General features: G+C 41.8%; 3 protein-coding genes across 4 annotated transcripts in view; 2 read left to right on the forward strand and 1 right to left on the reverse strand.

Annotated features, from left to right (window-relative positions):
* Positions 1-33,624: 33,624 nt before the first annotated feature.
* On the reverse strand, positions 33,625-44,475 carry CHMP1B (charged multivesicular body protein 1B). The gene is made up of 8 exons (XM_087972103.1): positions 44,332-44,475; positions 40,319-40,416; positions 39,242-39,388; positions 37,340-37,408; positions 37,144-37,251; positions 35,630-35,673; positions 34,905-34,977; positions 33,625-34,260 (listed from the first exon to the last, which is right to left on the reverse strand). Exons 1-8 carry the CDS (start codon positions 44,345-44,347, stop codon positions 34,216-34,218), a joined length of 600 nt encoding a protein of 199 aa, XP_087828229.1. The 5' UTR covers positions 44,348-44,475; the 3' UTR covers positions 33,625-34,215.
* A 1,824-nt stretch (positions 44,476-46,299) lies between these two features.
* Positions 46,300-56,206, forward strand: LOC113416599 (uncharacterized). The gene is made up of 2 exons (XM_026674611.2): positions 46,300-46,466; positions 50,148-56,206. The coding sequence occupies exons 1-2, from the start codon at positions 46,417-46,419 to the stop codon at positions 54,961-54,963; spliced, it is 4,866 nt and encodes a 1,621-aa protein (XP_026530396.2). The 5' UTR covers positions 46,300-46,416; the 3' UTR covers positions 54,964-56,206.
* A 12,205-nt stretch (positions 56,207-68,411) lies between these two features.
* LOC113416586 (terminal nucleotidyltransferase 5C) overlaps positions 68,412-72,089 on the forward strand; it is a 24,123-nt gene continuing 20,445 nt past the window's right edge. The window contains exons 1-2 of one of the 2 annotated variants that reach the window (XM_087972062.1): positions 68,412-68,500; positions 68,901-68,946. The gene's annotated coding sequence lies outside the window, so the exon portion shown is untranslated. The remainder of the gene's footprint in view (positions 68,501-68,900; positions 68,947-72,089) is intronic. The other variant, XM_087972063.1, reaches the window with a different exon arrangement.

Genomic DNA, 72,089 nt, shown 5'->3' on the forward strand with positions numbered 1-72,089 from the left:
ATCTTACTGGTTTTGTCTGTAGTACCTCTTATGTAGGGCAGGACAGCTGTTCCATAGGTCTGTTCATCTTCTGGGTCTCCATTATGTCTCAGTGTGTTTTTGAGGATCAGGTCTGTGATTTTGCTTTTGTGGAAGCCATTGGCTGTCAGTACTTTAGTCAGGGTGCATAGTTCAGTCTTTATGTGTGTCTTGTCTGCCAGGTGTTTGGTTCTGACAGTTAGTGTTTTGGCCATGGAGTTTATCTGTCCTGGGTGGTGATGGGATTGGGCCTTGAGATAGCGGTTGGTGTGTGTTTTCTTCTGGTTTTATGGTGTGTCCTGGTATGCCATCTGTTTTTTTTGTAGATTAGTACATCTAGGAATGGTAGTTGTTTGTTTATTTCCATTTCCATGGTGAATTTGATTTTGGGGTGTGTGCTGTTTTGGTGTGTTAGGAAATTGTTTAGGTTTTCTTTTCCATGGGGCCAAATAACAAATGTGTCATCGATGTATCTTAACCATAGTTTGGGTTTGTGGGTGGCATTTGCCAGGGCTCTGGATTCGAATTCTTCCATGAACAGGTTTGCACAACTATAATGACGTGGGAAAATACCTGAACAAAGCTGAATACCATACATATAAATACCCGCGAAAACTTAAGAACATAGATAGATAGATAGATACTTCCGGTTTGTCGGCTTCGCGCGGCAGGGATTTGCGAAGCTGCGCGATCCCTGCCGCTAGCCGTTTTTGGGGCTCCGACCCAGCCGGGTGCGGAGCTAGGCTGCCCTGCAGGGGCAGCTGAAGGTAGGGGATCCGGAGAAGGGTTTGGGGGTGCTGCAGACCCCCTCCCTGGCGGCAGAACCCCCTTTTCCCAGGAGCGGTGCAGCGGCGGTCCGTAATGGCCGCCACAAAGAAGCTGGCAGCCGGGTAAGAATGCGCAGGAGGAAGTGGAGAAAGTGATTGAGAGGAGAAAGTTTTTCTTGGCTCCTAGGACTTTAAGACATATTTAATAAAATTCCTGAAAAGTATGACTTTCTGAATAATACCTGCCAGAAGAGAAAAAAAGCGGCTGCTTGAAGGTGCTGAAAGGATAGCTTTCCCTCTTTTCCTACGGAATAAATAACTGGATATTAAGAAACCTATTTTTTAGGTGGAAATTGGTTTTAAGCGATGAGTGGGAAGAGAGAGGATTAAAAGAAAATATTTGTATGCTAAGATTTGTTGGAGCAGATGCCTTAAGGATTTGAAGACTAGAATATACTGTAACAAGACTTTAAACAGATTTGGACTTTCTTTCTCTTTGATTGATATCACCCCAGAAGGAGAAAGTGAGAACTCTGCCTTGGTTTGGACTGATTGATAACTTTGGGACTGTTTTATCTTTTTATTTTCTTTTGAATATTCTGGTTGTTGTAAGAAGAAAGAAGGAGAAAAGAAAAGAAAAGATTTATAATGGCTCTTTCTGTTGAGGAACTAAGAAATGGTGTGGAAGAAGCTTTCCTTTTCTTAGAAATGGCGCTTACTAATTATCAACAAAAATTACAACAGATGAAGACAGCAGAGGAACAAGAAAGAAAGGAAGGAGCCATCTTTAATGAATTTCAGAATTTGATCCAGAAAAAAAAAGAAGAGAGAAAGAAAAGAAAAGAAGAGAAAAGAAGAAAACTAAAGGATTTAAGGACTTAAGATCTAAAAAAACATTTAAGAAAGGGAAAAATAAAGTGCAAAACCAATATGATGATTGTAAACAAAGGGGAAAAGAAATACGACAGAGAAGGGAAGCGGTAAGGCAGAGGCTAGAAGAAGGGGGTAGAAAGGTTTGTTGGGAAAAAGAAAGAAAGGGAAAAGGTGGAGAAAAGCTACAACGTTTTGAAATTAAATGGAAAAAGGAATTTTTATGGATAATGGATAAAGTAAAAGATTTTGCAAGGTACATAAGATGAGATGGTAGTATTGCAATGGTTTAAGAGTTGATAAGAGATTAAAATGTTAAAATGTTTAAAAATGATTGGTTTTAAAACTTAATAATAGGAGGGGTTTAGAATATTGTTTTAATTAAAGAGTTTAATAAAATTATGGCATTGATGTTATTATGAAATTTTTATTATAGTATTTCTTTTTAATATTTGGATTTATTCTCTAATTATGCACTTAATTGTGTTGGATGTATTAGTTAGAATGTACCAAGCAAAATCTGATTGGGTATTAGATATTATTTTAAAGATTAATTTGATTAACTTAGGGGGAGATAGAAAGGCATCATACTCTGATTAATGATTTCAGGAGAAACTGATTTTCTTTTTTTTTTTATAAGGGATGAGACAAAGGGATGATAAAAATGGACAAAAGATACAAATATAATGATTTAAACTAAGATGATTAATTAAGGTAGAATTAAGAAGTGTGAAATATGTGGAGAAGTTAATATAGAAGGCTTAGAATGGTAAATAAAATAAGTAATGATATGTAAGATGAGCATGAATATAATTGAAGTCCATGAAGAGAGAGACACCTGGGTCCAAGTTACTTTCCAAAAAGATATTTTTTTATGTTTTGTGTGTTGTGTGTATATGTCTTTTTGGGGGAGAATTGGTAAAAACTTGTAGAAATATAGAATGAGAATAATGGTAACTAAGTCAGAAAGAAACAGATGAAATAATAATAATGATATTGAATAAGAGTAAAGAGAAATTGAATAAGAGGTTTTGGTATATTATATGGAAATGGTTTAAAACAGAATCATAATTTATCTGACTTGTTAAATTTACAAGGGAAAAAGTTTAAACATGTAATGAATAATGATAATTTGTGTGTTTTAAAAATTAATAAAACTTGTTTAAAAAAAAAAAAAGATAGATAGATAGATAGATAGATAGATAGATAGATAGATAGATAGATAGATAGATAGATAGATAGATAGATAGATAGATAGATAGATAGATAGATAGACAGACAGACAGACAGACACACACACACACACACACACACATGGACACACATATACACACATAGAGAGAGAGCTTCATTTCTACGCCCCTGTTCTCAGAGCACAGGGTGAAACTAGCATGACTGAAGAATTCCCAGGTAAACTCAAATAAATTTGTTTCCTGAATCACTCCATTTTTTAAAAAAATACTTGAGGACTAGAAGCCTGCAAATCACTGTATCTGGCTCCCCCTCCTTTTTCTGTACCTGCATGAGTGTATCAAAATTAATATATAATAGCATTGTTGTACTAATGGAAGGATCATAAGACAGTGTGACTCTCCACTCCATTCTCCAGACCTACAACAGAATCACCTCCAATTTATCCGCAGAATTCTCTATTACAATTTCTTAGCAAGGTATAGCCCACGTAATAAATATTCTAACTTTTGCCCAGAATATGTCAATCTTAAGACGGATTTTTTTTTTCTTTCTTTCTTTCTTTCTTTCTTTCTTTCTTTCTTTCTTTCTTTCTTTCTTTCTTTCTTTCTTTCTTTCTTTCTTTCTTTCTTTCTTTCTTTCTTTCTTTTAAAAAAAACCTTCTCTCCCAATCCTGTCTGCCTTGGAATGTCTGCTTACATTTACAGAAGTGGGTGAATGGATTTGACAGTATTTAAAGTACTGTGATTTTACGACCTCTTTGAAATGCATTACGTTTTGATCCTCCACAAGTCCAAATTAAATCATGAGCTGGTATCCAAGCTCAGTTTTCCCAGCTGCCTGCCCCAAGAAATGCTGTCGTGTTTATGGTACAAATTTAAAAGAAACTGAATGCATGCTTGTAATTGTGGTGGTTTTACTTTGATATGTATTCCTCCGTAGATTCTCTTCCAGTTAGGCCTGCAATTAGATGATAATTTGCATTGGAATTATATAAACAGACCTGGATTGGATGGCAATATGAAACAGGCAAAAAGGTACGTGTGTTCCTTGAAACCTGTCCAATATGAAAGCTATTTACATGTGTGGTTCACATGCCACCATGCCATGCTGTTCCAATAAAAGGAGAAAGCCGGTGTTATTTTCTCCCTCGGTTTCAAATGTACATGTTTACAAATTTGTCCTGCACACTAATACGTAAACAGATATCATTGGAAACAGATGCCTACGCATACAATATCGATCTGTTCCTTTTGTTATCACAAAGGCACAAACTCTTACCGAAACACAATGTGGCATCTCTGGCTTGGATATTGCAATTGATGATGTCAATGGAGCATATTATGGGTTAATATTAAATAGCTTATTTTAAAAAAATAGATTTTTTTTTTATCCTGCCTTTATTATTTTTATAATCAATTCAAGGTGGTGAATATACCTAATATTCTTTCCTCCTTCTATTTTCCCCCAAACAACAACTCTTTTGGGTAGGTTGGGCTGAGAAAGAATGACTGGCCCAAAGTCACCCAACTGGCTTTCGTGTCTAAGGCAGGACTAGAAACTCTCAGTCTCTTGGTGATTGACTCAAAGTCACCCAAAGGCTGGCTTTCATGCCAGAGAGAGGTTTTGTGTGTGTGTGTGTTGTGTGTGTGTGTGTTGTTTCTTCACTGACTTCTAATGGTCAACTTCATTTCTGCAGCTCAAATCTGGTGGACATACTCATCCTGAAACCTTGGAAGGCTTCTGTCCATTAGAATGGACAATGCTACGTAAATAAATAGATGAAGTGATAAGCGGTGTTCCCAGGATTCCTCTGAAAGTACAGAAGCGACCCACAAAATTAAATGCCATCACTGAAAGAAGGAAGAGACATCCATCCTTTCTCTACGCTGATGAATTGGAATAACAAAAAAAAAGAAATCCATTTGAGTGTCTATGGAGATTCTCAGTCATGGTTTGCCCCAAAGGGACTTTCTTTGGTTTTTCTTTGAAGACGTTTCGCTTCTCATCCAAGAAGTTGAATGAAGTCTTCAGAGCTAAAGAAGCTTCTTGGATGAGAACCGCAATGCCTCCAAGAAAAACCAGAAAGTCCAGTTGCCGCTTGAAAAAAACAAACACCTTTGGGAAAATCCATTTGAAACTCTTGAAAGACCCGTATGCCACAAACAAGAGTTGAGCTGATTTTAGTTCAGATTTTTTAGCCCAATATGAAATTAATGCACACTTCTGTTGATGGTATAATAGAAGGTCCTAGGGAACATTTTTCAAAATTTACACTGTCAACTCCTTTTTACAGCCATCCTTTCTTCCCAGGATTCAGGAAGGCAAGATATCACTAAGCACACATGTACAGAAACACAAAAGGATGGTGAGTAGTCTTACAAGGATTTCAGGTTTTGCAGAAGTGCAAATGGATTTATGTCTCTCCTCTTTTCTTTTTACTAAAATATGAACACTAAGAAAACTTTTCTTTCAGTCCTTTGGAGATGGACTAAAAAAATAACCGTCGAGAAAACTGCCATAAATGTCCTCTGTTGTCCATTCGGTAAATCTTCCAAAGGATTGATTGAATGGTCTTTGGATTGAATGGTTTTACCAGTAAGTTTCTGTTGTTTCTCCCCGTGTTTTGATTCCAATCTCGTCTTTAAGTGAGCCATGATCTCCGCGACAATTTCCTCGTCTGTTGAACCCAACAGCTGTGAGCACTTAGCAACTAATCAGTTCAATTTGATTCACCTGTATGAGTGATCTTTGACAGATCCATCTGCTTTCAGTCAAGTTTGTGCATAAAACAGACCTAAGGTCCAAAATATTTCTTCATCTTCAATGCAAGGAATAAGCGAAGTTTCACTCCATTCCTCTGCACTCCTGCAGGATGTAGAACTTTTGAACGACTTCAGGCTAATTCCTGCCATTTTTACTGTAAACATAAAAATTATGAAGTCAAGAATTTTAATCCTTCTTTCCTTTCCCTTCCTTCTTTTCTTTCTTCCTTACCTCCCTTCTTCCTGCCCTCCCTCCTTTCTTTTCCTTCCTTCCCCCCTTTCTCTCCCCTTTCCCCTCCTTCCCTCTCTCCCTCCCTCCCTTCCCACCTCCTCCCTTTTCTCTCCTCTTTTCCCTCCTCCCTCCTTTCCTTTCTTCCTTCCTTCCCACCCCTTTTTCTCTCCCTTTCCTCCCTCCCTCCCTCCCTTCATTCCTCTGTTCCTTCCCACCCCTTCCCCTTTCTCTCCTTCCCCTCTCTCCCTCCTTTCCTTCCTTTCTTCCTTCTCACCCCTTTTTCTCCTCTTTTCCCTCCCTCCCTCCTTTCCTTTCTTCCTTCCTTCCCACCCCTTTTTCTCTCCCTTTTCCCTCCCCTCTCCCTCCCTCCCTCTGTTCCTTCCCACCGCTTCCCCTTTCTCTCCTTCCCTCTCTCCCTCCTTTCCTTCCTTTCTTCCTTCTCACCCCTTTTTCTCTCCTCTTTTCCCTCCCTCCCTCCTTTCCTTCCTCCCTCCCTCCTTCCTTCCTTCCCACCCCTTTTTCTCTCCCTTTTCCCTCCCTCTCTCCCTCCCTCCCTCTGTTCCTTCCCACCGCTTCCCCTTTCTCTCCTTTTTCCCCTCTCTCCCTCCTTTCCTTCCTTTCTTCCTTCTCACCCCTTTTTCTCTCCTCTTTTCCCTCCCTCCCTCCTTCCTTCCTTCCTTCCTTCCTTCCCACCCCTTTTTCCCTCCCTTTTCTCTCCCTCCCTCCCTCCCTCCCTTCTTTGGAAGCAGATTTGGGAAGTCTCTGATCTTTATTAGGATTCCAAGCAGGAAGACCTCTATAAACTTCCCCAAGGAAGGATGAGCTATCAGTCTGGAGACAACAGAGAAGAAACTCTGGGCTTGCACAGTTATGGGGATTCATCTCCCAAATTAAATTACTTGGAAATATTCCACCCACCTGCCCACCCTCCCAGACGCCATGAATGGAAAACTTTGAACCACCACCACCATTCATTCTCTAATCGCAGGAAACGCTTTGGGGGCACCTGCTACTTTTTAGGATGGAGTCGGAAAGTGCAGATGGGCTTGGCAGGTGAAGAGACAAAAAAATAATCATAATAATTTTGAGTAATAACTGCCTTAAACCCCGAAAGGACCCTCTTCCACATTATGAGAGCAAAGTTCTTTCTTCCAGCTTCACTTCCAGTAATTGTAGCTGGTCAAGCAGCCTTAATGGCTTCTAATTTGAAAGCCATATGCCAGCGATAGACACCTGTCCCCATGGCTGACGTAGCTGCATAGGCCTCAACAACACCCACCTGTATGTGTTTTTCTAAACCACTTTCCTAAGAGACAGAGTCGGTCTGGCCTTTATTAAGCTGCTTTGAATTCTCTTCAGTTTTCTTTCTTTCTTTAAACTGTTCACTGCAGCAATTACGCCAGGTTTTGTTTTATTGTACTCAATAGGCAAGGTCCATACATCCTTTTTTCATCCCTTTAGAAGTGAATCAAAAGACATCTTTAGGGCATCCCTGAAAAAAAAACTTCAAGGACTCAATGCTAGTGCACTATTTTATCCTTACACTGGGGTTTGTTTGTTTTTTGGAGGCTATTTAGTTTTTAAAATAACAGAATAAAATATTCCGCCTACCATCTGGTAAAGTTGGTGTGTGTGTGCGTGTGTGTGTGTGTGTGTGTGTGTGTGTGTATACACACACACATACATACACACACACACATAGAGTATTCAGCTTTGTTTGGATATTTTCCCACGTCATTATAGTTGTGCTTTTAAAGTAGTAGCAATGTTTCGGCAGAATCTCATCTGCCATCATCAGGTTTGTGTATTCGGTTCATCTGTGTGTCACAAGCCTGATGATGGCAGATGAGATTCTCCCGAAACGTCACTACAACTTTAAAAGCACAACTATAATGACGTGGGAAAATACCCAAACAAAGCTGAATACCATACATATAAATACCCGTGAAAACTTAAGAAAACATATACTATATATATATATGTTATATATATCCAACTATATATATAGTATATGTTTTTATTCATAAATATTTTGGATACAGTGTATTGTCAGGGTATGTCATTTACAAAAAATAAAAAAAAGAATACAGAGATATTGACATATATACTGATAACAATAAGAGTAGTGTAACTCAATCATTTAAACTAAGTTTCTCTTTACCTTATTTATTGCTCTATAAATTATAACTTGTTTGTAATTATAAACCCCTCTTATATATTTAATTCATACATGCCTATTTTCTACCTCTTATCTCTAACCACTTATAAAACCTATTCCATGTTAAGTAATATTCTGTGTCATCTTTGTCCTTTATTTTTAATGTCAATCTATCCATCTCTGCACAATCTAGTATCTACTGAATTATGTCCTCATCTGATGGGTGTTCGCATTTTCCCAATATTGTGCAAATACAATCCTTGCTGTTGTCTGTGATGAGCTGTTGTCTGTGATGACCCAAAGGGGCGTACCACAAAGGCAACACAGTCAGATAATCAATAAGAGTCCCTTTACTAGCTCCAACTTTGACCCCAATGTCCAAGTGCTGCTGCAGCTGCTCTTTCCTTTGAGCAGCCCTGCACGCACGCACACTGGGCACAGGCTCCTCGGCGACCTCTGCTGCCAGCCTCCATATGTTCCAAAGGCAGCAGTCCAGTCCCCGATGGCCTTGACCCCATCCCTGCCTCACACGCAGGCCCCTCATCTGAGTCCTCGCTCTCCGAGACCTCAGCCGTCCGCACCTGCTGCCGGTGAACCACAACAGAGATGGAGGCATCTTTCCATGAATCTGACATAGGGTTTCCCTGTAAAACAGAGTTCATGATTAAGTCCTTCATGGGAAGAGCTGAGAGACTAAAGCTTGGAGAATAAAGCATATGAAGAACAGTTGCAGGATTCGGGGTTGGCTGGTCTAGAGAAAAGAAGAAGGAGGGGGGACTTGATAGCAGGGTTCCAGTATTTGAGAGGCTGCCACAAAGAAGGGGGGGGTCAAATGATTCTCCAAAGCACCAGGAAAAGAAACAATGGATGGAAACTAACCAAGGAGAGAAGCAACCTAGAATTAAAGAGAAACTTCCTAACAGTGAGAACAATTAATCAGTGGAACAGAAGTTGCCTTCAGAGGTTGTGGGTGCTCCAACGCTGGAGGTTTTTAAGAAGAGACTGAATAGTCACTTGTCTGAAATGGTCTAGGTTCTCCTGCTTGAGCAAGGGGCTGGACTAGAAGACCTCCAAAGTTCCTTCCAGCTTCTATCCTATCCTATCCTATCCTATCCTATCCTATCCTATCCTATCCTATCCTATCCTATCCTATCCTATTCTACTCCATCCCATCCCATCCCATCCCATTCCATATTTTCTATTCTATTCTATTCTATTCTATTCTATTCTATTCTATTCTATTCTTCTATTCTATTCTATCCTATCCTATCCTATTCTATTCTATTCTATTCTATTCTATTCTATTCCATCCCATCCCATCCCATCCCATCCCATCCCTTATTCTATTCTATTCTATTCTATTCTATTCTATTCTATTCTATTCTATTCTATTCTATTCTATTCTATTCTATTCTATTCTAATTCTATTCTATTCTATAGAATAACAGAGTTCCAGGCATTGACCACTCTGTTGCTGATGTTGTATTTTCGGCAATTGAGTTTGGAGCGGTTTACTTTGAGTTTGTATCTATTGTTTGCCCGTGTGTTATTGTGGTTGAAGCTGAAGCAGTCATCGACAGGTAGAATTTCAAAGCCCTGTAATACATTTTTTGAAATTATTTATTTCAAAGCCCAGTAATAATGGCAACACTCAATGTCTCAGCTTTAAACTCGGTTTAACAAATAGCAAATGCTGTGTATTCACATAACATACTGTGTCCCTACTCCCAATCAGTCATTAACTGGTTTAGGGTGTGGGTCTGGTTTATGTAAAAATGATCTGGGCCCATGCTTGCCCAATATAGTTAATATTGTGACTGAATGCTCCAGATTTCACATAATATATTGAATCATAAGCTGGCCTTTGTTGGTTTAATACAAAATGACATACCTCAAAAGAAAAGAAAATTTTGAAATGCAGTGTAAGGTGTTGAAGTAGGAGCAGAGAGACCTATTTAATGATCTCCCATCTACATACATTACATTACATTACATTACATTACATTACATTACATTACATTACATTACATGCATGCATACATACATACATAAAAATGTAAGGTAAAGGTTCCCCTGGCACATACGCGCTAGTCTTTTCCAGCTCTAGGGGGCAGTGTGCTCATCTCCGTTACAAAGCCAAAGAAAGCCAGCGCTGTCCGAAGACGTCTCTGTGGTCCTGTGGCCTGCATGACTAAATGCCAAAGGCGCACGGAACGCTGTTACCTTCCCACCAAAGGTGGTCCCTATTTTTTCTACTTGCATTTTTTGCGTGCTTTCGAACTGCTAGGTTGGCACAAGCTGGAACAAGTAACGGGAGCTCACCCCATTATGCGGCACTAGGGATTCGAACCGCCAAACTGCCGACCTTTCTGATCGACAAGCTCAGCGTCTTAACCACTGAGCCACCGCATCCCACATAAACATGGAGATACACACATATCCAGTGGAATCTTGGTACTCAAGTCATCAAATTTGGTACTCCATGCATTCTGACGTAAAAATTTTGTCCTGGCATTCATTCTTTGTTTGGTATGCAGCCCACAAGGTAGAATTTATTGGTGTCAGCTGCCTTGTAACTCATTACATTATGGGAAAAATTTGGTTGGTACTCATAGTTTTTAGTACTCATCACACCTCCCGAAACCAATTAACAATGAGTACTGAAATACTACTGTATGTGTGTGTGTGTGTGTGTGTGTCTATTATCTGTCTGTCTGTCTGTCTGTCTGTCTGTCTCTGTCTGTCTGTCTATCTATCTATCTATCTATCTATCTATCTATCTATCTATCTATCTATCTATCTATCATCTTCACATGCATACACACACATACACAAACACACACATTTGGGAAGTTGGACAAAGTCAACTGCTAGAGTTTCATTGACCAAGTGAAACAAATGGTATGGTGGCAGCCAACCAGTATTGATCAAGTAAGACAGTCCTAGGCTTCTTTCCAGGTTTATCGGTTCCCAAATACATTGGCTCTGTGCCCCCAGAATTCCCAAATGCCACAGCTCAAAGTATTTGATCATTGATAACAGTCACCTTTTATGTCATGTAGATGTGTTTCTTTACACTGTAGGTAGAGCAGATTTAATTGCATCTGAATCGAACTTTATTTGCCACGTTTTGGCAAGGTTAGGATGGAAAACAATACCCCTTGACTCCAGATGCTTGACAGCCTAATTCTGTAGGTTACATTAAACGTACAGGCCACAGCTGTAGCCAATAAGGAGCCTGTCTTGCTGATTCTCCTGTGATACGGATTCAAAATGAACTGGAAACGTTGACGTCATAAAACACGTGCAGCATGTTAAAGAGATAACACAAGCTGTCTTCTCCAACCAATAGGACCTGCCGTAACCCAGTTCAAATTATTTCCAAGTTCCTGGAATTGTTGTTTATTGGTAAGAACAACTCAAGTGTGTTTGGGGTGGGTGGGTGGGTGGGGTATGCAGTGTAGTAAGATGGTGGATTGGTTCTGGTTAGGTATTTCAGGGTCTCCCTCGTTCCCTCCCTTTCTCTTTCCCTCCCTCCCTCTCTCTCTCCCTCCCTCCATCTCTCTTTTCCCCCTCTCTTTCTTTCTCTCTCTCTCTTTTCTCTCTCTCTTTCTTCTCTTCTCTCTTTCTCTCTCTTTCTTTCTCTTTCTCTCTCTCTCTCTCTCTCTCTCTCCCTTTCTCCCATCTCTCTCTCTCTCCTCACTCTCCCTCCATCTCTCTCTCTCTCTCTCTCCTCTCTCAATAGTACAGGTAGTTCTTGACTCAAAACAGTTAATTTAGTGACCTTGAAAATTGCAGAGGCACTGAAAAAAGTGACTTGTGGCCATTTGTCAGACTTATGACCATTGCAGCATCCCTGTGGTCACGTGATCAAAATTCAGATGCTTGACAACTGGTTCATATTTATGACAGTTGCATTGTCCTGGGGTCATGTCACCATCTTTTGCGACCTTCTGACAAGCCAAGTCAATGGGGAAGCCAGATTCACTTAGCAATCGGGTTACTAATTTAACAACTGCAGTGGTTCACTCAACAAATGGGACAAGAAAAGCTGTAGAATGGTGTTAGGAATATAAGTCACCTAGCAGGTATTTGGGTTAGAAATATATAAACCAGGATAGACATTTTAAAACTGTAACTTTAAGAAAATGCAAAACTGTAATTAGGTGTGGTTTCTCAAACGGCCATAAGATGGAGCCAGAAACCTGGTTTGTTTAGGCCTTAGTCTCAGAAGAGAGTGTGAGTGTATCTCTGTTTCCTTCTGTTGGAAAATATTGCCATTGCTCCATTTCTTCTAATTGACTGATATTACTGGATTTAATGTAAGTCTGATACTGAACTGTTTTTGACACTGGAATTTGATATTTGGATTATCCCTGGATGAAAACTGACTGATTTAACCTGTGAATGACTTTGGACTGCCTATTTTGGACTTTGCTTAACGTTTCTGGAAGTAAAAACCTACATTTACTGTACAGTGTATCTGTGTGCTCTGTGTGTATTATTCAAACACTACTCTCTATACGTCTCCCTGTATGTGCTCATTCTCCTAACGGGGAATTACCTCAACAAATGGGACAAAACTCACTTAACAAATTTCTCGCTTAGCAACATAGGTTCTGGACCTCAACTGTAGTTGTAAGTCAAGGACTATCTGTAATAATAACAGAAAACTGGATATTGGTTGTGTAGTACCTGGAGACAGCAGAATAGAAGAGAAGGAACTGGAGAAAAATCACAAAATACCAAGACTTGAAATAGAATTAGAAATATTGTGGCAAAAGAAAGCAAAGATAGTATGATAGTAAATAGATGCCTTGGGTGAAATCCCAAAACAATTTGAGCATCATTTAGACATCATGGGCATTGACAAAGCCACCATCAGTCAATTGCAAAAGGCAGCTTTGCTCAGAAAAGCTTACATCCTGTGATAATACCTCTAAAACCATCGAACATCCACACTGCTTATCCCAAGTCCTTGGGAAGGACTCGATAGATGGATAAAAATATCAAATCCATCTGCCAATTGTGTGACAACCAGTAAGAATAATATGCTGGAGCAGCAGTGGTAGCCCATGGTCTATAAATGTAAACAAAGAGGACTTCATTCTATAATTAATTAACTTGGACTGATAATATATGTACATGCAATTGTCGCTTTTCTTTGAAGAGGAAAGTGGGACCTCTTGGTTCCTCTGTTTCTGTAGTTCCTTCCCATGCTGGTTCTCCTTCCATCCTACCCCACCTCCTCCTATTTTACAAGGGAGGAAGTAAATCCCAAGGGTGTGTTTATAAGCAGCATATTAATTCATTGGTCATACCGTTGATTTTTTTTTACTGCATTGGGAGAAGGAAAAATCATCTCCACCTTAGTTAATAATCTCAACTCAACATTCCATTAGCTTGTTTGCACCAGTCAATCAATGGAGCTAAATCAAATTATTTAAGGTTGTTAATTCTTCCAGGGTTGGGGGGCCCCCTTCTTTTCCCTCAGCATGTGCACCTGACATGTATTTTCCTTGAAACAAGATACATCTTCCTCAACAGACAGATGCCAATCAACAGAGCCTGGTGAGGAAAAATCACAATAGCACGCAGACATGTGCTTGCAGATTGCTTTTCAAGATGTTTCAAAGCCTCCAGGGAGAATGGAGGTGGGGAGAGAAAGGAGAGATGGAGAGAGAAAGAGAAGGAACGAGGAAGAATGGCAGAAGCTCATGTTTGCTCAGTTGATTTGAAGCACTGCCTGGAGAAACGTAGGACGTTGGCGATGTGTTTGTTTTAGGTTCATCAGCAGTTTTCCTCCATAATCCAGAGCATTTCTGGTGAAGCTGGGTTGATATTTATTTATTTATTTATTTTTTATTTATTTATTTGATTTGCCAATTGTTTACAAGATAATAAGTATAAATGTATACATAGTTGTGAATACATGAAATGGGTACATATAAGCTGGAGGAGAAGGGAGGAGGGAATGCTCCATTCTCTAAAAAAATGATTTTTCCCTCCCATGCCTTTTTAGTCCTGTAGTAAAAGATTCAATTTGAAAGTAAGAGCTAAGCATTGACCATGTTTCATTTGTGGAAGCCAAGGTTTTCTCCATCTTGTCCTAAATGTGTTGCAGGATAGCAACTGGTCTTAGAGAGAGTAAAACAGGCAATAGACTGTACAATATCAAATCATATCAAAGTATATTAGAATGGCCCTGCAACTATTTGTGGTTGTTGCACCTTGTACTTTGGTGTGCTGATGTTCTCAAGAACATTCCATGAAGTGGGTTTCTCCATTTTTGTCCCTTCTTCATTAGTAGCAAATTCTCCTTTAAATCAAATCCAGTTGAGATGATATAGCTTAAGGAACATAGCCATGTAGTTTTTTTCAGTAACAATATGGACATCCCAAAGTCCTTTTTTGGGTGGGGAGGCAACAGGGCTTACTTGGTTTTTCTTTTGAAGATGTTTCGCTTCTCATCCAAGAAACATCTTCAAAAAAAGAAAAATAAGAAAGTCCAGTTGCCTCCTGGGAAAAAAAAAGGACCTTTGGGACATCCATGACCTGGATGACTAAGAATCTCTATAGACTTTTAACAATATGGACCTAAACTTTGGGTTGCTGAACCTAAGTAATTTTTTAAAATAAGTGCATGGAGGGCAGCAGCTATGTTATTTAAGAAGTTTGGTTGATAAAAATTAAATGAACATTTAAATATTAGGAACAGAGAAGGAAATTCACCTTAGGCAATGTCTATCTTGTCCCTTGGCCACGTTGGATTGCCATTCAATGTCTGTTTATACCTCCAGCAGAATAATAGAGTTGGAAGAGACCTTAGAGGTCTTCTAGTCGAATCTCCACTCAGGCAGAAATCCATGTACAATTTATGACAAATGGTTGTCTAATTTGTTCTTAAAAACCTCCAGTGTTGGAGCATCTACAACTTCTGGAGGCAAGTTGTTCCACTGGTTAATTGTTCTCACTGTCAGGAAATGTCTCCTTAGTTTTAGGTTGCTTCTCTCCTCGATTAGTTTCCATCCATGGCTTCTTGTTCTATCTTCAGGTGCTTTGGAGAATAGGTTGACTCCCTTTTCTTTGTGGCAGCCCCACAAATATTGGAAGACTGCTATCATATCACCACTAGTCCTTTTCTTTAAACTAGACATACTCACTTTCAGCAATCGTTCTTCCTACATTTTAGCCTCCAGTCCCTTAATCACCTTTGTTGCTCTTCGAGGCACTCATTCTAGAATCACAACATCTATTTTATATGGTGGCAATCAAAATTGGATGCAATAGTCCAAGTGGGATCTTACCAAGGCATTATACAATAGTATTAACACTTCGTATCATCTTGATTCAAAGAGACACCACCATCTAACGACTTCCTGGAAGTTTGAACTCTAAATGTCCTGCCATCTGCTTCTATTATTGTACCATCTGATGTTAAAATAAGAGCCATCTGCAGTAATGGGAATTCCACCTGGACCGTTAAAAGCCACATTTGAGGGCATAAACCAAAGAATTGCTTCAGGGCCCGGCACAAAGTGGAGAAAAAGTTGCAGAAAGAACTTTGAAAACAGCTGCATTAAAAGGATTTTTGAACATGTGGAAAGAAAAGCCAGGAGGAGAAAAAAAAACAAAACAGGCTGTTCTGTTTTTATAAAGTGTAATCCATGGTAAAATGCATTTCCTCTTTTTGTTCGAGGAGCTGTCTCTTTTGCAGGGAAACAGCACTATATGTTTTATGTTCCTTTTCTGGGGGGCAGGGGAAATTGGTCGTCATTATGGTTGATTAATGGATTATTTATAAAGAAATGCCCAGAAATCTTAGGATCAGATACAAGTGAAATAAATCCAAGGAAAAGAATTGGGGTTTGTTTTTTGTTTTTGTTTTTTGCAAGGGAAAAATAGAAGTGGTGAACAGCCTGCCTGGGATATGATTCAAAGTATTTACCAACACAGAAAATGTAGGAACTACAATAAATTAACAAGCTAAATAAATGGGTGGCTGCAACTGTAGTAACCTGCTGCTTGGAACCAGTTTAATGGTGTAGCTTTATCTGGTGCCCTAGTTCTGACCACAAATGATTCTGCTAGTGAAAACTGTTTGCACAGAGGAGACTGATACACTAGCATACAACAAAGAGATAGGGAGGGAGGGAAGGAGGGAAGGAGAGAGAGAGAAAGAGATATGATAGGGAGGGAGGGAGGGAGGGAGAGAGAGAGAGAGTAGGTAGGTAGATAGATAGAGATAGGTCGATAGATAGGTCGATAGATAGGTGATAGATAGATAGATAGATAGATAGATAGATAGATAGATAGATAGATAGATAGATAGATAGATAGATAGATAGGTAGGTAGGCAGGTAGGCAGGCAGGCAGGCAGGCAGGCAGGCAGGCAGATGGGGGGAGATTATAGACAGAAGGGAGAGTTAGAAAGAGATAGAGAAATTAGAAAGAGTGATTAGAGATGAAAGAAACATAGATTAGAGAGAGATTAGAGATTTGAGACAGATTAAAGATTAGAGAGAGAGAAAGAGGGAGATAGATTAGAGATGAGAGAGAGAGAGAGAGATGAGACTGAGAGACTGAGAAAGCTGTGTTCATACAAATGCCAGGTCATGTTGGTTTTATTGATGGTTCCAGATTTCAAGGCTTGTATACTACTCCTAAATGGTGTCAAATTACTGAACTAAAGGACAAGGGGCTAATCCAGGAGAAAACTCCAAGAGAAAACAAGTAAGCAAGCTAATATCCAGACCTGCATGCAACCCTGGATTTAAAGATTTTAAATTTAAATTTTATCCTATGGCTGAAATTTAGCAGCGCATCCCTGTCTTAAGGTAGAACAATTTCCTGCTGGTTTATGGCAGGAAAAGACAGGGAAAAGGGGGGTATTATGTCTCTGGCAAGCTTAACACACCAATTTGTATACACACAAAAAAAGAAATTTAAAATAAAAATAAAAATGTCAAGCCTTCTCTAAAGAATTTCACACTCTGGCTTTTTAAAGTGAATTCTACTATTGTGTCAGCCTTGTGCCTTCAGCTAAATCATCATCGTTGTCGTCATCACCATAATCAAATAACAGATAATCAGAGTTGGAAGGGACCTTGTAGGTCATCTAGTCCAACCCACTGCCCAAACAGGAGACCCTACACCATTTCTGACAGATGGCAGTCCAGTCTCTTCTTGAAAGCTTCCAACGATGAAACTCCCACAACTTCTGAAGGCAACTTCTGTTCAATGGGTTGATTGTTCTCGCTGTCAGAAAATTTCTCCTTATTTCCAGGTTAAATCTCTCCTAGTTCAATTTCCATCCATTATTCCTTGTCTGGCCATTCAACATGCCATTACCTTTTTTTTTTATCAAAGAAAAGGATTGATTCAAACATACAAAGCCAGCAGAAAAAAAAAACCCACCTTCCTGTGCACTGGTTGTCGAGATGCTCAACAAACCAATCGTGTGTGTTGTTCTTTAAACTGGTATTGACATTTAAAGCAAGGGCTTTGTTTTCATGCATTGCCCATGGGCTTCCCACCTGCCTGCCTCATATTTAACTAGGGAACGTGTGTGATTGTGTCTCTGCTTTTTCTACGGCTGCCCATTTGGGGGGGTCAGTGACCCGCAGGGGAAAAAAAACCACAGGATCCCAAGGGATGAAGCACCATTTGTTTGCCAGAAACTGACAAGATATGCATAATATTTTTTCCCCCCAAAAGGACATGCAAAGCAAGATGCCTGTTTTTCTAATTACGATAGCACCCGGAATCTTATTATGTTTATTTTTTGTTTTTTTGTTTTTTTTAAATGAAAATAAGAGGCTCTTTTACTCTGGTAGAAAGTAAAGTTCTGTGCTGACTTGTTATGACTTTACTGGTGTTATTTCAGAGGTGGTACTAAGCGGGTTCTGACCACTTCTGGAGAACCGGTAGCGGAAATTTTGAGTAGTTCAGAGAACCAGCCAATCCCACCTCTGACTGGCCCCGCCAACCCCTTCTGTTCTCCGCCTCCCATTGAGTCCCAGCTGATCGGCTGGGTCTTCTTTGGTTGCCCTGCACAGGAGAACAGAGCTGGAAAGCAGGTTAGTGGGGTGGGGAGGGAATGGGGATTTTGCAGTAACTTTCCCCTGCCACGCCCACCAAGCCGCGCCCACCAAGCCGCGCCCACTAAGCCATACCCACAGAACTGGTAGTAAAAAATTTGAATCCCACCACTGGTGCATTTATTTATTTAGCGCAGGGCTCTTCAAACTTGACAGCTTTAAGACTTGTGGACTTCAACTCCCAGAATTCATCCTCCAGTCATGTTAGCTCAGGAATTCTGGGAGTTGAAGTCCACAAGTCTTAAACTTGCCAAGTCTGAAAGATCCTTGATTAAGGATATAGCAAATACATGGACTTCTAGTAGTTCAAATGTTAATGCCCAGCCCGCTCAGCCATTCAAAGACAGGGTGGTTTGTGTTGAAAAAAAACCAGACATTGGGCCGATGTAAAGCTCTTGATGGCCATTCGGATACAGTGTGATGGATAGTTTGTCGAGGAGCCCCACAGTCATATTGAGGGATAGAGACAAGACCCCCCACTTAAACAAGGAGTCCTGGCAGGCATCATGTTGGGTACAGATCCTGTTCATAGTTGACCAGTGCTGGCTAGGAAGGTCAAAACCTGGCTCCTTTGGTGTAGGGTCATCTACATAACTGCCTGTAGCTGGGCGTTCAGCAGCCCATTTTGCTTTCCACTGTGTCTTTGTCTGTTGCCATCCGTGGTGGGATTCAATTTTTTTTTACTACTGGTTCTGTGGGCGTGACTTGGTGGGCATGGTGTGGCTTGGTGGGCGTGGGGAAAAGATACTGCAAAATCTCCATTCCCTCCCCAGCCCACTAACCTGCTTTCCAGCTCCGTTCTCCTGTGCAGGGCAACCAAAGGAGACCCAGCCGATCAGCTGGGACTCGGGAGGCAGAGAACAGATGGGGTTGGCGGGGCCAGTCAGAGGTGGTATTGGCCGGTTCTCCCAACTACTCAAAATTTCCGCTACTGGTTCTCCAGAACTGGTTGGCTGGGTCTTCTTTGATTGCCCTGCACAGGAGAACAGAGCTGGAAAGCAGGTTAGTGGGGTGGGGAGGGAATGGGGATTTTGCAGTATCCTTCTCCTGCCACGCCCATCAAGCCACGCCCACCAAGCCACGCCCACCAAGCTACACCCACAGAACCGGTAGTAAAAAAAAATGTGAATCCCACCACTGGTAAGCTTGCATATGTACAGGTGGTCCTCAGCTTACGAAAGTTCATTTAGTGACCATTTCAATTTACAAAGTTACTGAAAAAAGTGACGTATGACTTATCACCGTTGCAGCCTCCCCATCGTCACGTGATTTACATTCAGATGTCTGGCAATTGACTCCTATTTATGACGGTTGCAGTGTCCCGGAGGGGTGTGTGTGTCACACCATTCCCCCTTTGCAACCTTCTGACAAGCAAAGCCAATGGGGGGAAGCTGGATTCACTTAACGACCGTGTTGCTAATTTAGCAACCGCAGGGATTCACTTAACCGCCGTGGCAGGAAAGGTTGCAAAACGGGGACAAAACTCGCTTAACAAATTTCTCACTCAGCAATGTCCCTTCTGGGCTCAATTGTGGTGGAGGAAACGGTCTGCATTTGGGGAAAAGGAAAGCGAAACAAAACAGAGAGAAACCTGTTGTCTGATGCAAGGGTTTGTCTATCCTGATCCGCAATGTTGACTCTCTACCACGTGCTCCTTTGGAAAACTTCAAACTCCACTCTGAGCCTGCAATATGACTCTCTTTTTAACAGGCCCTCCCTCTCTCTGGCTGATCTCCTCTGCTCCCTAGATTAGATGTCAGGAAGGCAGCCTTCTGGTGTGCCCCATCCATTGCTTGCACATGTTGGTCAACCCCTTACTTAACCTTTGGGACCGCTAATTTGCTAGTCAATTGTCAACAGACCTTAACATGGACATCGTTTGCTGTGACAAGCCTCCACTTCAATGTGGATCCCATTTAAGACCCCACGCTTGCTCCCACGGACAGAAAGAGATGGACATTTTTTTCCAGCTGCAATTCTGTGCGATGTTGCCCTCTGAGCCAGACAAGGTTTCCATCCTTCCTAATGGCCTTAAGGAGCAAACCTACGGCAGCACACTGCTATTCCCACGATTATAACCCATCTTAAAGGAACTGGGGTGAAAAGAAACAAGGCTGTTACAGATCTCTCTAAGAATGGGGGAAGGGGACAACTGGCCACAGCCAACTCACTGTGGCCAACTCGCCACAACCAACTCACCACAGCCAACCCGCCATAGCCAACTCACCGCAGTCAGCTCGCCATGGCCAATTCACCACAGTCAGCTCACCATGGCCAATTCACCACAGTCAGGTTGCCAACTCATCACAATCAGCTTGCCATGGCCAACTCATTATGGCCAACTCACCATGGCCAACTCGCCACAGCCAACTCATTGTTACAATTCTTTAGATGTTGTGGGTAAAATATTTCCATGGTGTTTAGAGTTGCCAACAGGAAGGGAGGGGGAAGCAGTGGGCAGCTTGCATTCCATAAATGTTTTCAAAGATAGCAACTAGGTGACTGAAGTTTCTGCCATGCAAAATTCTAACTGGAGAGCATGATTGATGACTCTTGGCTATGGATGTGTCCCATTGGAGAATATGAACTGCGATACACCCAGGGGGTGGGGGGAAAACCAGGGTCAAGGGTGACAGTGAATGATGTGTTTCAGAGTCGGCTACACCCAGGCAGCGCCGGCATGTTAACTCCTAATAAATCTTCTTTAAGTTTCGGAAGTTTGGCTAGAGACTCACGATTTAAATGGGGGATAACTGTTGGAGCCCTGAGAGTGGGCTAATCTCAGCAGTTCATTGGCTACTATTTAGAGGATGTTTGTCATGCATTAGACTGTTTCTATACTTCCTTTTACCCACTCTCCTGAAGTACTATACTAGTTATGCCTTTGCATAGCACAACATACAATCTTTCCCTTCTACAGAGTTAAATATGAATGTTAATCATGTTGCCTTCTGTAGGTTTAACTGGGAGTTATTCAGCAAACATCAAGGACTAGGACTTTTTTATAGCATGTTTGAGATGTGTATTTGCTGCAAAAGTCACAAATGTGGAAACAGGTCATAAGTTGCTTTTTTCAGTCACGTTGTAATTTTAATTTCACGTTGCTAAAATAATGATTGCAAGGAGAGAGCTACCTGTATACCTAAAAGGACTTCCTTGGATAATTTTGAGACCGATTTTCTCCAGTGACGTGTCTTTCCTTGTCCTTCCTCTCTTCGCCATTGATTCAATCCTTACAGCCAATCCAAAAGTAAAATTAGGAGTATAAAGAAGCTAGAGTCCCACAAGAGCTTGTCCCGCTCCACCCCCCAAAAAAGGGAGCCGTGGTGGATTCCAGATGGACTGAAGAATTTGCCTCGCAATTTTGGATGAGTCATTTGCAAAGCCAAGTTTAATTAAACCTTCAAAAACAGCAGCATAAATCTCAACTGTGTGCAAAGGAAGTGAACTGTAGAACAAGCTGTCAGCAACTCCCTACGATTTGACAGCGTCCTATAAAAGCATTCCACATTCTGACCTCAGCCTGTCAATCACCTCTTCTGGAGCAGCTGTAGATCCCCATGCAGCAATCATCTGCTTTGCAGACCTCGGGGGTTGAAAATCCTATATATGTTCTCACACACATGCAGAACCGTCTATCCTTCTTCTGGAAATTGCTAGGACACTTGAGCTTCCTCCAGAGGTTCAGAATCCTTCAGAAGATTTAAATAGCCCTGCCATGTAGATTTTTGACTTGAAAGAGATTCGTGCTGAATAATTAGGACAATTGCTTTTTCAGAAAGAAAGAAAGAAAGAAAGAAAGAAAGAAAGAAAGAAAGAAAGAAAGAAAGAAAGAAAGAAAGAAAGAAAGAAAGAAAGAAAGAAAGAAAGAAGAGGGAGGGAGGGAGGGGAGGGAGGGAGGGAGGGAGGGAGGGAGGGAGGAAGGAAGGAAGGAAGGAAGGAAGGAAGGAAGGAAGGAAAGAAGGGAGGGAGGAGGGAGGGAGGGAGGGAGGGAGGAAGGAAGGAAGGAAGGAAGGAAGAAGGAAGGAAGGAAGGAAAAATAAGGAAGGAAAGAAAGGAAAGAAAGAAGAAGGAAGGAAAGGAAGGAAGGAAGGAAGGAAGGAAGAAGGAAGGAAGGAAGGAAAAGGAAAGAAGGGAGGGAGGGAGGGAGGGAGGGAGGGAGGGAGGGAGGGAGGAGGAAGGAAGGAAGGGAGGAAGGAAGGAAGGAAGGAAGGAAGGAAGGAAGGAAGGAAGGAAGGAAAAATAAGGAAGGAAAGAAAGGAAAGAAAGAAAGAAGGAAGGAAGGAAGGAAGGAAGGAAGGAAGGAAGGAAGGAAGGAAGGAAGGAAAGAAAGGAGGGAGGAAGGAAGGAAGGAAGGAAGGAAGGAAGGAAGGAAAAAAGGAAAGAAAGAAAGAAAGAAAGAAAGAAAGAAAGAAAGAAGGAAGGAAGAAAGAAAGAAAGAAAGAAAGAAAGAAAGAAAGAAAGAAAGAAAGAAAGAAAGAAAGAAAGAAAGAAAGAAAGAAAGAACGGAAGGAAAGAAGGAAAGAGGACCAGAAGAAGGATTCCAAAACTTAGACCTTTATGGGAACTTCTTCCTTGCTCCATCACTAGAGGACTTCAAAAAGAGATTGAACAATCATTTTAACAGATTAACAGAGTTGGAAGGGACCTTGTAGGTCATCTAGTCCATCCCCACCACCAAGCAGGAGAGCCCTACACCATTTCTGATCCATGGCAGTCCAGTCTTTTCTTGAAAGCCTCCAGTGATGAAGCTCCCACATCATTGGAATGTCCAGAATGGTATAAGACAGGGCTGAGTGATGACCATACAGGCTCATGAATTCTGGAAGGTGAAGTCCACAGATCATAAAGGGTCCCCATTTGTCCAACCCTGGTAGAAGGTCTCCTGCTCAAACAGGGAGTTGGACTAGATCACTAGAAGATCTGCAAGGTCTCTTCCAACCCTGATATTCTATGTTCTAAGAGCATGTTTAGCTTTCGCCTGGGAAGACTGATGCATTTATTCATGGAAGGGAACCAATCCATATATATATATAAGCACAACTATAATGACGTGTGCTTTTAAAGTTGTAGCAACTTTTCGGCAGAATCTCATCTGCCGTCATCAGGTTTCTGTATTGTGTTCATCTGTGAGTCACACTTTCACAGCCGTTTCAGTTTTAAATTTGGGGCTAGCCTATTGCTGTGCCAGAATGGTTTTTTCTTAATCCTGATTGGTTGGGAGTCTTGGTCTGTGTTTATTGGTCTTGGAGTTTGCTGTGTTCTGCTTGATTGGTTTTTCTAATATCTTCTGTCTGTTTTGTGGCTTTTTTTGTCTTGATTGGCTGGCAACATTGTGTTCCTGTATTGAGGCTTTTAGTGCAGCTTGGCTCCGAGTAAATGGATGGCTAAGCTGCACTAAAAGCCTCCAATACAGGAACACAATGTTCCCAGCCAATCAAGACAAAAAAAGCCACAAAACAGACAGAAGATATTAGAAAAATATCCTGGGTCCTTCGTTGTAATCTCCTGGGTCGTTTGTGTTTTGATCTCTTTTCCATTAGCCTCCTGTGTAGTAACGGCTTGGGTAATGGGTTGTGTGATGACCTTGTGAGATTTATTGCTGTAGTATCCTTGGTCTTGTGCTGTGATATCCTGGGTGATTTGCTGTGTTGCAACTTCTTGAGTTCTTGTGGTGTAGTTTCCTGGGTTTTCTGATGTGATATCCTGAGCGGGTGGCTGTGATGTAGCATTCTGGGTTTTAGTCTGGCTTCGAGTTTGGGGTTTGGGTCTGTATTCTTGGCGTGTGTCAGCTTGTTTGGTTTTGGGGGCAGTAGGGTGCGACAGCTGGTGAAGCAGCCGTGGTCTGTTTTCTGGATGGTGGTTGTCCTTCGTTTATAGGATGGGCTTGGGCCTGGTCTGCTGAGGGGGATTGGCGGTGGTGTCCCGTGTTGTTTTGGGTCTGGTGTTGGTTTTCGTGGCTGGGACTCGTTTGCTGGTGAAGGCTAGCTTCCAGATGTCTGGTAGGCGGGAGGTATCATGCCGTCTATTCATGTTATGGGGGTGTTTCTCTATCTCGATGGAGATTACAGGAGATTACAATGCAGGACCCAGGATACCACAACAAAAGAACTCGCAAGCCCATCACACAACCCATTATCCAAGCTGTTAAAACACGAGAGGCTAATGGAAAGAAGATCACTACAAAACAAACAACCCAGGAGATTACAACACAAGATCCAGGATATCTCCACAACAAAACTCACAAGGCAATCACATAGCCCATTATACCAACATCAACTCCATCAACCAATCAAGAGGCAGCAGCGCAGCCAACCAGCCCAGCATACCAGCCCCCACCACCAATATTTATAGTGAGATGGCAGCTCTGATCACACACTGCTTGCACTGGCACGAAGCCGAAAGAACCAGCCTGAGGATGGTGAGTGGGACCTCGCCGAAACGTCGCCAAGATACTCTTAATCTTACACAGGAAAAGACCCGAACACACCTAGACCTACATATATATACATACACACACACACACACACACACACACACACATTTGTGACAAAGGAGCCTTATATCTACAATGGCGTTCCAGTGCTCAGCCTCCTGTTTCATCTTGGCTACCGAGAAGCGGGAGAAGATTATTACTAATGTGGACTTGCCACTGAGAAGGTGCAGCAGTAACTGTGGAAGAAAAAAATTAATACAGGTTGTCTTTGGCTTACAACCATTCATTTAGCTATTGCTCAAAATTACAGTGGCACTGAAAGAAGTGACTTCCAGCCAATGTTCTAGCAAGGAGGCAGGAGATGAGACCTCTGGAAAATGGATGGTCAGGTTTAGTCGAGGCAGTGACCAGGAGTCAAAAACTGACTTGAAAGCACTAAAACATCACAAGAAAAATATGCGTGCACAATACACAAGTGTCCATCGAATCTTTGAATTGGATAAATTATTTGAACCATCTAATTGATACTTTGCAAAATTAAAATTGGACTTTGGCTGATTCACATACTATAAATAATGATTTGAGCTCGGTTATACTCAGTGAGTGAGCCACTCCCTAAGTTGTCAAATACAAAACCTCAGGAAGATCCCTTGATGTCCCACTTCTGCAGGCCAGTTATCATGTGTGCTTCATTCTCAAAAGGATACAGAGACATCAAAGAAATTCCACGCGAATTTATTATGTGGAAACTCCTCCAGTGGACCATTTTCACAGGAAATGGAGAGGGAGAGAGGGAGGGAGGAAGGAAGGAAAGGAGGGGAGGGAAGAAGGAAGAAGGAGAGATAGGAGGGAAGATAAGGAGGGCGAGAGGGAAGGAGGAAGGAAGGAAAGAAGGGAGCGAGGGAGGAAGGAAGGAAAGGAGGGAAGGAGGGAGTGAAGGAGAAAAGGGACGGAGGTAAGGAGGAAGGAGAAAAGAGGGAGGGAGGAAGGAAGGACAATATCAAGGCTCTACTTCTGTTTTAATTAATTTATCTCAAAGCAAAGCATTGAAGAAACTTCAAAAGAAACTAAGAATGGAGTAGAAAAAAGAAAAGGCTCTTTCTCAAAGAAAGCAGCCCTTTGAGACTTACTTTCCTCTTAATATTCAGCTTGCCTTGGCCACTACTGGCTTACTATTCAAACCCTCTCACTTACTAGTAGTACCATGAACTATGTACAATCCATTGTCCTTTCTACCCGGGGCGCTTAAAACTTTTTCAAGGCACCAGAGCTTCACCTAACCCTCAAGACGTCCTGCTTACCTGCCTTTTACATAAAAAAAGGAGCAGATGTTATGGTTTAATACTTGGACACGGAGCTTCTACTTCCCTGTCTCTTCTTTTAATATACAGCCCCAGCATTAATCAGTCCCTTTGTAAGCATCTCACATGAACGAGGCTGGAATGGATTTCAGGTGACCTTCCATTCTAGCGTTTCAGCTCTTCTAGGGTTCCTGTTTTCCTTTCATGCTGGCAGAGCAGAGGTCAGCAATGGGAGGATATGGATGCTGCCTTTTCTCCTCCTCGTCTTCCATTTGCTGCTGTCATTCCAGTTTGAGCCCCTACCGAGCCACAGGATGTATCCCCACACATCACACACACACCCTCAGCCTCCAGAGTCCTATATGCTAATTGATTTAGGAGAACCCATTCATCAGTTTTAGAGATCACCCACTTGGTTTGCTGTTCACTGTCAAAGGTAATTCAATTAAAACTCCCAAAGTGTGACTAACTGGCCCACGGTTAAATATATTTAGCAGCTGTACTCAAACATCCCGTCTCCCTTCCCTGGTCTCCATGTGTCAGCCAGCCAGCCTTCCCATAATATACGAGAGCGCACTGACCGGTTATCTGCCACAGTTTTTGCAACAATGAAATAAAAGGCAAACACCAAACTCCTGGTTTCAAAACTTCAAACTTTCTTTCTATCAATTTTTTAAAAAATGATAAAGAAATACAAAATACAAAAAAATAATGGAGACCAAACAAAACTAGATGAGAACTTTTTTTTTTTTAAAGTGAATTAAAAAAGAACAAAAGAGAAAAACACCTATCATCTCCCCTCGTTGAACACTGACAAATCTATGATTGGGACAATAATAACTTCCCTCCTTGCAAAGCAGGTCCAAAGGAAGGAAGGAATTTCAAAAATGCATAAGCTTCAATACCTATTTGCAACCCAGTTGACCTGTCATGCCTTACTTATATGAAAGAAAAAAAAATAGTTAACAGGTTAAAGAGCAAAATTAGAGTTCAAGGCACTCTGTAACAGCCTGTTATTGTAATTTACTCCTAGAAAGTCTACATCAGGGATCCCCAACCTTTTTGACGCCGCGGCCCGGTACCGGTATCAGCTGGGCGCCGCGGCCCGGTACCGGCATCAACTGGGCGCTGCCATCTTTTTTTGACGAAAAAGTGCTTCCGGTGACCTCACCGGAAGCACTTTTTCGTCAAAAGATGGCGCGTTGCCTCGGTGAGCTTTTTCGGGTAGAAATGGCTTTCTACCCGGAAAAGCTCACCGGAAGCACTTTTTCATCAAAACAAGATGGCGGCGCCCAGCAACCAGCGGCCCGGTAAGACTGGCGGTTGGGGACCCCTGGTCTACATGGTTTCTTGTTTTTCTAAAACATCAGAAGGTCTGAAAACTTTGAGATGTGACTGAATCGGGTGGTAATAATGGAACCTTCTATTTTGTAAGAGTCTTGTCTTTTCTCAAAGAAATGTTTTGGAAATACACCTTTGCAGTGGAAAAAGTCATAGAAAAAGTGGTGAATGGTATGTCTGCCAGTGGTGGGTTCTGTGGGCGTGGCTTGGTGGGCATGGCAGGGGAAGGATACTGCAAAATCCCCATTCCCTCCCTACCCCAGTAACCTGCTTTCCAGATCCGTTCTCCTGTGCAGGGCAACCAAAGACGACCCAACCAATCAGCTGTGACTTGGGAGGCAGAGAAGAGATGGGGCGGGGCCAGTCAGAGGTGTGATTTGCCAGTTCTCTGAACTACTCAAAATGTCCGCTGCCGGTTCTCCAGAACTGGTCAGAACCGGCTGAATGCCCACTTCTGATGTCTGCCCTCTAAAGTTATCTCGTCATCTGTAAATATGGAAATGTGAGGGCTTTATTCCTGAATAAATTGTGAAGAATATCAGAATTTCCTTCTTTACATCTTGTTTTTTTTTCTTTCTGTTTTTCTTTAACTCTTTCCTCTTTTCTTGCACGTTTTGCTTTTTCTTTGAGGTTTTTTTTCTTCTTCTTTACTTCACATTTGTTTGTATTAGTTTCTACCTTCTTGTTTAAAAGTTTTTAATAAAAACGACATATCATCGAAACAGATTCGTGGTCGAAAATCTTCAGGCCAAGTCAGTAAGATAAAGAAAGAACTTATCTTGGGAAATTCTTTACGCTCCTCTTAAGTGACAGACTTTACCTCCAAATCAGAGGATATTTGCAGTACCTGGATAATCAGAGACGGATATGGAGGCTTAGCTTAAACGGTTCCTCCTTTTTAAAGCTTACTCTAGCCCTTTGGCCTTCCTCCTCCACATTGCCTCTTAATCTTACCATGTAGCATTGATATTCCAGCTGGCATGTGGTGTGTGTGTGTGTGTGTGTGTGTGTGTGTGTGTGTGTGTGCATTAACCCTATGCATCTACTGCTATACAATTGAACTTTTCAACAACCATTCTCCTCTTCAATCACAATCATCCAGAGAAGAAACAAGAGTTCTTCTCTATTTATGCCATTTTTTTTTAAACAGGAAAAAAAAAATTCGTACATATCAGGTTATTCAAGAGAAAGATTCCCTGAACTGGTTTGGGGTCTCTCCTAGCCCCCAGTCCTGTCCTTTTTGCCAAATCACATCCATTCGTTACAGTATTCCCCTATAGACTGGAACTAATTTACAACACTCCCTGCAGGAAAACCTGTACTTGCTAAGAGCTTCAAATCACACGGCAGGGGTTTTAAAATAATTATTAAGACTGAAACTGACTGCTATGGGGAAGCCGAGATTCATTGGATCCGCGGTTTCAGGTTTAGAATGGAGTGGCACTTGGCCAATTGTAGCTTATTGAATAGGTCATGGTTAAAGACAGCAAGAGTGGGTGGGACCCCAAATCTATATCACCCCAACAGATAGCTGGCTTAACTAGAGTTGGCTGCCTCAGCAGCATCTAACCACACTCCAAAATAAATAAAATAAAATAAAAAATAGATACTTGGTTGATACATAGGGCGCTAGCAACAAGCCTGTATTAACCATCAGAGCCAGTCAATGATAAGTATGAACCAGTTGCCAAAAATCTTAATTTTGATCACACGATCCTAGGAATGCTATACAGGTAATAAAATATGAAAAATGGCCATAAGTCACTTTTTTCAGTGCTGGTTGTAATTTTGAACAGTCACTAAATGACCTTTGTAAATCGAAGACTACTTGTATTATGTGTGAGAGAAAGAGGGTGAAGACAGCCCCTCCCTAATAGTTCCCAGAGTATTGTAGATGCCGATAGTAGAGTCCTCAGCCTGGCAAGTTTTTGTATATAGGCGTAAAGCAATAAAGGACTCAGCTTGGAAGAATCACCAAGTGTTATTCTTAGTTTTGAGCCTGGCATTAATCTTGTCAATCAGTGACCTGTGATCATTCTGTTTCTCTGTTTAGATCTGTATCTTCTATATATATAAAAGCAAAATACCACTCAGGCATCATCACAAAATCTCCAGAACCGTAAAGCCTACAAACTTGAAAATAGGGCCCGTGTGTTCCTCTTGGCTTCTAGGTGCTAAGAAAGGATTTTTCGAAATGACCATCAGAGCATTAGTATTTCGTATATTATTATTATTAACACGCTCTGATGCTAAGGAGTTTTACTCCTCCTCCCCACCTGAAAAGAAATCTATTCCAAATGCAAAACACAAGCAGAGGAGTTTGTTTCAGTTTCAGAGCAGCAACCAGCTTTAGTACAGAACAGTTGAGCTAAGCCATGCCCAGGCTCCTTGCTGTTTCCTTCTTGCTCACCCAGAAAATACTGTTTCAGTTTCCAAACAGCCCTCAACTCTCTCACACACTGACAGGATGCTAGCCAGATGAATACCAATGGATGCTGGTAGGCAGGCAGAATTTCCCCCCCTTATTTTCCTCCTGAAAAAATAAGCCCGATCACATAGTTTTGTAGTGAAGCACGGGTATCCAGCTAGTAAGGAAATATAGCTGAAATGACTCAGTGATGTTCTATCCTATTTCTTCAGCTCTTCCAATGGTGCCCTCCTCACTAAAGTGACTAATCCTAGACCTGATCCTAACTCAATTTTCCTCACTGAGCCTGCAATACCTGAGTGAACCTTCAGGGATAATATGTCTATATGTCCATTAGATTTCTGTATTTCCATAAAACCATATTCAGCCACCAGAAGGCAGTATGTCCTATAAAAGCAGTACTTTCCTTTTTGCCTGTAACCCTCACATGAGCCACCAGAGGGCAATATGTACCAAGGATTCAATATATTGTATATTTTTAAAATGTGGAGCTTGCAATACCTGTGATTCACTTGTGGTAGTTATGTGCTATACCTTCCATGCATTGTTCCTTTTGTCCTCTTGATTCTGCAGTATCCCAGTTACTACTTCTACCTGGGAAAAACGGGGGTGGGTGGGTGGTGGGTGGTAGTCAATATATAGGACATACTGCCCCCTTATGGGTGAGTTTGATAGCACAACCTCAATAGCTAATTATATAAAAAAATAAACAAGTAGTAAAATACAATAGCATTCCAATGATGTGAGGAGGCATGATCCCATGTCACATCACCTACAGATTATCAAATACTTTACCGTAACAGCTCTCCCCAATCAAAAAGTTTTATAAATCAGATATTCCAACTACGTTCATAGGTAATCATAGACTTAAAATGAATATAAATGAAAGCAAACATAACAAATATGAAAATATTCAGATGGATTTCCATGAGATTCCAAGATGGTTCTAGATAGTCTTTAAGATTCTTTCAAGGGATACTGTAGATGAAAAAACAAACCACGATTAAACCTTCAAATGTAGAAATTTTGATTCTAAATTCCAGATACTGTAGATAAAAACAGAGAACGCTTAAACCTTCAAACCTAGAGATTTTGTTTCTAAATTCCAGATCTTGGCAATTAAAATAGAAAAGTATCAACATTTCTGTGCTGCTTTCAAGCTTCAGGATCAGAATTAAGACCGAGATTATATAAGTAAGGGGTTTAAGTTTGAAACACACATTGCACACATTAATTTAGTGGATTATTAAAACAATTTTACTTTTAAATTGACAAAAGTGGAAGACAAAGCAAGCTGAAAGTGAAATGGGAACGGCTAAGAAGCATGGATTTTAATTTGTGGGATGGTTTTCTTAAAAAATAGAAACTGACAAGGGTATCTTGAAGGTTGTTTGAGTGGAATTTACTGGTGCTCAGAACAAGGTGTTGTACTCCCCTCTACTGGTTTCATTGAAGAAGAAAAATCAAATTTATCAAGAGGAAAATGATTCTGAATCTCTTTTTAAGATCACAGTCAAATGCAATAAGAAACAGAATACACAAAGAAAATATGAAAACAGGAATTATGCAAAAGCACTTCTATATTTACAATAGGAACAAAAAAAGATTTAAATCTCTATTCAATGCTAAACGTATTGGATAAATACAGACCAGTTGTTATGAAAATAACTTGAAAACACTGGAAGGATAAAATATAATGAAATACATGTTGTAGTGATGTTCTCCTTTTGAAAATTGGCAAACTGTTCAACATTTTTCTTAAATCTAATTTGTAGTCATATCTATGTGTACATCAACTTATTTAGTAGATTATGTAACTTAACTGCAGTCTCAAGTCAATTTTTTTAAAAATATATATTTAAAAATGTAACACCTAATAAAGTCACACTAAACAAGTGCTTTAAACATAAATATTCTTCCATTCTTTCGTATAAACTGGTAACTGAAAACCTGTAGTTATCTGACTCTCCTTCACATCTAATAAAGCCTCACAAAATCAAAAAGTTTCAAAGAATTTTGCATGATATTAGGATCATTTTTAATTCAAGGAACTTTGCTTGGAATTTGGATCATTTTTAATTCTTTTGTTAAAAAAAACAAATGAAAATAGAATCGTGCATCCGGACTTATGAAACTGTAACTTCCCACTACACACTGCTAAGAAATCAGAAATAAGTCTGTGCGGATTTATGCAGTCATAGAACAAATGGAAGAACACATTCAGAGGGACATATGTTTGTTCTCTAAGAGATAAAATGACACTGTGTCTAACCATTAGATAAAGAAACAGTTTGGGGAACAGAAAAACACGGCCTTCGCTTCCTCCATGCCATTCTGCTATGAAAATACAAGGAATGGTAGACTTCAAGATTGTAAAAATTGCTTGTTTTCCTTTATAGCACTTAGACTTACATACTGCTTTACAGTGTTTTTCAGCGCTAAATGGTTTAAGAGTCAGCATTTTACCTCCAACAATCTGGGTCCTCATTTTACCAACCTCAGAAGGATGGAAGGCTGAGTGAACCTTGAGCAGGTCAGTGTTGAACTGCCGACAGTCGGCAGAATTAGCCTGCAATACTGCATTCTAACCACTGCACCACCACAGCTTTATCTGTCACTTGCTTCTTTTTCTTCAAGATTTGTGGGCCACCCGTTTGTGGGCCTTCCCAGCTGTTCAGAATATTTTGTTGTATTAAAAGAAAAAAAAATCAATTAAACAGCTTTTACTTGCTCAGGTTTTCCTTGTGCTGATTCATGTTGAATTACAACCGACCTATGTTAAACATCCCTCCAATTTCATAAAGCTTCTCTCAGTCATTTTTACCTGGGCCCAAACTGAAGTTAAAACTCTTAGTTGTAAAAGGCTAACTGCAGCTTCACCTGAGAAATGCAAAGTGAAAGTGGTACGCTGGAGTCGTTAAATATAATTTCAACCCACAGAAAGGTATCTAACCTTCCCTGAGCGAGAAAAGCTGAAACCCTCTAAATACCAATGTGCAGGATATTTATATTTTAAAAGAAGAATAACAATAGCACTTGGACTTATATACCACTTCACAGTGCTTTACAGCCCTCTCCAAGCAGTTTACAGAGTCAGTATATTGTCCCCAACAATCTTGAGTCCTCCTTTTACCAACCTCGGAAGGATGGAAGGCTGAATCAATCTTGAGCCAGTCAGAATCGAATTGCCGAAATGCTGGCAGTCGGCAGAGTTAGCCTGCAGTACTGCATTCTGACCACTGTGCCACCAATTCTCTTTCAGGAATTGTCATTCCTTTTAGTTTCAGGACGTGGTAATTAGCCAACCTGATCTGGGCTTCCAAGTTAAGCAGGCTTAAAGGTTAAGGCACCAGGCTAGAAAGCAAGAGACCTTGAGTTCAAGTCCCGCCTTAGCCGTGAAAGCCAGATCCTCTCTTTCAGCCCAATTCATCTCATAGGGTTGTTGTTGCAGAGAAAAATAGCAGGAGGAAGGTGGGCTGGATATGTTCACCACCTTGAGTTATTTGTCAAAATAGTAAAGACAGGATAAAAATAAATAAATTTGAGAGATCACCAGGAAAACCCACGTCTTTAGGCTAGATTGGGAAACTGGAAAAACATCCCAGAAGGATGTGAGAACAAACTTCTCCTCAACTGTGAAGAAAAGTAAGTAATAATATTTATTCAGTCAATGACCAGCAACACGAAAATGGCATAGATTCAAAAAAGTCATCAGGAATAAGAGTTTGAGTTGAAGATACCTTTATCTTACCATTTGTTTTAAGCATAGATACAAAGACAGAATTGAAGCATACTTCACAGAGCACTTCAGATGCATGCTCATGTTTGTTCATTTTCCTTTTCTGATGTAATTCAGTCGATCACCCCACTCGCAGCAGAAAGCAATCACATCCAACCACACCACAATCTTAAAATGACATTTCAAACTTGATGTTTTGGTTTGTCTCCTTTACAGTATCAAGGTATCCCTCTCTATGGGAGTGTCATGTATATTTTTAAGGAAATCTAGGCAAAAGCGTTGAAAAATATTTTTTATTCCTTTGGTACTGAACTGTTGATATCAATATAAGTTTCAGGTTATAAGGACAGCATAAATATTCCTTGAATTTTAGGTGTCATGACAAGTAAGCTGGGTTTGGAAAGATTCTCCAGTGATGTAATACTGGTGGACACACACACATATATATTTTATCCTATTGATAATTAATGTGACACCCTGTCAATCACAAACACCATCTTAGGGATTTAATTGCAAACATTATCCATAATTTAAAACTTGTTATATAACTTAAAATTATACAAGCTGTTCTTTCTATTTGATTACTTGCGGTGACATCTGATAAAACAGACATTTTAATCATTGAAAAAGAGATTTGCAAAAATATAACCTTCAATGTACAATACAGACTTAGAAAATGCACTTATGGCACAATACTACTGAGTTAGATGAATTTGGAAAGCACAGCAAAGGGGGGGGAAAAGAGAGAGAGGCGGGTGTTCACTAGTGTGTTGTTTAAACATCTCAACAGAAATCCTGGTTAGGCCACAAAATATGTACAGAGAATGGAGCTGGAAGCATATGTACAACGCTGCAGATCTGGCTCCCCTTCACACTTGATCACGAAGACGTGCCAGTCTTTGTGAGAGCTCGTCCTTCAGAATAGAGAGAGTTATGAATATGTGATCAAGAGACACAACACGCTAAAAGAGTAACAAATTGAAGGGGTGGAGATCATATACAAGCAAACTCTGCAAGTCAAGAAAAGCCTGTGCCAGATAAGTGGGTTTATTACTTAAAAAAAAAAAAAGGCTTCTGACATTTTCCAAGAACTATACAGAAGCTCAAAGTGAGCGGCCTCTGGACCTTGTAAATAAATTAAGCAGACAAACAAGGCCATACAGAAGAAATGACGCAAGGACAGGAAATCGTTTAAGACGTTAAAAAGTTGCAGGTTATTTTATTTTAAGTAATCTAGCCCCAAATGATAAGAGAAAGCCATATTGGACATTAGCAAGATATATTTAAGCATTTAAATATTAACAGTATCCCAGCCAATCTTCTATGGTAGTGTTCCCCAACTACAGCAATCCCCCAGCCAGCATGCACTATAGTATAAGGCAGGGGTCTTCAAACCTGACAGATTTAAGACTTGTGGACTTCAACTCCCAGAATTCCTCCTCCAGTCATGTTAGCTCAGGAATTCTGGGAGTTGAAGTCTACAAGTCTTAAACTTGCCAAGTTTGAAGACCCTTGGTATAAGGGGAGAAAAGAACAAGCCAGGACAGGCAATATTTACCTGTTCCGTTGAAGCAACACTTGTGCCAACAGAGCCTGTCTGTCCCTGAGGTAGTTCCATATTCAGATCAAGCCTAAAATTCAAAGGGAGAAAAATACAACCAAGCAAATTAAACGTTGGCATGCAGATACGGCATTCCATATTCCAGCAAGAAACCCCAACCATCTCACTTAAATTAAAATTAAAATTAATTATACCTGAATCAAAAGTTACACATTACACCGCACAAGCCACAATCAACCCACATAATGGTTCAATTATGCAAACCTCTACACCTGCATTACAACAGGGTTTGAGATAAGCATAGTTTGGGGGAGGTGGGGTGTAGAATCCCTTCTTGCTGCTTCTATTGTCAAATGTGGACCTTGGGAACTGATCCCAATCTTGTTAACTTATGATCAGAAAAACGTCAACATTAGCTCTGAGAGCATTATAATTCTTCCGCTTTAGGAAATATTAACAGTAGGTCATGACTTAGTTCAGTTTCCTCAAAATGCTACTTTCCAGATGTGTTGAACATCAGCACCTTTAATTCTCCAGCCAGCAAAGGTTGGCCCATGGATGGAACCAGATTAGAGGCAACAAGTTAGATCATGTTATGCCTGTCCATTTTCTCAATCCTGTGGGACTCTACTGAGCTGGAGAAAACCAGGTATTCCTTCCCCCAAACATATTTTTTTTTTCATGCACTGCATTGATTCCAACTTTTGGTTATTCACACTTACCCAGCTTCATCAGCCATTTCTTGAAGGAGCATATCTACTTGGTTCTGAAAAGGCAAGCGTCATAAAAGACTGAATTACACTTAGGAGGGCAGCAACACAACAGAGATAATTATTGGAGATTTTGTACTGAAAGAGTTGTTGGCCATGAAAGGGCATTGTGTGGGATGTACTGCGGTCGTTACACTCTTTTTTTTTTTAATGGATGGTTTTAGGATTATAGTACTTTTATTGATTCTTGTGTTGCTCCTTCAGTGCCTGTAAGAACGTTCTCAAAGCTTCACAGCAGACAATGAGATGTGAAAACTTGTCCTTTCTTGCTTCCATTTTTCAATCCTAATTAACACTATTAAGATAAAGAAATGGATTCCAACATTTTTCTCAAAACGACACTATAGAGCACTGCAAACCAGAACTAGACACAAGAACAGTTTTTTCCCGAAAGCCATCACTCTGCTAAACAAATAATTTCCTCAACACTATCCAACTATTTACAAAGTCTGCACTACTATTACTATTAATCTTCTCATCACTCCTTATCACCCATCCCCTCACACTTGTGACTATATGACTGTAACTTTGTTGCTTGTATCCTTACAATTTATATTGACTGTTTCCTAGTATGATTGATTGCTTATTGTACCCTATGGCTATCATTAAGTGTTGTACCTTATGATTCTTGACTCCTGATGAATGTATCTTTTCTTTTATGTACACTGAAAACATTTGCACCAAGACAAAATTCCTTGTGTGTCCAATCACACTTGGCCAATAAAGAATTCAATTCTGATCTGTTCTGTTCTGTTCTATTCCTATTCTATTCCTATTCTATTCTATTCTTCTATTCTATTCTATTCTATTCTATTCTATTCTAATCTATTCTACAGAGTTCAAAAAAACACTCAACGTATCACTTACATAGATTGTACAGTGCCCATCAGTACTTGTAAGAAACGGGCTTTACATGTTTTTTTTTAATTAAAATATGAGTCTCTCAACCGAAAACATTATAAAACTTATCGGTTCTCAAAGAAAAAGGAGACCCACCACGAAGGAGCAAACCTATCTCACCAGGGCCAAGATACTGTAGTCACTAGAATATATAGTAGACCAGTGTTTTCAACCTCAAGAAATTTAAGATTCTTCTTCTTCTTCTTGTGCCATATCCGTCATGGGACGTTGGCGATCATGTTGGCAAACTTTAAGATGGGTAGACTTCAACACCCAGAATTCCTCAGCCAGGTAGCCAGTGGAACAATCAAAAAAGTCAATCAACCAATGGAGCTGCTTGCCTTCAGATGCTGTGGGAGCTTCATCACCGGAGGCTTTCAAGAAGAGACTGGACTGCCATTTGTCAGAAATGGTGTAGGGTCTCCTACTTAGGTGGGGGGTTGGACTAGATGACCTACAAGGTCCCTTCCAACTCTGTTAAATCTGTTAAAGTTCTTGAGGTTGAGAAACACCGATAGAGACTACTGCAAGAGGAGGCAGACATCTCTGCTTTAATGGGTACCTACCTGTGGTGTTGTCAGTGTGGTAGTACTGCTCATGGTATCTTCCATCTGTGCTGTCTGAACATCTAAGGTTTCAAACTGCTGTTCAAATTTATCCATCAGGGCAGAAATCTGTAGGTGAACAAACGGTTTAAGTAGAAGACATCAAAAGAGTAGCAGGAAACATTTAAAAATAAACGGCAAAATGTATCCTTCTTACCTTTTCTAAGTTCATACTTTTCAACGTAGCATCCATTGATTTAACTACTCCAGCCATGGATTTTGTTACCTAGAAAAGAAAGCGTATGATAATCATATCAAGAGTGTTTTCCCACCCACCATTCACCCCACAATTTCCTTAGCTCCTATTTTGTAACACTGCATGTGATAAAAGTAGATAGAGAATGTATTTTACAATGACTATGACCATGATTTATCACTTGTATGTACACTGAGAGCTTATGAATCTGAGACAAATTCCTTGTGTATCCAATCACACTTGGCTAATAAAGAATTCTATTCATATTCATATTCCCATTCCAATTCTCATTCCTTTCCAAGATAGAGATCGTGTATTGTCCTGATGCAGATTTTGGAGTGTTATTATTACATCTGTAGAACTGCTGGTGTGGTATTTAAGGTGGAAAAAAAATATCTGTAAATTATTTTTCAGGGAGTACTGGGAAAAGTTATTTTTAGGCTGTATTTTGTAAGGCGAATAAGTGAAATTTTGTGAGTGTTTTTTTCTGCCTCCATGCTACTTACACAATCTGGCACAGAGAAGGGTTAGTTTAATATCACATTATACTATAGTATCTTTTATTTAGATTAGTATTAGTATGCCGCACAAATATAGGCGTAGTTGCTGGTACATCATAGTTTATTGTTAATTTAAATAAGTGTAGCCAACCAAAGATTTTTCTTCAATCACGAGCAGGATGCTCAATGCTAATATTGTCTCAACAGGAGAGAATATTTGTAGCTCAAGGTTGAAATATTAGATCCTTGGTGCTCTCTGAGCTTGGTGGTTTTCTTACAGACATTTCATAATCCAACTAGGTAACATCATCAGTATATCGGTAACGTTACCTAGTTTGGTAATGAAATGTCTGCAAGAAATTCACCAAGCTCGGAGAGCACCAAGGACCTCACTAATACTGTCTCTTTGATTAGGATCTAATGCCCTGCACACATTTAGAGACTGGAGGTCATTGATGAGGCTGCTGTCTGGCTTATTCAATAAACAATAATTAAGCCAACAGTGGCTCATCGTAGTGTGTAAGCATAGTCCCAGATTCTTCAATATTTCATGTGGAGAACTTTCTCATTGCCATCTGGAATTGCCAAGGATTGAATTTATGGCAGTAAATCTTAGGCATTATCATGGTACTCCCCAAATAATGTATGTCAAGTACAGACCAAGGTTTGGTTTTTTTTGCCACATATGTTCCTTGATAAAAGAGGAGAGTGCCTGTGTGTTCTAGTGCAGTGACCCCCAACCTTTCTTATGCCGCGGCCCGGTATCCCCAACCTTTTTTATGGCGCGGCCCGGTACCGGCATTAGCTGGGCGCCGCCATCTTTTTTTGATGAAAAAGTGCTTCCGGTGACCTCACCGGAAGCACTTTTTCATCAAAAAGATGGCGGCGCTATGGCTTTCTCGTGAGCTTTTCCGGTAGAAATGGCTTTCTACCGGAAAAGCTCACCGGAAGCACTTTTTCATCAAAAAAAGATGGCGGCGCCCAGCAAACCAGCGCCCCGGTAGGACTTGTTCCACGGACCGGTACCGGTCCGCGGACCGGTGGTTGGAGACCCCTGTTCTAGTGGTTAAGGCACCAGGATATAACGTAAGAAACTGTGAGTTCTAGTCCCACCTTAGGCACGGGGACTTTGGGCCAATCGCCAGGAGATTGTGAGTTCTAATCCCACTTTAGGCATGAATGCCAACTGGGAGACTTTGGGCCAGTTCCTCTCTCTCAGCTTAACTCACCTCACAGTTGACAATGTGGGGGAAAATAGGAGGAGGAAGGATTATTGGGCATGTTTACCATCATGCGTTATTATTATTATTATTATTATAAGGCAGGGGTAAAAAATAAATGATATATTTATTTGCCTACTTACTTTGCCCATTGTGACGGCCGTCTGCACTCTTGCCGCCACAGCATCTACCCGGGCGCTCATGCGCAGGAAGTTGATCGCTTGGTTCTTCTGTCGGATGGCATTTTCCGCATGGATTCTTGCCACTTCTGTGTTGCCCTTCTGAATGGCCTTCGAAATAGAGCAAAGGAACACAATTATTCCGCTCTCTTATGGAAAGAACAGAACAAATGTTAGGGTTTGATAATCCCGTTCCTAGGTGCACAGAGACTTTCAGGTGGGTGATGATTGTCCCTGGTGTCTAAATAGAATAGAATAGAATAGAATAGAATAGAATAGAATAGAATAGAATAGAATAGAATAGAATAGAATAGAATAGAATAGAATAACAGAGTTGGAAGGGACCTTGGAGGTCTTCTAGTCCAACCCCCTGCTTAGGCAGGAAACCCTACACCACTTCAGACAAATGGTTATCCAGTCTCTTCTTAAAAACTTCCAGTGTTGGAGCATTGACAACTTCTGGAGGCAAGGAGTTCCACTGGTTAATTGTCCTCCCTGTTAGAAAGTTTCTCCTTAGTTCCAGGTTGCTTCTCTCCTTGATGAGTTTCCATCCATTGCTTCTTGTCCTACCTTCAGGTGCTTTGGAGAATAGCTTGACTCCCTCTTCTTTGTGGCAGCCCCTGAGATATTGGAACACTGCTATCATGTCACCCCTAGTTTTATTTTTTCATCAGACTAAACATACCCAGTTCCTGCAACCGTTCATCGTATGTTTTAGTCTCTTATCTTGGTTGCTCTTCTCTGCACTCTTTCTAGAGTCTCAACATCTTTTTTACATCGTGGCGACCAAAACTATTTAGGTGCTTTTGTTCTCTCAAATACACTGGCAGCAGAGCAGCACTTTGAATGACTGGCCCCAAGAAAAGCAGCTCTTTAAAAATATTTGCAAATGAGGGCAGATACATAGCAGGAAGCCAGTTACGACAACCAGCCAACAGAAATAATAATAATAAATAATTGTAATTTTATGTATAATTTTAATGTCATTGTAATAATTTCTCATGTTGTACTATAGAAAAAATATCTATATTAATTACTTACCTTCTTAATTTTGACTTTTTCAACCTTTTCTTCTTTATCACACTTTTTTGCATTTCTGTTCAGCTCCTTGGCAGCAAATTTCAAATTGAAAAGATGCTCTAGATTTCAAGTTAAGAATGTACTGAAATAAGAACATGTCATGCACCTAGCAACCTGAAAAGAAGCTTTCTGAAATTGAAATATTTTAAATTTAAAAATTTAATATTAAGAGGAAGAGAATATTTAGATATAAACTCTCTCTGAATATAGACATTGTCACGTTTATTCCATGCCAACTGTATTACCAAGATGTTTTGCTTTATGCAATTGTCTGGGTTTAAAATTCTTGCTTGATTTGATCAGAAATCCATGGAGGAAACAAATAATCCCTTTTCTAGCGTAAACATTATACCAATCAATTAAAAAAACAATTCTAGTTATTATAAGGCAGGCTATAAAATGAAAATACTCCTTAGTTTTCTTTAAATATAGGTTAATTAATCCCATTAATACATACCTCCATTAGGAGGCTATTTTAATTCCAACTTTTCTCAAAGCATAACAATAATTGAAATTCCCTTTACTGAAGCCATTATCCATACATTCCATATAATCAAGAAAGCTCATCCTCATCAGATTTTCAAAGCTCGATTTACCAAGAACAGAATTCTTTTCTACTATTGGAATAATTAAACTGAAACAATTCTCTACCGATAGGAACTATTGCCTGTAAACAGAAAGCTCGTGTTTTTTTCAGTCACCAAACAAAAGATCAAAATAACCAGTTCAAACTCTTTAACAAAAATCATAAAACTCAACATTCATAATGGTGGGGATATCAGATTTGGGCTGCAAACATTCACACAACCACTAGGTGACAGAAATTAGGTACACACTATGTTAACTTGTTCCTGTTTACCACCTATTAATTATCTGATTTCCACAGCATATTATCTGGTAGCTGTCTTTAAAGATGGTTAGGATGACATATCCTTGTGTCCTGACCTAAAGCAAATATGATTTAAAAAGAGAGACTAAACGACTAAGGATTCACATTTCTGTACCAATAGCAACTACTGTATACAGCAGGGGTCTTCAAACTTGACAGCTTTAAGACTTGTGCACTTCAATTCCCAGAATTCCTCCTCCAATCATGTTAGCTCAGGAATTCTGGGAGTTGGTCCACACGTCTTAAACTTGCCAAGTGTGAAGACCCTTGGCATACAGAAAGCTTGTGTTTATTTCAGCCACCAAACCAAAGATCAAGATAAACAGTTCAAACTCTTTTAAAAAGGTCATAAAACTCAACATTCATAATGGTAGGGATATCAGATCTGAGCTGCAAACATTCATACAACCACTAAGTGATAAAAACAGTACAGACCATTTTCATTTCTTGTTGTTGTTTACTACCTATTAATTATCTGATTTCCACAGCACACATCTGGTAGCTGTCATTAAAAATGGTTAGGATATGCCCTGACTAGAGCAAACATGATAAAAGAGAGATTAAATGACTAGGTTTCACATTTCTTACAGCTGTCATAAAGTGATTTATCTAAGTCAGCTGTCAAGATGTGGAAACAGGGCTTATGGTCCACGCACTTTATAACCAACCAGAAGAACAGAAGTAGGATTTAGAATGGAGACAGCAGATAAAATAAAATTTATATTTTTGTTCTCAACTTTCTTAAATATACAACTTTAGCCAAAAAGAAAAAAGAAACCCAAAACCCAGAAAAACTGAATCAGCTGACAGAAACCAGAAACATCCAAGCATGACACTGCAGTGTGTCATGTCAGACAGAAGCACACACACACACACACACACAAAAGCCTAACCAGCTGGTCAGGAAGCGCAGCCAGAAGCTGCAAAAGGAACACATTTAGCGCTTCATCAAAGAAACTTAGAGCGGGCATATGTTCTCGTCAATCACAGCCATACCAAATCTGTAAACCACAACTCTGAAACTGCAACATGGATATGGGGAGCGGAGGTCTTTGCATTCTAATAGATTTATATGGATACATACACCCTTTCTTGAACTAGTCCATATTCTCCGGCACACGATAGCAGAACATGAGCAGATGCCTAGAAGCCTTAACTTATTTAGTTCTTGGTATACTTGGTTTATAGTATACTTAGCATATACTTTATACCTGGTTATTTCTGCTATGTACATGGAGGATGGGGGCCTGGCATGCTATTGTCCATGGAGTTGCAAAGGCTGAGACATGATTTAGCAATTGAACAGCAACAACAACCTCTCCTTACGCTTGCCTCACAGAGTTTTCTCCAGAAATTCCCAATCTGTATTTTGGGGCTCTCCTAGCCAGGCTGTCTATATTGATATATATATTTTAATCACTTTTATTGTTTATGCATTACATAAGCGCCTGAGTCTCCCACAGAGGGAAGCTCTAACCAATTTAAATAATGCAATTAATGTCCATTATCCAGATAAGTCCTAGACTTACCACAGTTCATATAGTGCCCATTCAAAGTTACATCACTGAAAAAAAATGACTTATGACCGTTTTTCACACTTACTGTTGTAGCATCCCCATGATAACGGGATTTACATTTGGATGCTTGACAACTGATTCACATTTTACGACACTTGCAGTGTCCAGGAATCATAGTCTGACCTTCTGACGAGCAAAGTCAATGAGGAAATCAGATTGACTTAACGACCGTTATGAATTTAATAACTGTACAGATTCACTTTTAACGAATGTGGCAAGGCGAGGCGTAAAATGGGGCAAAACTCACCAATTTCTCACTCAAGAACAACACAAATTTTAGGCTCAATTGTGGTCGTTAAATCAAGGACTACCTACCTCTATGCTAATGTCAGAACAACCACCTCTTCTTACACTTGCCCCCCACACAGAATTCTCTAGAAAAATCCCAATCAGTGGGGCTCTCCTATATCTATGTTGATATACATTTTTAATCACTTTTATTATTTCTGCATTAGGAAAGCTCAGGTCTCCCACAGAGAGAAGCTCTAACGGATTTCAATAAATAATGCAAAATCACGGCCATTATCTAGATCAGAGGTCTCCAAACTTGGCAACTTTAAGACCCGTGCACTTCAACACCCAGAATTCTCCAGCTGTCAACTCCATAAAATATTTCTATGGTTGTTTTAGAGTTGCCAACAGAAAGGGGGGGGGGGAGGGAAGGCGTTTGAAAGAGCAGTGCGGCAGCTTGGAAATGTAAAGTGCATTTCTTACATAGTTTTTCAGAGATAGTAACTAGGTGACCGAAGTTTCTGCCGGGCAACATTCTAACTGGAGAGCATGATTGATGACTCTTGACTATGGATGTGTCCCATTGGAGAATATGAATTACGATACACCCAGGGGGTGGGGGAAGACCAGGGTCAAGGGTGACAATGAATGATGCGTCTCAAGAGTCAGCTACACCCAGGCAGTGCCGGACATGTTAACTCCCAATAAATCCTTTTGAGGTGTTGGAAGTTTGGCTTGACACTCATGATTTAAATGGGGGTCAACTGCCGGAATCCTGACATTAGCCAGCATAGCTGACTGGAGAATCCTGGGAGTTGAAGTCCACAAGTCTTAAAAGTTGCCAACTTTGAAGACCATTGTCTTAAAGTTGCCAAGCTTCAGAAGCACTGGTCCAACCCTTCAGGAGAGAAAAAATGGGGAGACCCCAACACTTTTGGGGATCCTGAGAATATTCTTGGAAAGAGGTGAAGATTGGTGGTGGAAAGGGAGAAACAAGATTCCACCATGGAAGGAAGGGAGGAAAACAACCTCGCCCAACTCCATGGGCTACTCCCGCTGTCACTCCAATCCAGAAGCGCCAATAAGGAAAGCGTTCAGCGCTGAAGCTCCTCCCACACGTATCACCCCCCTCTCAAGGGCGCCTCCTGCTGTAAGGGTCCCCCCCACTAGCCACGCCCACCCGCTCCATCAATCTCGCCAGGAGGCGGGATTTTCTCGCCCTCCACCACTAATCGAAGCCCGGCCGTATTTTTCCCGACGGGCGTCACCCAGGATACTCTCCATGGTGGACATGGCGGCGGCTCAGGTGCGGGCCTGGCTCGAACGACGGGCGGAAAACAGAGCGAGGCGGCTCGGTTTCGGCGACCTGTTTGGGCTCCTGGTCTTTCCCTCTCAGCGGCGGGCTTCCTGCTTCCGTCTCCGCCCGGCGAGCTTCACTCCCCGCCTCTTCCGTCAACATCACGTCACGCGGAGCTCGACGAGCAGGAAAAGAGAAGCGGTGGTGGAGAGGATCGGCCGGAGCGCATGCGCACAACGAGAGCGCCGTCTTTGGAAAGCGGCGCGAGGCTCCTCCTCCTCCTCCCAGCCAATCGCTTTCTTCGATGGCGTCACCGGGAAAGGAGGCGGTTGCCCCCTGTCGGGAAGAAGCGGCAACTGCAGGGCTAGGACGTTTCTCAACCGGGTATATTAACGTTGACAGGCGAGAGTTCCCATCATCCCCTGCCAAGTAGGCTCAAGATGGGAGATGTAGTATTTCGCCTCCGGGAAGGAGCCTTGGCGTTTCCAGATTTACGGGAATTCACCCTCCTAACGTTCCTGATTAATAGCCATTTGATTCATCAGAAAAATCAAAGGTCTTCAAACTGGCAAGTTTAAAACTTGTGGACTCCAACTCCCAGAATTCCTGAGCTAACATGACTGGAGGAGAAATTCTGGGAGTTGAAGTCCACAGGTCTTAAAGCTGTCAAGTTTGAAGACCCCTGAAAAAAAGGAATGTTCTGCACAACACTGGACCTTAGCACGATCTGTCCCCACCTGTCCTTCCCCAGTGGGGATTTGGGGAGTTAAAATCTGTATCCAACCATTTGGAGAAAAAGTAAGGGAAAGAAAATTAATTAGCCTACCTCATCACTGCTCCCAGACAGATCTGCAGAGTTCTTGGAATAGATCGTACACCTGTGTATCTCAACTTGGCAACTTTAAGACTTGTGAGCTTCAACTCCCAGAATTCTGTCCAACCACCTATTGGCGTTTCTGGATTGGAGTGACAGCGGGAGGAGCCCATGGGTTGGGGCGAGGGTGTTTTCCTCCCTTCCTTCCATGGTGGAATCTTATTTCTCTCTCCCTTTCTACCCCAAATCTCCACCTCTTTCCAAAAATATTCTCAGGATCCCCAAAAGTGTTGGGTCTCCCTATTTTTTCTCTCCTGAAGGATTGGACCAGGTGGACTTCAACTCCCAGGATTCCCTGAGTTTCAGAAACACATGGACTACAACTACCATAATGCCCAGCCAACCTAGGGCAGCTGTGGATGACCCCTGGGGCTGCTCAAGCTTTCTCAGGCTCTCATTGGAGAGAGCAAAACCTCTCTACTGATGCCTTTCAAAAGCTTTTTTGGGGTTATTCTAATAGTTGTGTATCGGGGTCTCCAAACTTGGCAACTTTTAAGACATGTGAACTTCAACTCCCAGCTATGCTGGCTGGAGAATTCTGGGAGTTGAAGTCCACAAGTCTTAAAATTGCCAAGTTTGGAGACCTCTGCGCCGCTTTAAGCTGAGTGGGCTTCAACTCCCAGGATCGCCCAGAATGCTGGGAGTTGAAGCCCACCTATCTTAAAAGCTGCTGAGATTGAGAAAGCGCTGATATGCACCTTGCATCAGTAGAGACAGTTCTGCGTGACTTTTCGCTCGACTGAACAAAAATTAGGTTCCCCTATTTGTTTATTTATGGAGATTACTTCCACGTAGCTCATGCAAAACGAATTGTCTTTTTTCCCCCAAAGAAGTAAGAGCATCTGGTTTAAAAGGGATATGATTTTTTTTCTTGCATACCATGCTTTATTTGGGGTGGGGGGCGGGGTAAGACGTTTTGGTTGCCCCGATTTTTATTTTTTGTAAATCAAGAAATCGATAGCAATCAGTGTGCCAATCTATTTGTACCAATCGAGCAACTTGTCCCAATGAATGAATGAATGAATGGAGGTCGACTCCGCCTCTTTTCTTTGGAGTGACCTGAATGGCTAACCGGCCTCCAGATTATTTGCATGCCTCTCGGTGATAGGTTGGGTAGGCTGGCGTGTCGGCGCGCAGATTTAAATTTGAATTATCCAGGAAGTTGTGTTTTGTTCGCGTTCGGGCCAAATCATGGCGGAGCTCGCAGATTTGAACCCGAAGCAAATGGAAGAGTACCGCAGGTATTTCCGGAGGGGCGCATGGATGGGGAAGGGGCTCCGCCTGATTTGCTCCTGGAAAGCCGTTTCTTTGTGGATGGGCTTGGCAGGATTGAGGGGGGATTCCACATCCCTGCATTTATTTTCCTTTTTATTTTCCTGCCTTTTCCCCCCAAAGATGTTTTTTTTTTCCTTTCCAAAAGCGATTTAGACTTTCTTATTATTATTTTTCTCGGTTGCAAACGAAAAGCACCTTCGGGACAATCACAATCTGGATGACTGAGAATCTCCATAAATACTACGGGGGTCCTTCATCAATGGGAGGTGGCTCAGGCTTAGACAAAGCCAGGAGCCAGCAGAATAATAATTTGGGGAAAAGAACGAGAGTATCGGCCCTGCCTCCGCGGTCCTGCCTTTAAGTAAGGACGATCCTTGACTCAAGTTGATGAGAAAGGTATACTTCGCTAAAGGTTAAGCAGAATACAGGAAAGCAAAGCCAGAACTGGAGTTTGCAGGTCAAAATTCCAAGTTTTTCCTTGCTTTAAGGCTTCCTCGTTGTTATCCCCCCACCCCTTTGTGCAATTGGTTTTGAATATATATACACATATATTTTAATGGATGCTCTGATTGTAGACTGGCATGCAGCTACATTCTTCCTTTCGGACCTTGGGATGCCAGCTCTACTCTGCACTCACTGTCTTAGCTTTTGTTTTCTCCCCATCTCTTAGCTTTCGTTTCTTCCTCCTCCCAGGAACTCCACCTATTTTTCTCAGAACAACTGTGAGAAAGTCACCCATTCGGTTTTCATGTCTAAGGCAGTCTCCTGTTTTCTAGGCCAGTGTGTTAACCACTAACTGCCTTACAGTGGAAGTTAAAGCCCACCCCTCTCGATCATCTATTAATTGCAATATTTTCCTTGATTCTCCTTTCTCAGTTTATATGCTAACCCTCTACCTGGTTTATTTGCATCTTCAAAATAGTTCTGCTTAGCACCTCTGATTTTCTGTGCTAATTCTTCTTTTTCCATGAATCCCATTTTATGTTTAATTGTATCCATTTTTAACTTAATGTCCTTTTTCTGTGGCATTTTCTGTAACTATTTTTTCAAGTCCATTATACTCATTATACAGTAGAGTCTTAGAGGCTAGTCTTTTCATAATATTTCTTTTCCTTGTATAGTCTATTATCAAGCCTCTGGCATGTGCCTTCATTGTATCCCATACATTCTGCATTGATGTGTCTTCTTTTTTATTTTCTTTGAAGAAAAAAGCCAGTTCTTTCTCCGTTCTCTGTAAAGTCTTTTTATTTTAATATAGTGTTATTTAACGTCCATCTAGATCAGGCTTGTCCAACCCGCGGCCCACGGGACGCATGCGGCCCAGGTCGCCTTGTAATGCGGCCCAGTGCCCACCCCAACCTTCTGGCAAGAGCCAGCGAGGAGGAGGAGGAGAGGCAGGCGCGAGGCGAGCGCCACACCAAGCAGCAGCAGAAAAGGCCTTTGCTGCTTCTGCACCCCCACCGCCGCTTCTGCCCCCGCCGCCCCCCACCCTGCCGCCGCTTCTGCCCCGCCACCCCCACCCCCCGCCGCCACCGCTGCTCTGCCCCGCTGCCGCTTCTGCCCCGCCGCCTTCTGCCGCCACCACCGCGCCGCCACCGCCGCCACTTCCCCCGCCCCGCTGCCGCTTCTGCTGCCGCCGCCCCCCCCCGCCGCCGCCGCTGCTGCTTCTGCCCCCGCAAAAAAAAAAACCAGGTTGAGTGAAAAGGACAATCCTCCCGGATGAATTCAGTCAGATTTCTAGGCAAAACACAGCCCAGCGGCGTCTCATGCCCGCCGCGGCAATTGAGCCGCAGTCCTAGCCACACTTTGAGCTCAATTCCGACTGACATCCACGGCGCTTCCTCCCCGAGCAAACCCCGATGCCTGCCCGCACGCGAGATGGCCAACACTGCGCGCTGCCTTCCTCGCAGGAAGCGGGCAAGGCAGGCGCGCAAGGGACGAGGTGGGGGGGGGGGGAGAGAGAGAGAGAGAGAGAAACCAGGCACGCCGAAGTCAAGAGCGAGCAGCTCCGAGGCGAGCGATCCAGGGAACCTGAGGCAAGCGCGAGCCTCAGCTCCCGCACCAGACCAGCCTGACAACCCCCCTCCCTCCACGCCCCGCCAAGTCAGACCCAACGTCTCCTAGTCCCGAAGATTGCCCGCTTTTCCATCGCCGCCACCCAGCCCGGGAGATGACGGAGAGGGGCGGGCAGGGGGGGAGAGGAGAAACAAAGCGCTCGGCTCCCTCTTCTCACTCACCCCGAGCTTCCTGCTGCGGATTTTCACGTAGCCTTGCTTGACTATGTTGTTAAAGTTGGAGGCCATGGCCAGGACCAGCTTACCCCGCCGCTGCCGCTTCTGCCCCCGCCCGCCCCCACCCTGCCGCCGCCCCCAACCTGGCAAAATAATTAATAATTTTTATAAATAATAATTTTTATAAACAATAAATAACTTTTAATAATTAATTAATAATAAATAATAAAAATAATTTATAATTTATTATATAATTTTATAATATAATGATTTTATAATAATTTATTATATGTGCGGCCCAAACCAAATTTTCATCTTCTAATGTGGCCCAGGGAAGGTGAAAGGTTGGACACCCCTGATCTAGATCATCTTCTTTGTCCTTTCCATTTAATTGTCATTGGATTATGATCTGCCCAGGTACTTGTTTCAATATCTATTTCTTGAAGATTAACTATCAATTCTGTTGACATCCATATCATATCTGCACCAGGCACTGAGTTGTGCAAAAAAACAACAACAACCAAGATAGCAGGTTTTAGATCACTGGTAGAAGCAAATGGCAAAGGCAATTCTAATTGTCACAGAACAAGGGTTGCCAACTTTTTGGACCTCAGGGACCACCAAACTCATAATTTCAAATCCCGTGGACCAGAAACCCTGGGAAAATCCCAAAAAAAGTCTGCAGAAAAATTCCCTACCCCGTTTTCCTACCAATTGATCATTCTTTATTTGGGATTGCAAGATATACCATCTCCAGCTCCGTTCTCAGGGAGGAGAGAGAAAGAGAGAGACTCTTTTAGCTTCATGCAAGGAAAGCAGCAGAAGTCTTTCTTTCTCTCCCCCAAACTGCCAGAAATGAGTCTTTGTGAGACTTGTCATGCCGGCGCAGCCTCTTGGAGCAGAATGCCTTGCAGGGTCCTAAAGACTCATTTCCTGTGGAGTTTGGGGGAGAAAAGGAAAGACTTCTGCTGCTTTCCTTGCGTGCAGCCAAAAGCAGAAGAAGAAAGAAGTGGAAAGAAACAGCACAGTGAACAGGCGAGGCGCATGGGGCAAGTTCCCCCCATCCGCCCTTTCACCCCTCCCCTCACTACCTCATGTTGTTTGCAATGCAAGCAACGCAAGCCTTGTCTTCCCATGGGCCATGTGGGCGGCGCAGCCTTGTGTTCCTGCGCAGCCTGGATTAATTGCTTTGGGAGTGACATTTCTTCGCGGACCACCAACATTTTCTCACTGACCACCAGTGGTCCCCGGCCCATTGGTTGGCAACCACTGTTATAGAAGCAAAGCAATTCTTACAGAAGCCAAATAGCAAGTTAAACTAATTCTACTGATTCTATTGTTATTTGCCACTAATTCTACCTGTGCTACTATTATTATGTCCCTTCATGACGACAGAACTGTCTCTTGATCTTACAGATGCGTGTCCCAAGCCAAGCAGGAAGCCAGAAATGGGAACTTGGAAGCATCTCTCCAATTGTTCCAACAGGCTCTTAAAATCCATTTCAGCGAAAAGCTGACCGCAAACATTAAAAAGTTGGAGGAAGCCCTCGCTTCTCTGGCTGTGGAGGAGGAGGAGGACAACAACTTTGTGGATGTGTGTCAGTGCGGACTCATGCTGTACGGGGAAATGCACGATAAGCTTTTTGACTATCAGAGAGAAGGGGTTGCTTTTCTGTACAAGTTATATCGAGACAGAAGGAAGGGCGGCATCCTGGCAGATGACATGGGACTCGGGAAGACCATTCAGATCATCGCTTTCCTCTCTGGGATGTTTGATGCAGAACTCGTCCGTTCCGTGTTGCTGATTCTCCCAGCCACCCTTCTTAACAACTGGGTGAAAGAGTTTGCCAAGTGGACGCCAGGCCTGCGAGTGAAAGTTTTCCACGGGACCAACAAAGCTGAACGTAACAGGTATCTGGAGCGTATCCAGAGTAGAAAGGGCATCTTGCTCACAACCTACCAGGTGGTCCTCAACAACTGGCAGCAGCTTTCTAGCTTTGGTGGGGAAGAGTTTGTTTGGGACTATATCATTCTGGATGAAGCCCATAAAATCAAAACTCCGTCTGCCAAAACAACAAAATCTGTGCATGCCATTCCTTCCAAAAACCGCATCCTTCTCACAGGAACTCCGGTCCAAAACAACCTCAAAGAACTTTGGGCTCTTTTCGATTTTGCTTGTCAAGGGTCACTGTTGGGTACCGTCAAAACCTTTCGGATGGAATATGAGAACCCTATCACAAGAGCTAGGGCAAAAGACGCCACTCCTGGAGAGAAAGCTCTGGGGCTTAAAATCTCAGAAAACCTGATGTCCATCATAAAGCCATATTTTCTGAGGCGGACTAAAGATGAACTCCAGAAGAAGAAGAAGAAGCTTGAGCTTCCAAACCATCTCCCTGAAAACCAAAGTAAAGATGTTGCTCCTGTCATGCCTTCCCTTCCTCGAAAGAACGAGTTCATTGTATGGGTGTTCTTAGCACCTGTACAAGAGGAAATATATAGAAATTTTATATCCTTGGATCATATCAAGGACCTGTTGTTGTCCACAAGGTCCCCACTGGCTGAACTGAATATCCTGAAGAAACTCTGTGATCACCCAAGGCTCTTGTCAAATCGAGCATGTAGACAACTAGGGCTGGAAGCATCCAATTATAGCGAAGAAGAAGTTGGTGAAGATGAACCTAGACATGAGCTCCCAGACATGAAGAGGAGTATTGAGCATGTTTCTGATGAGATGCTGATTCAGGAGTCTGGAAAGTTGAGCGTCCTTGTGGCACTGCTGGAAAGACTGCAATATGAGGGACATAGAACTCTGGTATTCTCCCTATCGCGAAAAATGTTGGACATTATAGAGCAGGTCTTAACTCACAGGGGCTTTAAGCTCATGCGCATTGATGGGACAGTGACCCAGTTGGCAGAAAGAGAGAAGAGAATTGGCATGTTTCAGAAAGGTGCAGACTACTCTGTCTTTTTGCTTACTACTCAAGTTGGTGGGATTGGTTTAACCTTAACAGCTGCTAGCCGGGTGGTGATTTTTGATCCTAGCTGGAATCCAGCGACAGATGCCCAAGCTGTGGACCGAGCTTACAGGATTGGCCAAAAAGAGAATGTCATAATCTACCGGCTGATTACCTGTGGGACAGTTGAAGAGAAGATCTATAGAAGACAAGTCTTCAAGGATTCTTTAATACGTCAAAGCACGGGTGATAAGAAAAATCCCTATCGCTACTTTACTATGCAAGAGCTAAAAGAATTGTTCATATTGGAAGACACGCGAAGCTCGGCCACACAGCTACAATTGCAGTCCTTACATGCCACCCAAAGAAAAACAGACACAGAGTTGGATGAACACATTGCATACCTCTACACGCTGGATATATTTGGCATTTCTGACCATGATTTGATGTACACACGGGATACAGCACATGATGATGAAGCCGAAAATGAAGAAGCCCACAGGTACATTGAACACAGAGTCCAAAAAGCCCAAGAGTTGGTACAACTAGAATCTCAGTTGAATGACCAGCATATGAGGAATATTGGAAACATGACTGAAGGAGCATGGCTGAGAGATATAGACTCATCCACCCAGCCAAAAACAAAACCATCTAAGTCTTCACCAGGTGACACTCTTGGGCCATCCACGTCCGAAAGGACAATCCCAACAGTTGTGGAATCACCCACTCCATCCACAAAGGAATCGCCAACTCCTTCTCCAAGTCCTGTGGTTACCCCACCTATATTTATTAGTCCTGTCGTCACTAATGAAGTTATTGATCTGGTAAGCGATGATGACAATGATGCTGTTAGTGATATGGTCAATTTGAGCTCTAAAATGACCAGTCTGGTTGTTGAAGACATGAATGATGAGCAAATGCTTCAGATTATTTCTAATGCTTTGCCTTCTGAGGAGAAAGAACACCAATTTCCCAGCTTCCAAGTGTGTGACCTAAATCCCGGGACAACACTTGTGTCCCCTTTTCAGACTCATTCAGTATCTATCAAGGAGGACTACAGTCCTGAATCCAGTGCAATCTCCGAACTGCCTGCCAAGGATATGGACGATGAGGAAATGCTTTCCCATACAACCAATATGGATGTTCTGCATTTCAAAAACAAAGAATATCAACAAACCAGACTGCAAACGGATGACCAAAATGAGAGTCTGAATGTTGTATCTTCTCTTCCCCAAGCTACTTCATCATTGATCGAAGGCAGTGTCAACTCAGAATCCAAAATGATCTCTTGCGATCCATCTCCAGAAGCAAGACGTGAGCTTAAAGATGTCCAGATGAAACTGTTGCAGGAATCAGTTGTGTATCCTTCTGATGATGGCATGCACCGAACTGAGACTGACATGTCACTTGATGTTCTTCATGGAGATCCCTGCGAAATTAATGAAGTAGATGCTGTGGCACCACATCAGGCCCTGGTTAGTAAAATGACAGAAAGCATCACGCTGCAGAACTCTGGCACGAGAGAAACAGAGCAGTTCAAGTGTCCTGATATTTCCTCTCACTATCAGCAGATGAGAAATATCATAAACACGACAGAAGGTTCATGGCTGAGAGATACAGACTCATCCAACCAGTCAAAAACAAAACCATCTAAGACTTCATCAGGTGACACTCTTGGGCCATCCACATCCGAAAGGACAATCCCAACAGTTGTGGAATCACCCGCTCCATCCACAAAGAAATCGCCAACTCCTCCTCCAAGTCCTGTGGTTACCCCACCTGTATTTATTAGTCCTGTCATCACTAATGAAGCTATTGATCTGGTAAGCGATGACAATGATGGTGTTAGTGATATGGTCAGTTTGAGCTCTAAAATGACCAGTCTGGTTGTTGAAGACGTGAATGATGAGCAAATGCTTCAGATTATTTCTAATACGGAAGATGCTTTGCCTTCTGAGGAGAAAGAACACCAATTTCCCAGCTTCCAAGTGTGTGACCTAAATCCCGGGACAACACTTGTGTCCCCTTTTCAGACTCATTCAGTATCTATCAAGGAGGACTACAGTCCTGTATCCAGAGCAATCTCTGAACTGCCTGCCAAGGATACGGACAATGAGCAAATGCTTTCCCATACAACCAATATGGATGTTCTGCATTTCAAAAACAAAGAATATCAACGAACCGGACTGCAAACAGATGACCAAAATGAGAGTCTAAATGTTGTATCTTCTCTTCCCCAAGCTACTTCATCATCGATTGAAGGCAATGTCAACTCAGAATCCAAAATGATCTCTTGTGATCCATTTCCAGATGCAAGAAGTAAGCTTAAAGATGTCCAGATGAAACTGTTTCAGGAGTCAGTTTCATATCCTTCTAAGGATGGCATACACCAAACTGAGGCTGACATGTCACTTGATGTTCTTCCAATCTCTCATGGAAATGCTTGCGAAATTAATGAAGCAGATACTGTGGCACCACATCAGGCCCTGGTTAGTAAAACAACAGAAAGCAGTGCACTGCAGATCTCTGGCACGAGAGAAACGGCGCAGTTCAAGTCTCCTGATATTCCCTTTCTCTATCAGGTCAATTTCAACCTTGCCTTTGAGGATTCTGAGCATGGTCCACAAACTATCTCAGAAAAGGACACGTCATTAGAGGAGACAGCAAATGAAGGATTCCAGCTAAAGTTGGATAGTTATTGTAGCTCTGCAACTGAATCAGTTGGGAAAGAACATAGGAATCACAGAAGCCTCCAGACTAGCAATGGTGTGGAGAGCTCTGTAGTCATGGACGATTCCAATGGTCCATGTGATAGTGGAGACAGTTTTGGGCTGGGGAAAAAGAAGCGTCCTGCAATGATTGTTTCAGATGAGGAAGAAGAAAATGATGAATTAATAGATGAACTGGATGAGGACAAGCCAGATGGAATTTGTATGTCTACACCAAAGACCGACAGGCCAGTGGCTGCAATTTGTTTTTCTCCAAGGGTCAAATTGAGTGGAAGAAGATCAACGGCTTCTCGTCGATCCTTCTTAGATATGGTCTTGGAAGAAGTGGAGGATGCAGCCAGAGAAGCAGGAACTGTCAGCAATGTATCTAATGATAGGTCTGTTCAGCAGGAGTATGAAGAAGAGCTAACCCAAAATTACACTGAGCAAACGTCAGCGGAATTGGAAGAGGAGCCATCGGGAGAAACCCTGGATTCTGAGAGTGAATTTAGCCATTTTTATGATGCAGACTCTTCAAGAGGAGAATCTTTCTCTGAAGTCGCAATATAGGGGGAATCTAATCCTTCCCTAACCCTTGGGTTACTGTGCTTGAGTTGAATCTTTGCTCTGAAGACTTGTTCCTACTGTTGGACTTTATTTTGGAAAGCCAGCTGCTGAAAATTAAATATACAGTATATTTGGGTCTGTCTTAGTTCTTTTAGTTCCTTATTATGCTTTGCTGCCTTTCATTTCAAAAGGAGTTCAATTTTTATCCATCACTTCCTCTTGGGTACGGCCAACGTGCTATATTTTAGAGACTTAATTCTCCTTGAGGTAGCTAATCTTTGATTGGGCTGTGTCACTTGAGACTTATTGCAATGATGAGGCATGGGTCTCCAATCAATCAATCAATCCCAGTGATGAAAGACTGACATACCAGAGAAGGCTTGAATAACATCTAGCAATGACAATTTCACACATAATGACTTTTAGCACATGGAAAATGCTTAGACCAGTGTTTTCCAAACTTGTCAACTTTAAGATGTGTGGATGTTAAGTCCCAGAATTCTTCACCCATCTTGACTGGGGAATTCTGGGGTTTGAAGTCCACACAGTTTAAAGTTGCCAAGATTGAAAAACACTTGTTTAGACATTGCCAAAAAGCCTAAAATGTGGTTTTTTTTTAAATCAGATAATAGGAATAGCTTGAACAATTGAAAGTAATTTTCCTATTTTTAAATATCCCACTAGTGCTTTTTTTCACCTACTTTTTATACAATTACTAATTGTTGACTTAATAACTATAACTGAGCCCAAAATTTACTGGAGTAGCTCTAAGCAAGACAGTGTCGAGCCCGAAATTGACATGTGTAGCCATTTTATTTAGCTCTATATTCCAATCCTATATTTCTTTTCTTTCTCTTTGCTTGTTAAGTGAGTTTTCCCCTATTTTACGAGCTTTCTTGGCACAGTTGTGTGCCAAGATGTGCTAAGCATGGTTAACTGAATCTGGCTTCTTTGTCAGAAGGTCACTGTCAACTTGTAAAACATTTCCATGCCTGTTTCCAAAAGAAAGAGTTAGGGAGGAAACCTGAAGGAGCATATGGCAAATGAATTCAGAAGCATATTCCAACTTTATCTCAAAAAGAGCTTTTGCCCACGAAGTTCCTTAACTGGAGAACATGACTGATGACACGCGGACACGCGGGGGGGGGGGCAGGGTCACAGGTGACTGCAAATTACGTATGCCAGAGTTGGTTTCATACAGGTCATGCCAGTCTGTTGCTCCTAATAAATTCTTTGAAGTTTTTTTAACTTTGGCTCAAGGCTCATGATTTAATTAGGGCAATTATGGAATCCTGACAGCCACAAAAGCTGATCACATGACCCTGAGACACTGCAACCGTCATAAAATACATGCCAGTTGCCCCATGTCCAAATTTAGATCATATGACTGACCCTAGGGATGCTGCTTGGTTGTAACTGTGACAATGGTCATAAGTCACATTTTTCAGTAACTTTGGTCTCCAAACAAATTATTAAGTCGAGGCCCACCTGTAAACCTTTTCCCCCTTGATGAGCGACAGTTCATGCTAAGTCAGAAGTGAAAAGTCAGGTATGTGACCTACTCGTATTCAGTGTGGTTTGTTTGGTTTTGCCCTGAAGATTGTTTCAGAGATTGTTGTGATTTGCAAATGTTGGTTTATGATAGAATGTACAGGAAGCAGCCCACTATGGCTCGTTTAGCAAAGTATGCTTAAAACAGCCTATGATTTAGGACAATAATGTTAATTCAGATTGTGTGAACAACAGCTACCTGTAACTCCATATGCGGTCTTGCCGTTTTGGCTGTGTGAAAGCTGCACTGGAGTTTCTTTTTACCTGGATGAGGATTTCTGTTCTTTAAGTGAGAAGCTGTTCACTAGTTACCCCGATTATATGAGAATCAGGTCTGAATCTTTATCTTCTTTATGTCCGATTTTGAGCCAATCACTTTTGCTGGTTTTGCACATTATCCTAAGCTTTAGTTTGCTTAACTACGACTTGCAGACTAAGCCTCCTTCTGGCTGGGTTCACACAACACTAAAAATCCATGCGTTGTAAAAAGGTAATCGCTGGCTTACACCACAACCTGCTTTGTGCTTGTGTTGCAGAACGAGGTTGGGGAAATGGGTTTTCTGAGCTTGAAGAACAGCAGAAAGAAAAAAAAAATACTTTGCTTCCTCCATAGGCTGTTTTGGTTAGAGCTAGAAACAAACAAAATGCAGAATAAGAGTCGGAAGGGACTTTAGCATGCTTCTAGTTCAACTTTTTCCTTCCTTCCTTCCTTTCTCTCTTCCCTTTTTCCTCTCTCCTCCCTCCTTCACTCCCTTTCCTCCCTTCCTCCTTCCTCTTCTTTTGTTTCTCTCTCCAAGTTACTCTCCTTCCTATCTCTTAGATTAACAGAATTGGAAGGGACCTTGTAGGTCATCCAATCCAACCCCCCTTATCCAAGCAGGAGACCCTACACCATTTCTGACAGATGGCAGTTTAGTCTCTTCTTGAAAGCTTCCAGTGATAAAGCTCCCACAATTTCTGAAGGCAACTTCTGTTCCATGGGTTGATTGTTCTCATTGTCAGAAAATTTCTTCTTATTTCCAGTTGAATCTCTCTTTGTTCAGTTTCCATCCATTATTCAGGTGCCTTGGAAAACAGGTTGACCCCCTCATCTCTGTGGCAGCCCCTCAAATATTGGAAGACTGCTATGGTGTCTCCCCTGGTCCTTCTCTTCTCTTCACTAGACTAGACATGCCCAGATCCTCTCCTTTCTATCCCTCTCTCCCTCCCTCCCCTACCGCAAAGATCCCCCATCCATGTTGAAGCAGGGATCTGTGACTATCTGTTGAGCATTTCTCTTGCCCTTCGCGAGTCAAAATCCATAGCATGAGCAACAGGATTCTCCTAAATTGTAAATGTGAAGATATATAAAATGGTCCCATCAAAGCTTATTTAATTAGGTCTCTTTAAAGAGATATAATTGTTATAATTGCCAGTTGCTGAAAATTCTCTAAGGTGGACTTTCATTTGTCTTTGAACATTACTACATAAACCGATGTTGCAACTGGCAACATTTAAGCTGGTTCCTGCTTTCTTTGGATTGGTGGGTTTTGTGGACCCAGCTATTGTGGTTTGCAAAGTTTGCTTTGGGCTTTAGTGTTATACAGGTGTTTCCAGTTGTGCCATATGCTAAATAAATGTTCCAGTTGTGTGTCAGGGCGCCAATAAATCCACCCCCAATCAAATCAAGTCTCTAGTCGCATCTCAGAGAAAAGAAAATTGATTTTTTTAAGAAGTGGCCATGTTTGCGTTAGCTGGATGCAGCTGACACTAAAATACATCATTTCCCCCTTGACCCTGGTCTTCTGCCCACTCCCTAGATGTATATTCTCCAATGGGACACATCCATAGCCAAGAGTCATCAATCATGCTCTCCAGTAATATTCTTGCACGCCCGACAACTTTGGGCTGCCAGGGCGATTATCTAGGCATCTGAGGAATGCACTGTTTTCCCCTACTCCCTTTCTGCTGGCAGCTAAAATGACCAAAGGAGTATCTTTTTAGTTGACATTGTGATTTATTCATGTCAGAGTTAAACGAGCTGTTTCAATGCTAAAGTGTAGGGCCAAGTCAAGAAACAGATTAAGGCAAGGGATCCATGAATACTCTTTATTGTAATAAGGTAGAAAAACAATCTTGAAAGCCTTTCTGTCTCATTTTCTAGTAAACAAAATCAAGGCACAGTTATTTTACATTCCTCGTGTTTCCCTTTTTCTTGGGACTGTATAAACTTTTCTGCATGGCCCTTCTTCGTGTTCATTCCTTCTTTCTTTAGGCCCAAGGTCAAGTCTACATTTTTATCAACAGAGAGGGTTGCATCAACCCACAATGACCGTTAGGATTTGCCAGTGATACTGTACAGTGTATGAACTCAACAAAAATAAGTCCATCCTCCTCTGGGGCCAATAATTTTAGAATTCTTGTTGCAGGTTTCATCTATTTTGAGCTGTTTGTGATGCCATGCTATTCCTTGTGAGCATTTTTTTTTGTAGCATGAAACTGTCAGAGCTTGTGACCATAATTTATTCAATTTCCTTTCTATCAAAGACCTGTTGGGTGGTCAGCATCCATGTCCCCACAATATACTTTTCAGAAAGGAAGCATCCAATCCTGCCCAAGGTACATTTCCTTCCTTTTGAGTGTTTAAATATAGAACCAACTAAGGTTCCTGCTTTCCTTCTATCTAGAATGAGTCACCTCTCCTTGACGTCATGTCTCAGAAAAGGCAAGTCTGCTTCAACGTCATTGGAGGTGGCAGCTGCAGCCTTGTCATGTCCTATTGATCTCCCATTTCATCAGAGAGAGAGAGAGAGAGAAGAGAGAGAGAGAAATGGAGATGTTTGGTGTTCCGTGTCTTTCTGCTCTCTCTCCATTGATGTCAGTCACCAATTTTGTCTTCATACTGAAAGCTATGCCAGGGTGCTGGTTTGCAAAACCAGGGTTGACCTTCCTTTCCAGGAAGCTCTTCCAATCCTTTTTGTCTTGCATGAGTGGAATCATCCTGAATTGTCCTTAGATTGGGGTGGAATCTTAGTCATTAATCTGTTGCTTTATGACTCTTTACTCAATGTACTGACACCCTCGGAGGATTGAAGTTTACTCAATCCAGTTCTGTAGCTCTACCTTGGAGATATTGATGTACTGGTAGCCTTAGGCTTACCACCACGACCGAGTCCAAAATTTATGTTACTAAGTGAGACAGTTGTTAAGCAAATTTGCCCCATGCTATGACCGTTCTTGCCACTGCTGTTAAGTGAATCACCGCAGTTGTTAAGTTTGTAACATGGTTGTTAAGTGAATCTTTGAGTTTGCTTGTCAGAAGGTTGCAAAAGGGATCGTGTTGACATCCTACCACTGTCATAAATATGAGTCAGTTGTCAAAGTGTCCAAATTTTAATCATGTGACCAGAGGGAAGCTGCCACCATTGTAAGGGTGAAAAATGGTCATCGGTCACCTTTTTCCAGTGATGTTGTAACGTTGAACAGTCATTAATGAACTACTATAAGTCGAAGACTAAATGTATAAGCTAACTTCATTGGTGATATATACCTTCATTGCGTCCTAAAAGGACGCAAATGACCAGCTGTTTGCAAAGAATATAAATCCTCCCATTTCTCCACTATCCTGTCAGAGCTGAAGAAGCTTCTTTGGGTGAGAAGCGAAACGTCTTCAAAAGAAAAAACAAGAAGATCCAGTTGCCTCTTGAAAGAAGTACCTTTGAGACTAACTTCATTGGGTTAGCAAAGATAAGAAATATGGGGTTGGTTAGTTGCTGACTCAGTGGATTATTAGCTGTAGCCGACTAGAAAAATCTGGTGAGAATAAATATTAATTTTGCAGACTTGGTCCCCTCTTCCCTATCCCTTTGAACTTGCCTTACATCAAGTCTCACCCAGCCAGCCGTGATCAAGGAAGGAAGCACTATACAGTATAGACTTCGGTCAAGTATCTATAATACTGGACTGGGATTAAATACAGAATCTTGGAAAGTTTCAAGAGGAATGTTGTCATTTATCATCAATTCATTAAGCTCTTGGGTTAATGCATTTCTCCACATTTCTTGCCTCCCAGGGCTGGGTTGCCAATGGTGAGATGTTTCATTTTCTATCTCTCGATACTTTATGTCTACTCCTTTATGCCTTTCTCAGGCTGGCTGCCATCTCCCACCTTTTGACCAATCTCTCCCCCCCCACTGCCTGTTTTATCCTTGACCTGATTCTTAGAGAACCATCTGTGAATTCCCTTTGGAGGTTCGCCAGAGTCTGACGCAGCATGTTCCTCTTGCAAACTGGACTGGCTCCAAATTCAAGGGAACCACAGTGCAAGACTTATGGAGGGATCCTCCTATTTTAGTATGGGTAGTCCTCGAATTACGATCATAATTGAGTCCAAATTTATGTTGCTAAGCAAGGCGTCTGTTAAGCGAATCTTGCAACTTAATGTTAGCTATGCAATTCTAGCATACAGAGAGTAGCTGGAGAAGACCAAAGATCTTTCAGAGTGGTCCATGAAAGCACTTTTGGACCCAGTTGAGGTTGGTTCTGGGTAAAGCAACATAGAACCCCACTGGTTCTGTTACTTTAAGTCTTTGAAGAATATTGATTCAACACTCTCTGCCAATCTAGACTTTTCATCTTGCCACTCACGTATTCCCCACAGTTCTCATCCAGAAAATGAAGGATATTTATTGGTGTTGGCTTGTTGCTTTGTCTTCTCCAGTCTGGGAAACAATTCAAGCCCCCTATCGGAAGAGGGTATCTAGCCAGGTGATTCAGCATTCTGCACTTCTGGCCACGAGAGGCATGGCTCAGGTAACTTTGCTTGTCTGCAGCTCTTCACCTTCATCAAGACTCTTGAGGTTGGATGTGCTCCAGGCAATTCTTAATGGTGGAGAATAGCACACTCTGTTAGCCAAGATACAAAGCATGTCTTCAAGGACTTAATTACTATAACAGAATAACAGAATTGGAAGGGACCTTGTAGGTCATCTAGTCCAATTCCCCATCCAAGCAGGAGACCCTACACCATTTCTGACAGATGGCAGTCCAGTCTCCTCTTGAAAGTTTCCAGTAATGAAGCTCCCACAGCATCTGAAGGCAAGCAGCTCCATTGGTTGATTGACTTTTTTGATTGTTCCACTGGCTACCTGGCTGAGGAATTCTGGGTGTTGAAGTCTACCCATCTTAAAGTTTGCCAACATGATCGCTAACGTCCCAACGTCTGTCTGTCTGTCTATCTGTCTGTCTATCTATCTATCTATCTATCTATCTATCTATCTATCTATCTATCTATCTATCTATCTATCTATCCATCCATCCATCCATCCATCCATCCATCCATCCATCCATCCATCTATCTATCCAAAAATCTCATACATAATATAATATATATGATATGACCAGGCTTTTTAGACCAATTTTTTTTTGGCTTTTGATTGACATGCTCACTCCCTCATTTCTAGAAATGGGTAGAGTCAGGGCAAAAGCTAATTTGGATTTAATGAATGATTTACGTAATTTGAGAGGGTTAGGGTTAGGCTCAGAAGTTAAAGATGCTGAGTTTGTCAACTGGGAACTTGACAGCCCAGGTTAGAGACCCGTGTGCCTCACAATGGGGTGAGTTCCCGTTGCCTGCCTCAGCTCCTGCCCACCTAGCAATTGGAAAGTACTTTGGTGGGAAGGTAACAGCATACAGTGATGCTGGCCACGTGATCATGGAAAATGTCTTCAGGTTACAATTTGCAGTCGGGATGACATGCCTTCCTCTGGCAGGATAATCAAAAGGGCTATAAAGACATAAAGTTAGACAGATTATCTTAAATACATGGAATAAAATAAAAGGGCAAGTGTATGTAGAAACACCTATTTGGCTATCAACTTTGGAAGCATTGATGCACCCACATCTACTGAGACAGGAAAAATCACCTATGAAGATATACTAAATGACAAAGGGGAATTTCAAACTAGACAAGATTTGAAGAACCAAGGAATTGAATGGTGGGCCTATTTGCAACTCCAATCGAAATATCTAAAGGACAAGAAAGAGTGGGGAATTAGTAGAACTAAGACAAAATTAGATGAAATACTATTAGGAACCAATGAGAAGATGATAAAAAAAAATCTATCAAGTTTTAGTGGAATTTAAATTGAAAGAAGAAAAAGTAAAGGAAACAATGGTGGTACGGATGAAAAATTTCAGTTATAGCATCAATTTAGACGATTGGCAAATATTATGGAAAAGAAATAAAAAGATGACATTAGCCATACTGTTTAAGGAAAATTTGTATAAATTATTTTATAGATGGCACATACCTCCATCAAGATTGGCAGTAATGTATTCAAAACTTTCCCCCACATGCTGGAAATGTAATAACGAAAAAGGAACTCATTACCATTTGTGGGGGAGCTGCAAAGAGGCCCAAAAATATTGGCAAAAGTTACAGAAGTGGCGAGAAGAAATATGTGGGATGAAAATAGAATATAGACCAGAGTTCTTTCTGTTAGGAATGAATACAAGGAAATATGACAAGGAAAATATATATTTAATAATCCATATAATCACTGCAGCAAGATTGGTGTACGCACAGCAATGGAAAAGTAAAGATACTCCAAATGAATTTGCAATAATTAGGAAAATTATGATGTGCACAGAAATGGAAAAATTAACGAAGGAATTAAAAAATAAGGATGATTCGGATTATTATAAAATATGGCTAGAGAAGAGGAAGATTCAAGAGAATAAGGAATGATTATATGTATATATAATATATATGGAATGAAAATATGTATTATTATTAATATTGGACTTAGCAAAGTAATGACAAAGATGGATGTTAAGAAGACTGTACCATGTTCAATGTTTTTAATGTATTTTTTGTTCATGTTTGTATTTGTGTGTTTAATAAAGAAAAAAACCGAATAAAAAAGAAAATGTCTTCAGACTGCTGGCTCCTTTGGCCAAGAAGCAGAGATGAGCAACTCCCCCGAGAATCAGACATGACTGGGACAGAGAAATCTTTACCTTTTTATATAATGTCATTTAGATCAGGGGTCTCCAACCTTGGCAAGTTTAAGCCTGGAGGACTTCAACTCCCAGAATTCCCCAGCCAGCAAAGCTGGCTGGGGAATTCTGGGAGTTGAAGTCCTCCAGGCTTAAACTTGCCAAGGTTGGAGACCCCTGATTTAGATTATAGAATAACAGAGTTGGAAGGGACCTTGGAGGTCATCTAGTCCAACCCCCCTGGCTGGAGCAGGAGAGCCTATTCCAAATATTACCCTCTACCTAGGATCTAACTCACAGCCTCCTGATTGTGAGGTGAGAGATCCACCTCTAGGCCACCAGAGCAGGCATTTAAATTAAATTAAGTACAGTTATTACAGCTACTCCCAAGGCACCTTTGAGTTCCCTCAGTTCTATCAAGAAATGCTTAAAGGAGCTTTGTTATCTCACCCAAAATTTGGTGGGTGGGTGGGGCTCAGGTTGTGTCCCTTTATCCTTACTTGAGTTATCACCAAGCACTTTCTGGCTTACTGCACTTTAACCCAACTTTGCAGGGAGGGATATGAACAGGAAGGTAGAAGACTAATTGAATTATTCAGTCCAAGCAGAAGAAAGGCATGACATTTGTCTTACAAAACGGATTGTTGTAAGAGCATTTACTCATCACTGGCCCAAGCAGTTGATTCATCGCTGACTAATATTTGGGATGTGAAGCCAGTATCCAACTGTAAAAAAAGTAAATTACTTCATTGGGCAGCAAAAAGCAAGTGGATTGAAACTTGATTACATCTGAAGCAATTTTATTTTTCTTGAGGTTCTTAGTTTGGTAGATGGAACCTAACGTTTCAGTTTCCATTCAAACTCTGCATTCCTGTGTTGGCGTTTGTTTATCAAGCTATAATTCAGAGTTTATCAAGCTATAATTCAGAGTTTGTTTACCAAGCTATAATTCAGAATTTGTTTATCAAGCTATAATTTGGAATTTGTTAATCAAGCTAACAACAGCTTGTGATTCTACGCTGGCATTCCCCAAAATCCTCGTTATTTAGCCCTTGAAATTGAGTATGGATGGAGAGGGGACTTTCAACTGTTCATTCTGTTTATTGGCTCATTCATTTTGCTTTTATTACTGAAATGGAAAAGCAGAAATGGGAAAGTTTCTTAACAAAAAATATTAAAGTTAAAATATACCTTGCTATGCTTTCTGGAATTTTAGCAGGTTATGAACTGCTCTATCACATATTTAATACTATCACATCTTTAAAGGTTCTTTGCATCCTACTTCAGTGAATTGGGGAAAACATACCATCCTCTTCACATAATTTTTTTAAAGCTTGGAATGACCATAGTTTTAGACCAAGTGTTCTATTTTTTTCCCCTGAGCCACCCAATGCCTTAAAGAAATTTCCTTTCTAACTTAAAAAGTTTGCATCTTTCATTTCAAGCAGTATTAGATCACAATCCAATAGGTTCAGAGAACAGCAGGGGGTTGCAAAGACATGGAAGAAGCTGAATGCCTAGCCTTGAAAAACAAAAACTTGAAATAAAATATTGCAGCACTTGAGGCTCTTAAATGTTCACTGCAAAGAGGGGAAAATGATGCTTGTTCTTTGTCATTCCAGGGAACAGGATGTATAATGAGAGAATCTCAAGATATAGGACAGATTCCTATACTGGAACAAAAGATAGCCCTTGAATTAGGGCAATTGAACCTAACATTCCCGTTGTTAAGCAAAACAGTTGTTAAGTGAATTTTGCTCCCTTTTATAACCTGTTTTGCCACAGTTGTTCAGCGAATCATTGCAGCTGTTAAGTTAGTAACCTGGTTGAATCTGGCTTTCCCCATTGACTTTGCTTGTCAGAAGATTGCAAAAGTTGATAACATGACCTCAGGATGCTGCAACCATCATAAAATACATGCCAATTGCCAATCATCCGATTTCGATCAGGTGACCATGAGGATGATGCAATGGGCGTTAAGTGTGAAAAAGGATCACATGTCACCTTTTTTCAGTGTTGTAACTTCAAACGGTCACTAACCAAATTGGTGTTAAGTCAAGAACTTCCTACATTGAGAAAAAAAATCTTTTGAACAGTAAGGACCATTTGACGGTGAAATGCAATTCCCAGAGAGATGGTGGGCTCCCCTTTCTTGAAATACGTTTAAGCGAAGATTGGATTCCTTGAATTTGGAGTCCTGCACTGAGCCATGAGTTGGATTAGCTGACCTTAAGAGAGACTTGCAATTTTAAGATTTTAATGACCACTCAGATAAAAAGTGTGATTTTATTTGATGTGTGCCTCTTTATGGAGCTGAAATCCTCTAGAAGATTCATTGAATACATGGAGATGCACAGAGATTTCTTGCTGTAAAAATGTCATTCGGACTCTTTGCTAACTCAGAGCTGTGATCCAGTGGTGGGATTCAAACATTTTTTACTACTGGTTCTGTGGGTGTGGTTTGGTGGGAGTGGCTTGGTGGGCGTGGCAGAGGAAGGATACTGTAAAATCTCCATTCCCTCCCCACTCCTGGGGAAAGGTTACTGTAAAATCCTCATTCCCTCCACACCTCACTAACCTGCTTTCCAGCTCCATTCTCTTGTGCAGGGCAACAAAAGAAGACCCAGCTGATCATCTGGGACTCAATGGGAGGCCCATTGAATGATGAATAGATGGGGGCGGGACCAGTCAGAGGTGGGATTTGCCAGTTCTCCGAACTACTAAAAATTTCTGCTACTGGTTCTCCAGAACTGGTCAGAACCTGCTGAATACCACCTCTGGTGTGATCCCTTCCCAGATAAACCTATACGTTTTCAGGGAAGCTTCAAAATTTATCCTACAGCTCAGGCTTCCTCTTTCTGGTCTCTGGGTGTATTAGGAGTTGAAATACCATCATCATTTCCTACTTAGTCAATATCTACTATTAAACGGGCAAAATGGGAATTACCAAATTGGGAAGCGTTGCCTTTCTGTTTGTTAGCCTTTGCATCTAAATTGCTCATGTTTATTTTGTTGTTCTTAAAAATACCCAAATTGATTCCTGTACCCCCGTTTTTCAAGCCTAGAATTTCTCAGCAAAGAGCCATTGTTAGTCTTTGAATGGTGCCATCAGGGAAAACTTACAAAAAAACTTACAAACAATGGGCCTGGCAAACACTGAATTTGACACAGTTAGTTCATACTATTATTCCCAATACATTGAAATTATTTTCCCTCTCTTAGAATTGATGGCAGCTTTTGAGGAGTAGGTGAGCGAAGGCTTTGTGAGATACCCTTGTAGCCTTAGAGACAACTGGAGGAGTCAAGGACTGAATGAGAGAGGGCCCCTCTTGTGCCTTGTCATTGAACCACTCATAGTAGAGTTGACCCATCGGCCAACTCTCTTTAAACAAGTTAGCAACCTGAGTACTCAATATATGTTATTGATACCAAAAACGTCAGGGGTTGGGGTTGAAATACTACCAAAATACGTGGTTCATTTATTCTGCTTAAGTTTCCTGAAGACACAAAACGGCTGATGAGAGATATTTCTCCTGAATTTAAATTTGAGGCTATAGATTCACACATTGCATTAAGCAAGGGTATGGTTCGTTCATTTGACTTTTCCTTAATGGCTATGGGGAGCCACCCACTGTGGTTTTTAAACCATGTTTTCACAGGTTAATACGTTGTGCAACGCAGCAGTCTACCTTACTCTAAACAATAGTTAAGCACACTATACATTGATGTAATGTGCGAACCTGGTTTAAACATCAGGCCACTACAAGTGAATCTGAATTGAGCAGTTCTTTGCTAAGGTCTGTATTCTCATACTTCATTCTCAAAATTGAATCTTGGCAAGGTGGCAAACAGCCTCTGCTGGCATAATAACAAAGTACAGGAAGAAGTCCCTGAATATGCAAAGCAGAAAGAGGAAAGATTGATTGAGTGAGTTTATCTGGCATGTTTAAACACCCTCCCCCCCCCCGTGATTTTTCAATTTCTGGAACTGACATCCTGCTTTAAGTCTACTTATTAAGGCATGCTCTCCCTCTCCCTCTCTCCCCTCTCCCCCCTCTCCACGGCGCTGAGGGGTTGTCACCTATATTTATCACGCATCGTTTCTCCCAAGCGTTGATTTCCCCCATCGAAACCACCCGGCTGTTTCACAGTGATGGAAACGGGGTGGGCTGGGATGGCTCCGTGGCCATTCGTGACGGTCGGGGACTCCGAGCCTACCTTTCGTTAAAAAAGGGGGGGGAAAGGAGGGGCCAAAAAGCCAGGCTGGTAAACAACATGCCGGAGCTCCTCCCTGCCAGCTGGCTTCAAACAAGCCGATTTCTTTGGAGGGGGAAGGGGAGATTTCCACCCACCCACCCATCATTTTCCCCCTAAAAGAAAGTTGTCTTCGATCGTGTTTAGGAAGGGCGGCGACGCTTTTTGAAGGCGGGAGGGGGCGGGCGAAGGGCTACCGGCCGGCCTGGAGAGAGGCTTCTTCCACCCACCCAGCCACCCAACGCCTGCGCCTCTCTCCGCCGGGGCGCAGGGCGGCGTGGATGCCCCTGGCCGGCAGCCCCACCTCAAACTGTGTGACGCGGAGTTGCCATGGGCACTCTTTTACGCTACAAGGGCTGAGCCGCGGGAGGCGGGCGAGCCGCCAGCGGGAGGGTCGGGGCGCATTTCAGCACCACCGTGGAGGAGGACAGCAGCCTCGGCGCCGCCACTCCGCGCTTCTCTTTCCCCCTCCCTCCCCTCCCGCTCCCGGCTGTCGGGTCTCCCTTCCTGCCCCCCATTTCCCCCTCGTCTCTGGGGGGACTGGAGGGTCCTGGGCTACCTTGCGATCGTTGCTCTCTCCCCCCACCCCCGGCGTTCCTTACCAGCTCGGGGCTGAGCCGTCCATTTCTGGGAGGAAACGGAGGGAAGAGAAGGACAGTGAGGGGCGCGTCTCCCCACCCCCTCGCCGGCAGGCTTGGGGGACGCCAGCGGGGAGAAGGGGGGACCTTAAGCTGCCGCTTCCACGAGGCCGTCCCGGTGAGTACTTGGCTCTTCTGGCAGAGGAGCAGGCGGGAAAGACAAGGGAGCTTGGAGTCAGAGAGGCGCCCCCCCAAAGCATTTCGTAGCATCGGTTTTTTGCTATTAAGAAGTCCTGCCATTGTTGTTGTTGATGATGATGATGATGAAGAAGAAGATGCTATTGTGATCTACGTCGTTGGTAAAGAAGGCAGCGTTCAAAACTCTTGAGCCTTGTGTAAAAGGGTCCTTGTATTGGGAAGGCATTCGGGAGACCCGGGAGACTGACCAGAGGAAGTTCGACATAGTCCTTCAAATACTTCACGGTTCCAATATAAGGGCTCCTCACATGAAGCTCCGAGTTTTGAATGTAGCCTTCTTCTGCAGATCTTGGCCAAGAAGGTCTCTCTCTCTCCCTTAGGTCCCAGCTAAAACTTCAAGACCCCTTTCTATAGCCAACTTCATCGGTAAGTATTTGGCTTTCTCTCTAGCCCAACCCCTTTGCCTACAGGCTTTGAACCCAATCGAGGCCAGCAAATGGTTAGGTTAAACAGCCTGATTTGAAATCCATGCAAGCCATTGTTGGAAACCCTCTCGATCTGGAGGAAACAATCCAAGGAGAGTGTGATGGACCTCGGGAACACCTCCCCAGAGCCTTGCCTTCAATATTTACCCATGGAATCCAATATCCATGAAAGCACTGGAAGCTTTCAAGAAGAGACTGGGCGGCCACCTGTCAGAAATGGTGTAGGGTCTCCTGCTTGGGTTGGACTAGATGACCTACAAGGTCCCTTCCAACTCTGTTAATCTGAATTTGGAGGAAAGGTACAACATTACTAGCAGGAAAGGCTTGCCTTGCTAAGCTCTGAATTTTGTAATCTCAAAAAGTCTCTAGATACTTCTAGTTTTCTAAGAGATTCACTAAAATGAGTGAGATTTGGGGAGCGGGAAGATAAAGGACAAGAATAGTAGTTAAAACCAATACATGTTGTTATACTAAATGGGGGTTGGGGCTGGAACTTTTATACCACTAAATGGAAATATTTAGATTTATGTCTTTCATTTCTGTAACTTTCCTATATATGCTACAGCTTCATTATCCTATACATTATGAGAAAAATTACACTTATAAACATGTCCATTCAGATAAAACAATGTGTCTATTGTTGTTACTGTTGTTGCTTTGCTTTAGGCCAGACAAGCTGTCCCAATTCTAGAAGTCATAAAAGGATGGCATTTTAGTTTTTTTTTTTAAAAAAAACCATTCTTTAACTGCTTTTCTGTAGGTTGCAACTGTCTTTGTGTACCTGTTGCTCTAAGAATGTATTTATCTTTTAGTATCCTACACCAATGGATACTCATGGGAGCTGATTTTATGGAACTCACAAACTGGGGAAAGACATGCGAGGATCTAACCAGTGTATGTGGCTTTGTGTAGATGTTGTAGGCTTTGTGCTCCTGTTTGTATGGTTTCCAGACAACCATTTTCTATTAAGTAAAGAATCCTGTCTTTATGAATTCCTTGAACTTAGGCTCTGTAATGAGAACTGCAACTAGTAGAGGCAATAGCAATTTTTATGCTTACAGGTTTTAATCTCTGAATATAACCCCTTAGTTGTAGAATGTCAGTAATTAAAAGTGGATACAAATATACTCTTAACTGCTCTATAATCGATAGAGCACTCAAAGTCTTCAGCTGCCTTTCCTTTAAAAGCCATTTGGGGGCTCAACGAAGCAACGCAGCTTTCTGAATTCCCAGGACTCTATGGGGACTTGTTGAGTTTTTTATTTTATTATTGTGAACCTTGCTGAATTCCTTCGGTGTCATCCGTGGATTAATGAGTGTCTCAGGTTTTTTTTTTAAATTAAAAAATCCATAAAGCACAGAGTGTCTATGCCATCCACTCTGATTTGTTTCAGCCTGGTCCAAACAGGAAAAAATCCCCACATTTGATAAGAAGATCACTTTTGTCCTGTTAGTAAAATTCATGCACTTTCCTCTTAGTGGAGAAAAAAAACACCACCTGGGTTAGACAAGTTTCCACCAATCCCCAAACCCCTCCAGACCAGGGGTCTCCAACCTTGGCTACTTTAAGAGTTGTGGACTTCAACTCCAAAGCTAGCTGAGGAATTCTGGGAGTTGAAGTCCACAAGTCTTAAAGTGACCAAGGTTGGAGACCCCTGCTCCAGATCCATTCCCAAGATCTGACTATTATGGGGTGGTGTAATAAACGGTGTGCTTTTCTTTCTTCTCTAGGATCATGCGTATGTGATCCACAGCTAGTTCTTTTTTCCCCTCCAGAGCCATGTGTCTGCCCACGTGTCCTCCTCAGGGTGGAAGCAGGAAGAGCAGTAAGGGAAATCACAGATTAGGGAGAGAACTTCTGTGATTTCATTCAGCTGGACCCCCTCGTGCTTGGTGGAGAGGTTCACATTGAGAAGTTCTACTCTGCAAGAGGAGTTGGTTGAGCTGGGAGAGGCAACAAAGCAATGGGAAACTATGACTGGGCAACCACTGAATGTCCAGCTATGGATCTGCCCTCCTCCTTCTCCTCTTTTTCTCCTTCTTTCCTCCTTTTTTTTAAAAAAAACTTGGATGATTAACTTTGCTGTCACAGCGAGATGATTTTCCTTTCAAATTTCACCTCCTAATTATCCTTGCCAACCGTCTCAATGACACTCTGGTGACAGGGGAATTTTCTGAATGAATCATTGGTCTGAGGGATTTGCTCTCCACACACACCCCCTTCAAGCAATCAGAAGCAGTTTGAGCTGGATCAGATGTATTCATTCCTCCTGGCCGGGTCATTGATTGATTGAAGTTGTCTAAGCATTTGCAGTCCAGAGCTTAGAACTTCAAGAAGGTCAAAAGCAGGAGTAACTATTATAGCCTGTCTCTCTCTAACACGATCCTTCTCAATTTATTCCCTGGATTTGATTCTTTGTACCTTTCCACATTCTTTATTTTTTTCCAAGGAGTCAGTAGCCCAAAGCTGCAATGAATCAGCACTAGAGCTATCCCTTGGAAGAAGCCATCGGATTCTCTTAAGCCTCTTTCCATCTTTCTTATTTTCCATCACAGCTGGAGCTGGGCGACAGCACGCTGGAGCAGAAGTAGAACACAAAGTTGTGGGGCAACCCAGCATCCTTCATTTTATCTCTGGCTTGGCTTGAAAGCAAACCTCAAAAGCAAATTTAGGGTTTGTTTTTACATGGGAGCTCAGTTTTAGATCTCGGGCAATAACACAAATGTAGGAGAACAGGGTGAAACTGCTGTATTCTGGTAGGCTGCATGAAAACTGCTTTTCTACATGAATCAAGAGCTATCCAAATGAAATCCATTTCAATTTAGAGTCTTGTGTGTGTGTGTGTGTGTGTATTGTGTTGACAAGTTATATTACAAAAATCCAATAATTTGGTTTCCAATTTTGACTGGAGCAGGTTGGTCATTTGGATGCTTCCACTTTTTAAAGGAAATCCAAGGAAAATAATAATAATGATAACAGCTAGTCATGACTAACTCAAATTTCACTACTGTCGATGAGTCGACCTATTCCAGACCTTAAGGATGGCTTCAATATTATTGTGTGTGCCTTTAAGTCAGTGTTCC

This window comes from Notechis scutatus, chromosome 10 (genome assembly GCF_049901735.1).
Source record: "Notechis scutatus isolate UNSWTSFEM ecotype Mainland chromosome 10, rNotScu1.2, whole genome shotgun sequence".
NCBI classification, from domain to species: Eukaryota; Metazoa; Chordata; class Lepidosauria; order Squamata; family Elapidae; genus Notechis; species Notechis scutatus.

Excerpts from the sequence above, each read along its gene's own strand:
- CHMP1B (XM_087972103.1), bottom strand. Across the intron at positions 39,389-40,318 it reads AAAAAGTCAAAATTAAGAAG|GCCATTCAGAAGGGCAACAC; the intron begins GTAAGTAATTAA and ends TCTATTTCGAAG. Across the intron at positions 34,978-35,629 it reads GAAATGGCTGATGAAGCTGG|GCTTGATCTGAATATGGAAC; the intron begins GTAAGTGTGAAT and ends TTTGAATTTTAG.
- LOC113416599 (XM_026674611.2), top strand. The coding sequence starts at position 46,417 with ATGGCGGAGCTCGCAGATTTGAACCCGAAGCAAATGGAAGAGTACCGC. Across the intron at positions 46,467-50,147 it reads CAAATGGAAGAGTACCGCAG|ATGCGTGTCCCAAGCCAAGC; the intron begins GTATTTCCGGAG and ends TTGATCTTACAG.